A 53,276-nucleotide genomic window follows, 5' to 3' on the forward strand; every position below is an offset into this window, starting at 1 on the left:
CTCTTGTCTGCAGTTTAAGTGCATTAAAATGCCAAAATGTCATTCTTGAAAACCTTGCATTGCTGGAACTCAAACAATTTAGCAGTCACTGGCACTGTCCTGGAGACCCCCCAAAAAACGAAAGAAACGCTTAAAAAATAAAGAAAAAAACGCATGTTGTATTTCTTTACAGGTAGCTAACCCGTGTGCTGTTCAAAACCTTTACACGTACAGTTGTAAATATTATGTTTATACCCTCTTCTTGTATATGTTATGTATTTAGTCAGCTATTTTTGTAATGTCTGTTGTTGTGGTTTTTTTTTGTCGTTGTTTTTTTGTTTTTTTGTCTTTATTTGTTTTTTTTTCAACCCCACCCAACCTCTTTTATAGCAGTTTCCTTATCTCGTATTGTTTTTTGTTTTTTTTTTTCGATATATTTCTTTCTTGTTGTTCGTCTTTCCTCGTTGTCGTCTAGAAGCCCAGAGTTCCTCCGATGGTGGAAGCCAAGACCACTCCCAAGATAACACAGCAGATGATTATCATAATCTTCTTCTGCAGAGAGACAATAAAGCAGAGAAGTTGTGTTATAAAAAAAACCCCAAAAAAACCCCCCAAAAAACCAATACAGACGCCGTCACAGACGATTTCTGAACACTCCTTATTAACTTGTTGAGGACATTTACAAACAAAACAAACCAAACCAAACCAAACCAAACAAAAAAACAAAACAAAAAGAGTACCCAACAGAACTAATTTGGGGCAAGTTTGAGATGTTGTTTCCTTTTTTTTTTTGCAATGTGCATTTTATATTTTGACTTATTATACAGAGTCCAGCTGGGTGGAGGGACAGATGAAGTCTAATTCACTAATTTGCTAATTGTCCATAGATGGCAAACGGACTGATTTGCATAATAGCTGTTAGACATATCATACTAGCTGTTAGACATATCATAATAGCTGTTAGACATATCATACTAGCTGTTAGACATGTATCTCACATCTGAGACTGAGTTTGTATTGACACGGTACAGCTTGCACTTTGGTTCTTCGTAACAGAACCTTTTATATAAAATTCTTGCTACATATGAGGAGTATGTGGGGAAAACATTTATCAGGTTTAGTGACACATACAGGAGTAAAGGTTTTATCTGTAAATGCTTCGGTCAGTAGTTAAGGTGATAGTAGAATGGAACATGCATGTTCTGGACCACAGAGAGAACTGCTGCAGAAAACCACTGGACTAATGGGCTATCGGTGTAACACCAATGAGACGTGTTTATTTTTTTCTCTAATTTACCTGATTTTTTTTTTTTTATTATTATACCTAAACATTATCAGTTGGTTTGTTAAGTTCCTTTTGTTTAAATCTGGTCCAACCAAATGACAACATGTGGTTCTGTAGTGATCCATCTACTAAAGGCTGAGAGGAACATGTGCGTCATTTGGCGTAACAGAAAGATTAATGGACAACATTAAGCTACCGTCATGCGTTTATCGCTTAACGAGCGACATCAAAACGCACTGAATCATCCCCCCGCCGAAGGACGACGACTTTACAGATACAAAAAAGAGCTTGGGAAAACTCATCGCCCTGTTGACGCGAGGAAAGGAACAAACAGCTCCGCTAATAACAGTCATACTACAGCAGCCGGTGCTGGAGCCTCCGAGAGTGACCGGGTCTTACCTTGCGCGCCTGGCTCTGATATTTGACCGCTTTCTTGGTATCAGACACTGCCCTCTCCACATAGTCCACGGAATGCTCCACGTTGTACTCAATTCTGTCAATCATCTCTCCCTAAAAATGAAAAAAAAAAAACAAAAAACCAAACAAACCAAAACGGTGCTGTAAATAACACTGGGACACTTGTGCAATTTAATGTGCATTGAACAAGCAACAGCAGTTAATACACAGGTACATTATAAACCTAAACCTCTTCACACAGTAAATTTACGACATTTCACGGCATCTATCTGAAGCGGTAACACATACTGACCCATCAAACCCCACTATGACATCATTACAGCCTGTAATAAATGAAGATTGATAAGTTGTACTCGAACTACTGTCTTCTGGGAAGAACACCTGGGAGCTAGATTAACATGCCGTATGATGAAAAGTCATATCTCTTGCTCCCATCTCATGGTTTGTAGTACATGTGCTAAACATAGCAGCCATATCTCCCCCCCCCCCCCCCCCCCCCCCCCCCCCCCCCCCCCCTTGCCCAGAGGCGATCTTTAATTTAGGTCAATCTGATGTATTACGCCATGCTCAGGAATTTTCACTAACACCAGAGTCTCTATCTTGTTAGCAGAGATTCGTGGCATCAGTGGAAGCCAACGCTCGGTCACTAAACAAAACGCTTGATTTTAATGAATGCAAATGCTAATTTTAGAATTAAAACCTTGCACTTAGCAATTAGCAGTCAATTAGCATGAGTCAGCAATAAAAAAAAAAAAGGAGAAAGAAAACTGTACGTTTGTGTAAGTCATTCTTACACAATGATTCGTCCAAAAGGATGCTGGTGTTATCAGTCTGACTTTCACTGCATGGAGATTCATGTCAAAATCATCAACCGCAGGACCAAACCTCTGTTTTCGTGACAGTTCTAAGACTCTTCAACTTAAAAGTGGCAAACTGTAACCCCCACCTGCCCCCACAAAAAGGTACACTTTGCCTATGCTTTCTTAGCGACACATACGATAATTTAACCCTCTTAAGAGCCCTCACTTAGTCCCCTTACGGAGCAAAAAACACAGGATAATCATCCAAGATTAACTACAAGCAGTGAGTGATAAAATAGCACTGAGGCTATTACGTGCTTAGTATTAATCTCTGATCACTTTTACACTGAATCTAATGCAGGTTTATAAAGCAGCAGAAACCAAGAGAAAACGATGTGCCACAATTACGAACATGTATTCGTAACATGTATTCGTACAAGTAAAAATATGTTTGTTAAAGTTTGGGCTGTGTATATATATATATATATATATATATATATATATATATATATATATATATATACACACACACACACACACATATGTTCTTTTCAGTGCATTGCTGCATTTTCTATTGGTGAATGTACCGCCTGTAACATGGAGTTGCAGCTGCTTATTCATATTGCCCTGGTCATACAGAGTCATGATAAAACAAATCCTTAACCACTGCTGCAAGACAACATTTTATTGGAACAAAATGGACTCTTAGTTGCACAGAAAAAAAAAAAAAAAAACTTTATAGCTCCTAATGCACTATTTTAAAATGCGCCTTGTAACTTGACATCCACTGGAAGATACAAACATTTAGCTTTTATTTAAGCAGTATTGAATTAGAGCCCATAAACACAGTTTCCATCTGCGGACGGACAGAGATTTCATTTACTGAGGGAGATAAATAAAAATACAGGCCCTGCATACTAACCAGAAAACCTAAGACACGAATAAGATACGAATATTCCATAAATATTTTATGTGAATAACTTGCTAGCATGTCAGCGTACTAACATCACAAACACTGACTGAGCTTGCCAGACTCACAGGGTTTTTTTTTAGTTTTTTTTTTTTAAATGAACCAAGTTGAGTTTTGTACAGTAGCTAGAGTATTTATGTAGCCCAGAACTGATTAAGTAGTATTACTTTTCTACTACGATGGAAATTATTATGAATCTTGCTATCTTCTGTTATTAGCATTTAGCAATATTGCTGGTATTGCTAGTAAATCAGTAATCCTGAAAATGTAAAATAATTTTGCAGTTTTAGCGTCATGCATACATATGCATACACACGGCATTCGTAACCAAACCGATGCTTTCTCTGGACAGCCTCACGGTTTCTGTGAAGACATTGCTGTGAGGTCTTTGAGACTCGTTTCCTGGCTGGGTTCCAGCGTGCCGTCCTTACCTGACTCTCCACTAACATGGCCATGTCGACAAACATGTCGTGGAGCTCACGGATGCTGTTTTCCAGCTTAATGATCTCGGTGTGTCGGGTCTCGATCTCGTTCAGGGCCTGCTTGGTCATCTGGGAGTCCATTTTGATCTGGGAGAAAAGCAACAGATAGAAATAATTAAAAAAAAAAAACCCATATGGGGATGAAGGTCGAGAAATATTCAGTGTCCTTAAAGGTTTTTGCAACTTGTTGATAACAGTGTTGAATATGAGTTAGTTCTTCGGTTCAACATAAGACCAAATTTGGACCACGAACTGTGTTTAAGACGCAGTTTTGACATGGGGTGAGAGTTTCACTTACATCATCGGTGAAAATGGCAAGTTTTCCACTCTCTAACATGTCCTCCAGCTCCTCATTGGTGGTTGTTCTACCGGCTGAAATAAATCAATAAAAAACGTGGTTCAACATAGTTACAAATTCAGCTTGATTATTAAAATACAGACCTGGAAAAAACCATGACAACGAACCCTATTTAAGTGCCCGTCATACACGACAGTCATGTTTGTAAAACTCATAATCTAAGAAACATTTAAGGTGGCCTGTAAAAAGTAAACAACTTAAACAATATATAATAAATATATAATAGGACCTATACAATGTATAATAAAACTTAACTGTGGTATACATTTTTCTGTGGTGTCATGTCTTTGGGTAATTTGGCTAGACAAGCAAGAATAGAGTGATGTCATACCATTGTTAAATTTCTCAGTGATGCAGTTTTGACACCCAGAAGATATTTTCCAATGCCCACATTGTAGCAACAATAAAAACAAATTTAAGTTTGAACTAAATGTTCAAACTCTGTGTGTAACGAGGTAAGTGGCGTTACAAGCATCTCGTCACAGTTCTTCTATATTCCGTTGCACAAATGAAACTAAGGAAACTACTAACTTCTCTTTCATGTTGTGTATCAACAAAGTTATTTTTGTAGACCTCAGAGGACACTTGTCCAAATATTTCATATCCAATCTGTGTTATCAGACAGTGGTGCAACTGCATCAAGTTTGTGTGTGTGTGTGTGTGTGTGTGTTTGAGCCATAAAACTCACTGATCTCCAGCTGTCTCTGGATCCTGTCTTTGCAGCGGTCCCTGTATTTGGACTGCGTAGTGTTATACTCGGTCATCACTTCCACGAACTTGCGTGACAGCGTTGAGTGCTGGGGGGGAGACAACGGAGAAACAGAGAGACAAAACAAGTCAAACAACGAAAAACCGCTATAGACACACAGTCATACTGCATTAGTGTCAGCAGTCCCACAACAGAACTAATGCATATTCCCTTATCATTTGATAAAGAACTGTTTTTTGTGGGTTTTTTTCGTCCCATATAGATGTTCCAAACAATTGCTACCACATTACTGCCTATTCTGACCAGAAGAGGGAGCTACTGAGGAGTTGATGACATGAATGCAGGGGTCAAAGCAAGGATGATCAAGTCAGCCTCGAGGAAGAGATGTAAGCATTTGTCTGTATGCATGTGTGGGTGTTTTTCTTTTTGTTTTTTTCTTAATTTTTTTGCGGACAGGAGACGTGGATTTACTAACGATCTCCTGCCTGAAGTGGCTGGTAGGAAAAGGAGACGACAAATTTGTCTACTCGTATATGTATATATTCACACACGCACACTCACACACACATATATAGTAAATTCCAACTAACGATCACGGTTTACATCCAGAACATTCCATCTCGGAATTTAACTTTTTTCGCATAAAAAGCATGCGCGGAGCTGAAAAAAGGTGAAGCGTAATTCTGATCTCGGTTGCCGGCGTTCGGTGGTGGTGGGCAAACCGTCAGCTGTGAAAATGCGGTGCGTATACATACAGGAGCGGAATGCTAATGCGTTCTGGATGAAAACCGTACAGTCCCACTTGTGCAGCTACAGCTGCGTGCAAACCTCTGGGCTACTATCATATGTAAATATAAGACCGTAAAAAAATAACCCCAATGTCACGTCTCTCAGCATATGTGTAATGTCATAAATAAGCAATGAAAGAATGCAGCGAAGCTGTCCGAGAACACTGAACTGTTGTATTCTGCTCTTTCCTTGTCTACTTGTACACTGTGAATGCTTTGTGACTTAAGACTAGTCAAAAGGACGAAAGTGTCAGACCAGGCCAAGGGGTAGACTAGGCCAGACGGGGGTTAAACGAATTTACCTGTGTCTTGCGGATTCGCAGGTCTGCTGACGATCTGTTCAGTCCCTCTTCCTGTTCGATGCTTTGCTCGATTGCTGTGAAAGGCAAAAAAAAAAAAAGAGGAAAAGAAAAAAGAAAAAGACAAAAAAAGAGAGACTTGGTTAAGACGTAGATCGATAAAAAGGAAAAGAAAAGCCCAAGACGGCAGCTCTGGCGAAATCAGACAATTCCACACATGACAGAAGGTTATGCTAGCTCTTCTAAGGGCAGACTGCCCTTAATCTGTTCCCAAACCTGTTCCTCTCTCTCCCATATCAAACTCTGATCATTAATTAAGGGGGAAAAGGCTGCTCTCACAGCATTATGGCCATTACTTAGGCAAAACTGAAGAACTTGTCTAACCTTTACATACTAGTGAACCTTTCTATACTATTGAATGCCGTCTTTCAAATATTTACGAAAGAAACAGTCCGTTTTTGTGCTCAGGCAAACCTTAAAAGAGAGGCAAAAAAAAAATATCTTAACAAGAATGGGAGGCACATTTCTGAATGAATGAAAGCCACAAAACATCTCAAATATACCCAAATCCTAAAACAGATTTAAGCCTCCATGCCTATGGCATCATTTTCTATGCAAACGATTATTCACAGTTCTGAGCGTGTGCAGCTCCCTCAGAGGGCGAGGAGGCAGAGAGCGGTGGGTTGGAACGCCGCATTCGCCGAAACGCTAAACATAGTCGAAATAGGCGCCGCTTCAAGTTCTGCTCTTCATCGCGTTCGTGTTTGTGGAGTTTTTCTCCCCGCGTTTTCTCAGCAGAGAGCGTGAAAATGCATTAGGGGTCATTTAAAGTGAACGAGGGGACAGTGTGACCTCACGCAAAAATACAAAACATGGGATTTCAGCCCAATATCGTAGCTTTACTGTTGTCGATTCAAAGTGTTTCTGCATTTTTACCTTTTAGGAGTTTTACACTAACAAATTACATTGCTATCAAAAATGACTGGATTCTATCTTCCTACCTAAAACGGGTATCACTCTTCTAAATTTTACTTGAGCTAATTTTGTGTTGACACCAAGGGGCTAATCTGACACTCACACACACACGCGCACGCACACACAAACACACACACACAAGCACGCATACACATCCATCCATCTCCTCACAGTTCATTAGCTTTGATATCGAGGACGCAATCTTCAAAGTCTTTGTGATGCAATTTTGAGGAAACAACCGCATGAGTGGGAGATTTTTTGAAACTTGGCAACGGCCCGGGAAAAAAAAAAAAAAAAGGCACTGTGCAACTCAGCAGCTTCCACTGCGATTTGCTAAGGGACTTCACAGGGAGAGCACTTCAAAGGAGATTAGCCCAAAAAAAAAAAAAACGAAAAAAAAAAACACCTCCCACCGGTTACGCGCCATGTCTTCGCATTCTCCACTCTCATGGCGTCTGCGTGACAGACCACGTCTGCGCAGCCGAACTCTGTTTTGACAAGGCCCGCGTGGGATCGCTAACGCCTTCAAATCGTACCTACATTAAACGCTTGTGACAAATGAAAGGCTGTAAGATTTGGACGAAGATAGCTGAGGGACCACGCTAACACGTGGAAGCAGGCACAGGGCGACGTACGCTGTCGAAAAAAAAGGATAAAACGATAAGAAACTGATAAAGCGATAACTGATTAAATATGGAGAGAATCATTGTTTCTAAGCACCTGATGGATCTATGATTCAAATGCATTCCACCAAACATCCGCGATATATATATATATATATATGTTCTGATGATTTCTAAAATGCTTCAGAAGTAGCAGGGTGATATAGTACCGTGTAGTACCTTGTACAGTTATGACATGAGAGTGTCCTCAAATGACATATAAAATGTGAGCATCTGTTCACATAAGCTCACATCTGGCTGTGCTTGTGTATTGTTATTCATTCTACCATAGCTGTAAAACTCAAACGAGAAGACCACTCCTGTTGACATGTAAAAAGCATAATGCGGAAGTTATGTAACAATTCTTTATTGGTATTGGGGTACCTATATAGGGGTTAAAATTTTCAAACTTGCTCCATGTGTAGTGCAATGGATTTGTGTTCTCATCCTTATGAGCTCAACACATGTAATTACATGTTATTACAACGAGTACAAGGTCATATTCTCGAGAATAAACATCTCTTGGTGAAATTAAACGTACAAGCGGGGCTTTTCTGGTTGCATTTTTTTGTAACGGCCGAATGATTTTTGTGTTGAATCTACTGCGCAACACTGTTTAAAAAAACTGTGAAGGTCATTCAATACTGCTGCATCTACAAGTTTTTTTGTTGTTTTTTTTTGGGGGGGGGGGGGCGAAGACTGCAGACATTGTACTTGCACTAGAACATTTGAATGAATTCATCTATAGAGGACTATGGGAGTACCTACAGCTAGATACAGAGGATCACTCCATTCCAATGGCAGGTAATTCCTTTGGCCTGTTTCCATGTGACCCTCTCTATAGCATGATGACTAAGCAGCACCATGGCAGCAGGATGACGCCAAAGGAGGTTCCCTTAATGTGCTCTTCTACAAAAACCAAGGGTTCCTTTAAGCAAATATCAATACCATACTTGCCTGTTTAAAGGGACCATTGATCAGATTTGAGTGACCTGTCAGTTAAATTGGCTGACTGAAGTAGTTGCCATTTCTTGAAGTCCAAAGTTATGTTGTTTTTTTTTTCTTTCCTGAATGACTGTATCGTGAAATGAGATCAGGACATGAAGATGTCTAAGTGGATGGAGGAAGCATATATACACATCTATGAATACTTTTCTGTCCATTAGATTCGACTGGGGAATTGGTTTCCATTATGGATCTCCCCTGAGACCTAAAGATTTTTCTAAGCTCTTTAAAGATCTAAAAACGTCCATTTCCATAAAGGCATTTGGAGGAATTGCACTATTGCACCTCTGAATCACTTACATATGCAATTATTCAGTTCATAATTTGCTCTTTAAGTCTTTCCCTTCGGGAATTACTCGTGCCAACTTATAACTGGCTTCTATTCTTCATCCCCCAGAGATGATGAAAAATGAAGTCAAGCTAGGACTGAGAAAACGCTGCCCTTTAACATTGCAATAGATGTAACTGTGGCACTCTGGAAAGTAATTACAACACGTATTACGTAATATTTACTCAGATCACTGTGAAGTAAGGTAGGGCAGTTTCAATGTGGCCATTACTTCGGTGATGGAACGTTAGGCAGTGTGAGCAATGGCTTGGCCCATATCGCCGTAGTAACCGGCCTGAACTAAAATGCAACCTGACATTCAGCCCAGTCTGCGAGGAGGTGCCGCGGGCGTAAAGACAAAAAAAAAAAACCCTGACAGCGGCGTCACTGGAGTTAGCACTGGAGTGCCACAGAGGACAGTCACCAAGAATAGCCACTCTAGTGTAAGAGATGCACGCTCTGTATCAGAGCTAGTCTGGCTGTTTTAGGTTTCTATCAGCCGCTGTAGGTCAGTGAATGGCTAAAGAGTGCTAAAGAGTGCATATATGCTCAAACACAGAAAGAAACAAGCTGTTGGTAGAAATGAAAGCTAAGAAGCAGCAAGATATCTTGCTCAGACGGTGTTGCATAGCCCTGTCCAATTGCATATTAAGATTACATAAAAACGTGACGTACCGTTAACCATCGGAAATTATAGGTCAATTATCTACCCAGTCCGTTATATGTGGGCAGGCATGAAAGCGATAGAAGACATAAAGCAATTCCTGGAAAAGGTAAATTTATGGGCCGGTCATCTGGATTAAACGTGTCCTGTCCTTGAACCCTCAAGGTCAGCGCAATGCAGCGAGCTAGCATCTGATCTAGCGTTGCTCGTAGCGATAACTTTGCTGTTCATTAAAGCAAGGCCCCAAGACACCGCATAAAAACCTGTCCTTATTTATCCTCTACCGCATCAATGAACTGAGTATATGGTCACGGCGACTTGGCTGTACCTTTGGCCTTGGCCTGAAAATTCCTACATTTGTTATAGTCGCTGTGTATGTACTACTTTTAAAGAACGAATTTTTCATTTTCAAAAACAGTCCTTAAAACTGTAAGACGGTGAAACTGACACCAGTACTGTGAAACAAAAAAGTTCTTATCACGTTTGTCAAACCCACCACTGACCGTCGTCACACAGTAAATTAAAATTCAGGGTAGCGCCTGCTGACGTATTGAGGAGCGCTGTTTGCTAAACATGTTAAATCAAATTCGATCGGACAACTAAATGACATAAAGTCTTAAGTCTTGTTAGGATAATGTCCCACACAGCACGTTCCATGTTACTCACGTCACTAAGGGAACAAGCAGTGATATCAACATTCAAGGACATTCTAATTACTATCTGCAAAGTGACGTCTCAGCGCCACTCCGTGCTAAGCAGACCAGACTTTCCTCTGAACCTTACTCCTGCTGCTAGCTGAGGACATGGTTTGGCTTAATATACAGTATTACTGAATGAAAACCACTATCTACAGTTGGGTGAAAAACCACATTGGTAAAAAGACTGGTATGGGTGATACATTTGCAATTCAGTGATATTTGATTTTTTGCATTCTTTTGTTATTTAGATCATATATGAATACTATAGTTTGAATGGCTCTGGGCTAAGCCAACTGTCAAAACAGCCAGCTAAAAATAACATACAAATGGAGCCTCATGTTATTATATCATATATAAAAATAAAACCTCTTTTCCTGACAAAACCAACATTATTTTCTTGCTTGGCATTTTAGATGTAGGTTTTTTGGTTAGTTGTCTGTTTGACGGGTTTTTACTCGTGTTTCTGAAGCAGAAATATTCTGTGAGAGAAAAAAAATGAGGTCAGTTTCCATGGAAATGAACCTCTTGTTGGGTAAAAGCTCTTTCATGATCTACTGACCCTTGTACCTTCAGAGTGCTTGTAGTGGACAAGGGGGGGAAACTCACTTAAAATTAATATTTAAACATTCCCATCTCATAACCCATGCACTACATTCAAAAAGCACTGAAAATTGGCTCCAAAGCCTGTGGCTAGCACTTCACTTAATGGTATTCCAAAGAGAACCGTCCATGTCATTTTCATGCTATTCTTCTTTGAGTTTTTCTACAGGGGGTAGTGGAAATTTATGTTTTTTTTTCTTTTTCTTTCACAATTTCTTTGATCAAATTTAAAGAACTCATGTAAAACATATAAAGCCGTACAAGTTAGGTAATATTTGCCACCAAAAATTACATGTAGAGATGTTCCCTTTAAAATCTTACATTTTTTTCATGTATTGTGTAAATGCATGTAAATTTGTTTAGAGAACATTTAACATTCAACAAAATGCATCGTAGTCAAAGGAAATAAATGAAACATACATAAAATCAAGCCAAAATACAAAACACTGTGCATATATTATACATACAAACTGAGACTTTGTGTAGATATGAGTAGATATGGTTAAGACAAAGTAAATACTTTCACAATTTATTCATTCGTTTGTTTGCTATGAACATGTGCACTTTAAGCAAACGTACGTGTTGAGTCTGAATGAGTGGGCCGATATATTTCTAATAGCATGATCTTATATTTGGTGTATACTGTAATATGGCCTATGAAAGGTGCACTGTGGAAAGACGCTAAAAAATAATGTTCTCTCCGACAGTTTTTTTTTTTTTTATCTTACCCAGTCTCTTTTTTTACCTTTTAATTTTGAGCGAACTTTATTGGCCGTCTTCTTGATGTCCGCTGTGAGGTCCTCCAACTCCTGCTTGGTCTCTGAGATAAAACGAAACAAAAATCAGTTATCGTCTGGAAAAAACGATGATTTGGGGGGAGGTGAAACATGCGTCACACAACACTTTATTTATCGTTTATAGGGGTTTATCTGCCTGTAGGTGTGTGTGTATGTGTGAGTGTATGTGTGTGTGTGTGTGTGTGTTTGTGAGTGCGTATGTGTGTGTGCGTGTGTGTGTATGTATGTGTGCGTGTGTGTGTGTATGTATGTGTGTGTGTGAGTGTGTGAGTGTATGTATGTATGCGTGCGTGTGTGTGTGTGTGCGTGTGTGTGTGTGTGTGTGGCTGTGGCTGCAGTGTTAGGTTGATTTACAGTTGCTGCAGAGCCACTCACTCACTGGAAACCAGCTCAGCCTTTTTCCAGTGGACAACTCTCCCTCCCACACACACCCATATTCTCCTCTCACACTTTTAATCACTCAATCCCCCCCTCCCATCTCCAACACACACACACACACACACACACACACACACACACACACACACACTGGTCTTATCTACCATAAAAATGGCTCACTGTTTTTCTTTTATGGGCATTTTAAAGTAGAAAAAGAAGAGAACATGACAACTCCACCTCCTTCATGTCTGTAATTTTGCTTTTTCACTGTCAGTTAATCAAATAAACGCACATTATTAGTACTATTAATCTGGCCACTGCTACTGATATGGACAAGTCTCATATGAATCATGCCAGAGTAAAACGAAGTAAAGGAAACATTGCCGTGTGGTAGGTAGATGATATTGCCAATATTCAAGTAATCACTAATTTACTAAGCAGTTTACACAAGTACTTACTTAACTTGGTGATCAAATCACGATTAGTAAATCAGGTGATACGTCAAGCAAATGTAACAAGTGAAGATCAAAAATCTTAATTAAGGACTTCTCTCATTTTTAAAATAAATTAAGGAACACTGCACTGCAGTCTTTGTGAATTAAGATTTATCATGCTGTTTTTTTTTTTTTAATTTTTTCTTTCTTTTTTCTTTTTGCTTGTCCTTTGTTTTTGTCTGACCATTAAACAAAAGCCATGCAACATTTTGAGTATTAAACACACAAGTAATACGATGTCCGACCAACACAGGTCTGTCTGCTCTTAACTGGTGAAAAATTCAACCCAGAGGTACCAAAAACCTCTTTTGTGTTACACAGTTATATACATGTGAATGAACACAGTGTAATGCAACTACACAACAACTAATGTGTTGTTTTGTTTTTTTTATCATGACTTGTACAGAAGAATGAAGTGGAGGAGAGGACATTGAAGTCAGGGGCAGCTGTGGAATCTTACATGGGAGCCAAAAGAATGTTCAACCTTTGGTTCCCACGGCAATGGAACCTTCCTTCAGAATTCTATCAGTGTCTTCTCCTTCAATTATTATTCTCCCAAAATAACCGCATGGCTCACTCAGGAAAGGAACCTTGGACTGATACTCAACTTCCATTATCCTCCTTGGGACAGTCCATGCAGCACGGTGAGATGAAACAGAAAGGAAAGGGAGACACAAAGAAGGAAAGAAAGAGAGAAAAAAACAAAGATCGGAAAAGAAAAGAACAGAAAAGAGCATTCCGGCAACATTAGACGAGGGCATGCAAAAACTGAAAACCTGAAACAATGAAAATCATGCAAACAGAATCAGGACAGGCCATGCAAACACATATCAGATTTTCAAATGAATCGATGGACAAACTTAAAAGAAAGAGATGTCAGTTGTGTTTCACAATGACGAAAAAAGAGTTTTTGCTATACCTCGACTAAATCTAGACCATCTAATGCATTCAGACATCACCTATTAAAGACTCATCCTGAAAACACGGAGTCAAAGGCAGGAAGGGCTACGACAGCCTTCAACTCCGTCGCCCTGTTCTGAGGACAGACTGACTCAGTGCAAAACAAGCATGTGAACAAACAAAGGCATCTAGTCACTGGACAATGACGTGTCATGATTTCATTTAAGATACAGATATAACAGGAGAAATAACTCGAACCAAACTGATCCAAACAATCACTCAGTTCCTACGTATAGCCTTAGTCTTCTCTGTACCATTGATCTTCCATATATCTAAACATTAACAATGACCTGAGAACTGCTTAAAAAAAAAAAAAAATTTAGCGTGTGAACATGATTAAGGCTTTCAGAAAAAGAGCTTTCTTTCTGATATCTGTTCTAATTACACCTTTTTTTCCTGAGTTGTTCAGGGCTTAACGAGTTTGGTCAACATATGTAGGCATAGAGGTGTTGTGGGCTGAAGTCCCTGGTGTGATGGATGATGGTGTTTGGGTGGAGGCATGTAGGTTTGGTCTTTCACACATGTAGAGCTGTGTGGGCTGATAGGCACCAGAAGGAGTGGGCGGAGTAGCTACAGGAATCTGGGCAAGAACTCGCACAAGGCACGTGTGTGTGGGCGGAGCTACACGCTTTTCCCTGGCACGCTCAGATATGGGCAGGTGAGAGAAAATATGGCGAAAACCATATGATGAAGAAAGACAAAACCAACAGAGACGAGATATCGGTTTGATTAATTTGTTAATAGTGTGGTACAGATTAAATAAGTGAATGACACTGTCTTAAAATACACATGTCTAATTTGTGATACGTAAACAGTGTTTCTAGTGTAGAAGATTTGGAAATAACTGCAAATTCTACTGACCCCAGTTCAAAACCTTGTATAACTTATATATCTATATCTATCTATCTATCTATCTATGTATCTATCTATATATGTGTGTGTGTGTATGTAACTTATATGAAAGCATATCTGTCTATCTATCTATCTATCTATCTATCTATCTATCTATCTATCTATCTCAATATCTATATCTATCTATCTACCTATGTACCTACCTGTCTGTCTATCTATCTATCTATCTATCTATCTATCTATCTATCTATCTGTCTGTCTATCTATCTATCTATCTATATGTGTGTGTGTGTGTATATGTAACTTATATGAAAGCATATCTGAGTGTGAAAAGTCAATCAGTAGGCGAGTATAGCTTTACAGTCATATTGCTACTTGACAGGCATTCTGAGTCTTTCTACCCATAACATTGCCCTGAGTGGGGTAAAAAAAAAAAAAAAAGAAGTACAGTAGAAGTGCAGTCATTTCAGGTCAGTCTAAATGTCATTAAGACTGTGATGCACATTTTTAAAAGATATGATCATAAATATTGATAATCTCTAGACGTGTGGAAAATACATCGACTAAATGGTTCCTCTCCCTTCCGTAAGCTCTGTATATTTTATACTGTATTCAGTTGCGCACTGAGTGGGTTTGGTTGTGTTTACCCGTCAGCACTTCTAGGTCAGTGAGTGAAGGATTGGGGAGCAATGGATGCTAATATGAGCTCTGGATCCTAGCCATAGAAATCTAGGTAAGTGTGCACATATTGTGTGTCTGAGTCTGTGTCTTACATACACACACACACACACACACACTCTTAAGGATCAGGTAGAACACACTTGGATGGTTGCCAGGTGAAAGTAACAATGATGAAGCAATGAGATCACAGATCATGAATGATGAACTCATATGTAGTGAAGAAGAAATGACGCCAAAGGGGATATAAGTAATAATGCTGACAAACCAACAAAGCCCATTGATTGGTTCGCTATGTCGTCAATCACATTGCTTTCACCTGTCAGGTCTCTTTAGATCAGACCCAAGCAAAGAAGAAGTTCCACTCAATTGTAAACGATGAAATATTTGAACTGGCTAAACCCAGATATTTATGTATGTATGTATGTCAGTGGAGCAAAACCGAGCATTTTTTTCTCAGGTCAGTTGAGCTCATTTATTAATCTTAAAACTGACAATAGATTATAGCTGGCTGTTGTACCTAAATCTAACGCTATGAATAATACAGATGTATAAATGAATCAAACGAAGGAGCAATGCATCACACTCAGCAAAAAAATGAATTCAATAGCATATGACTAAGCATGACTGTCCAATAAAACCGCAAGCCCCCCCCCTGCCAATTCCCGCAAGTAATGTGCCATATTTCTGCCTTGCACAGTCAATTCTGAAAGCGAACGGTTACAGTTTCAGGGGAAAGAAATGAGGTAGTTAGCGGGACTCACTTTCATCAGGGTTGGGCGCGGCTAGAATGGCGCTGTGCTGCTTCTTCACCTGCTCCACATCTTCCGACAGCTTCTCTATACAGCCTCGAATCTCTTCCACCTGTCAAGAGGAAACAGTTCAGCTGAAAACAGCTCTTTGAAGTGACTTAACACTTTGGATCGCATGAAACCCTTTGGCATCATATGCTACGTCTTGATGAGGCAAGAAACAGTAACCTTGCTAGCATCTGTTAGCATCAATGCTAAAAGAATCTTTTTGGTGCAGTAAGTGTTGTCGTGTGTGTGCATACTGCTAAAAACATTCATAATCTTCAATACCTGCTTAAGATAATTATTTAAAGTTATGTTAATGATATATAGGCATTGTTTAAGATGGTTAACCCAAAGTTACTGTAATGAAATACTGGTTTGAGCAAACATGACACACACAGTCAGCAAACATTAGTATAATTGGTGGAATAGAAGTGAGGGTTGAGAGCCTGATGTCATCTTAGAGTAATACCACGGATTAGGAAACTATAGCAGTAAAACCCTCTATGGATTAGAACAAAGAACGCTTCTGTTACTTCTTCACTTTGTTCTCGCTGTTCCCTGGATGCAAACCCATGGCTCATCAGTTCATCTCTCAAACATACCGACCCTACTGCTACCCCAGAGCACGAATGCCACAAAGATTAGCTTCACCGAGTAACAAAACCGAACATGTCGAATAAGCTCATTTGGAAAAGCCAACCGTGAAAATGTCTGAAATTCACCGGAGCAGTGTGAATATATACGGCCTCAACAAATATCTGGTTCTACGTATAAGCTACTTCACGCGAGACACTGAAGGAGAGAGCTATGAAATGAAAACTGCTGAGTCAGTTGCCACCAGTACTTGAGAAGAGGGAAATGGCTAGCAGCTAGCACACACAGTCCTCAAAGCTCAAAGTGCTAAAAGGGTGGACACACTGTTCAGAAAGCTTGTCTGTCTCTACAGTCTCTACATAGTTTGCAATTAAACCTATGTTAATCTCAATTTGTCATTCATGTTCAAGGCATAACAGGACTTATAATGCTTCATAACTCTTCCATAGGCTCTAATATCATTATTTATATGTCATTACCATCAGCAGGCCTGTACACCTTAGCTAACTTTAGAGCTGTCTGTGTTGTGACATGTACTGTATACACACTGATGAACTCTCATCATGTTAAACACATAACTTACCTGTGTATAGAACACAGCAACTATCAAAAGAACAAAGAACCTACATGCTATTGACTAAGCAGTAAATAAGATTTGTTTTTGGGGGGGGGTGGGGGTTGTGCTGTGTAGTGACGCGGTAGTGCTTTTTAGAGCTCAACAGAATATGCAGACAACTGCAGAACTTTGGACTGTCTTTATTTGGCTCGTGTACTGCAGCCTAACCCAAATCAGTCTCCCTACGGCATGCTGCTGTAGACATCTCATCACCTTAGCCGACTTGCTTACGTAACCAAAAAAAAAAAAAAAAAAATCCCTATGGCCTACAACTGAACTTGAATGAGAATCCAGTTTTATTTGTTTTCGTGTGGTTATACCAGACTGTGTTTGCATTTATCTGTTTCAGATGTTTTGCTTTCTTTTCTTTTCTTTTTGCACTAATCTTTGCCCGAGGAGAACTTTTATGAATTCATCCTCAATGCCCAGGGATTTCAATGTTGGATAAGTTTCTGCTTCACCCACTGGGCAGCAGAGAGCCAAAAGAATGGCGCATAATAACTGCGGCCACCAACAAAAACCTCTCTGTCTCATAATTATCTGAAATATTCCTAAAAGACACATGGTGTCAAAAAACCGCAATGCATTTTTGGAAGCATTGCTTTACGATGTTAAGATGTGCTATGAAGTTAATATTTATGAAGCAGGGGTTTAATAATCAATAAAGGTTATCTAGGAAAGTATTCTGGTTAATGCTGACAAAGCTATACAAAAATTAAGGAATACAATAACTTTAAATGCTTGATGTTAATTTTTGAAAACGGTGTTAATGGGTATTTAAACTGACTTAACCTATGGCAATATTGGTCACAACATCATAAGAAACATGACTTCAACACACCTGTTCGAAGAACTCATCCATGAAGTGGTCTCCGCCAACGTGGACAACTTCCTCATCGTCATCGCTGTCCTTAGCCTGAAACAGGAAAGACAAAAGAAAACAAAAAAAAAGTTATTCTTCAGCTCCGACGTGATGTGATGTTTAACACAGGAGCGCTGATTACCGCCTTTAAAAATCTTTAAAGCTAATCCCTCAGACCCTTAACGGCCTTTGCATGGATTTGGTCAAGACTCTTATTTTAATTTTAAACCGAACAAAGCTTAAATCAAGCAGTAAGAGAGCGGTGATTTTTTACGAGCCAACAAAAACACGTGAGCAACAGAGTGTAGACAGGTTACACGCTAATACATTACAGTAAGGGGATACAGTGAAACATGAAGATGTTTTGACTTTTATTTATGTCAGCCCTTTCTCGGATATGTTCAACGACACGTGCGATCATTTCAAAAACCATGAAAATCGTCACACAAAGGGGAGACGGATGCTAAAAAAGAACGAGAGTGAACCGTTTGCCCCCCCCCCCCCACTTTTTTTTGGTTGCTTGTTTGAACTAACCCTGCAAAGTCATGTTCAGAAGTGATTGACACCCCTGACAAAAATGAATTAAACTGCAAAAGGATGTGTAAAAATAAGTAATACCGCACCGGTCTTGAGTTGTAACGTAAAATGCAAGTCACGTATCGTTTTACTTTGTTGATTCTTCACTGGAAGCGATAAAGTTGCACAACTCCCAAAATACATCATTACTTTAAAAAATAAGCAAATAAATAAATAAAGCGCCCCTGTTTTCAATACTTTGGTACATCCTCTCCTTGAAAGGACAATGACTTGAGGCTTTCCGTAATGATTTATAGACTTGGACACTGGGAAGGCTCTTGGACCACTCCTCTGTGCTGAAGCTATCCAGATCCCAAATAGCCTTCAGCCTGCAAAAGTCTGCAAATTGTTGATTTTTGAGATCAGTTCTAATTTCTTTGTGGTTTTTTGATGTGTGCAAGCAGATCACTGGCTTGCTGTAAGCTCCAACGACTACCAAATTTTGGGCCCTTTGCAAAAGGAAACAGATTTTGAGCCGTCACGTTGAGGTACTCAGAAGAATTCATGATGCCTCTGACCTTACCAAACACCCGAGTACCAGCAGAAGAAAAAGAGCCCCATTTTAACCAAAGATTAATCATTATAAGTCACAGGAGGGCAGACATTCTTTTCCACGTGTGCTGGCTGCTCTGTGTAAAGGGCTATTACCATCCAGCCATCTCAGTTATTCCTCTGAAATGGCATCGAAACTGTAGATACGGAAATTTGTTGAGCACAAGATGCAGCCAAGTTCAAGTTCCCAAATTCCTCAACCGCTTCCCCCGAGACGTTTCTTTAACCCCTGCACCATCTGTCTTGCTTTTCGTGTGTGTGTGTGTGTGTGTGAGTGGGGTGGGGGGAGATACACACATGCTTTACCATCCACCTGACAAGCTTGGCTCTGTTACAAAGGTATCAAAACTGTTATATTGAGGGGTTTTTTTCTGGCTATTTCTATGAATCTACTGACAGATATAAGAAGGTCAACCACTATTTGTCTCTTTTCTTTTACGATCTCTTTCCCTTCGCCTGCGGTGACAGACGACAAATATATTTTATGCCTGTGACCTCATTTTTTATTAGGTAACAGGCATAAACTGAAAACAAGATGGCTTATAAAACTGTAACATAGTTCCCTCAAACTAAGGACAAATGTCAGAAAGAAGAAGTAGAATATTAATGCGGATTTAGCTTGATATTTAATTTAGTTTGTTGAATAATACTGATACCAATCTTTCTGAGGAAAACACACACGCACACACACACACACAGATATATATATATATATTTTAGAACAACTGCATTGGAATAACATAGTTTTCTCATATTTTCAGACTTTGAAACACAGCTCATTTCCTGTATTGTTCATTTTCTCTCTCCCCCCCCTGTCATCTTAATCATGGGTACGGATACATTTTAGAGGTGACTGAATGCAAAATGAACTGTGGAGGATTAAGGTCAACCTAGCGTGATGAAACAGATGAAGATGAAGCGGCCAGCCTTTCCACTACAGTAATAAAGAGATGACTGGGGTTTCTCAGCGTGTGCGGACGTTGACGAATGGCGCGCGGCCCGGCGAAGTGGCCCCGGCGAAGTGGCGTTGGCAAGGAAGGGTAAGACTGTCTGACACCAGGCGAAAAACGCCACAGTCCGCTGCCGATATGATCGATTCTATAAATTAGCGAGAGCACTTTGAGTATTAGCATGGCACCAGGAGGGAGGTTGGGTGTGTGTGTGTGTGTGTGGGGGGGGGGGGGGTTGCGGAAAGAAGCAAAGGCTTTAGTGCACGCACATATGAATATGTAACTGACATTTTAAAGCTATTTGTACACAAATGCATTAACAAAAATACTGTAATAACTTAAAATGAAAGGCTTACTCAGTAAAAAACATAAACTATATGACTATGTTTATGATCTGTCTTTGAATGATCTTTCGGAACCTGTTTTCTTGGAACCCAGTTTCTCTCTAACATAGTTGGAGCTGCCATCCTTCACAGATTATGCATCACCTAACATATCTTACCAAGTTCTCTGATTCAGAAATGATCCCTTAAACACTGCCTTTATGATGGACATGTTAATATATTTATTTGTCAAAGACATTAGTTTATGGCAGAGTTGCTATGACTACCTGAAAGAGAATTTTAGTGAGGAAGACGCCTGCCGGATGTGCTCATGTTTTGTGGCAGCCATGTTGTACTTTCATCCTGACCTGTGAAAATCTTTTTTTCCCTAAAGTGTAAATGAAACAGCTTTGACTGCCTCGTGTGCCCAACTCACAAAAATGATCTGCTAAATGATTAAGCGGTATCCAACTTTGAAATGGTCAAAAAAGACAATTCAACAATATGTTGTATGGTAGCGGTCAACAAAATGGCAGACACGCCAGAGGTCACTGCCAAAATGTTACTGGTTGTCCAGTTCTCTTCATATGTTCATGCTGGCCACACAGCAGTTAAGCTTAGCTGTCTGCCGACGCTCTTGCATTATGAGACATAAGAACAAGTCAGTGTGTGTTAGGAATAAAATGGCTTTTGTTTTGCAGAAATATGTGGAAAGAGTGACGAGATGAGCTACTTGGCTATGCTGGCTAAGCCACATGGATGAGCGGTGTTGGGTGTTTAATCTTAGCGCTACCATTTGCTGAGGCAGACGGCTAACGCTGCGCTATCTCTAACCACACAGTCTCACTCGCCTCACTCAACCGAGACCCTTTTTCTCAGAGCCTCGCAGCTCCGCCTCCTGAGCAGACAGCTAGTCCTGTCCTAAAAACAGCAATGATTCTAGCACCCCCCCCCCCCCCTTTACTGAGGGACACCAAGGATTAAGGAACTGTCAAACGGTAAAGTGACATCACGTCGAATGATGCTAGCCTTTTACTGGAAGAACGCTAAATCCAGGAATGCTAAGCCACGTCAGAGCTTAGCTCGTTACTGGCAGTGTCACCAAAGGTAATTTCAATTTTCACTGTTTGCATACTTTGAAGGACGTCTGAACGACCAAAAACATCATTATGGAACAAAAATCTAGCACTTTTCATGAACAGTGCTGTATACAAACACCATGAATACACTCTTCGTACACACCTGGGAGAATGAAATGAAGAAAAAGGCAGTATTGTCATAAGGGGAGTAATGGAATCTAACACAGGAGCCATAGAAATATTCAGTGTTCCAGAAATCAATAGAAGCTTTCAGCCCCTGGCTCAATCATTGTTTCTAAGGAGTCACACAGTGTCCTCTTTTTCTATCCATTATGTTCCTAGGTATCTAATCCTTTTTTTTTTTTTAATTAATCTCAAAGAAACTTTAAGTTCACTCTTAAATATTCAAAATATTATTGGTTCTTTTGTGATTTTTTTGTTTTCAGTTATGAAAGGCCTTGTGGACTAAATCAAGAATGTAAACTGAGCCAGAAATTTCAACGCATTTCTGCTACTATCGTTTTGTATACTGACAATGTTTTCCCGTTACCTTTTTGATAGATAACATATCAAGGAAACCGTTCTCCTCATTCTCAGCTCAGCTCCAGGATTTTGTGAGAGAACACTGCTGTGCTGTTTGTCCTTGTTCAGCTTTATTTGAGGGAGAGAGAGAGAGAGAGAGAGAGAGAGAGAGGGAGGGAGCGAGAGAGAGAGAGAGGGAGAGAGAGAGAGAGAGAGGGCGGGAGAGAGAGAGAGGGAGAGAGAGAGAGAGGGAGGGGAAGCTGAACTAAAATCACTGTGAATGATTAACTCGGGAGACCATTAATGCTGTCTTGAATATTTTAAGATTGTAAGCAGCAAATCACTCTGCACACTCGAAACTGCTCCTGTGGTGTCCACAACCAACTGCCCAGATTTGATCTCTCTCTCTCCCTCTCCCTCTCTCTCCCTCCCCCTCCCCCTCTCTCTCCCTCTCTCTCTTTCTCTGAGCTGTATTTGTCTGTTTTCATCCATTATTCATGAGCTGAAACAGGCCTTGCTGCGTATTGCACACCACCTCCACGGCAGTCGCACACAGTCAATGCAATGAATTCCAATTCTGTTTGATAATATCCAGCAATGATTTGTGACGCGTGAGACTCGGCCACATTCAAAAGCCATGCAGCGCGTCACATGCAACCGTTTTCCTCCTGTCCTCTACCGGTTTAACGTCGCTTTCTCCTCACCAAACAGTCACGCAGTATCTCTCTTTCTGTCGCTCTCTCTCTCTCTCTAACATACACATACATATACACCATAAAAAAATGTACATTTAAGATGATATATGACCCTACATGTACACTACACTACAGACTAAAACTACATCTTCATGTGCAAATGACATCTGATAAAAGATATTTTCGCCTAGTAACCACCACACAAAAACTGTTAAACCAGTTAAAATATTACGCCAACGGTCAAACCAAGAAAATTCCATATTTTTTGCTTGTAAATGTTGACAGGGCTATTTCATTTAGCGCACTAGAATATTCTCTCTATCCTGTGCAGAAGAACCTCTCCAAAAAATGTGCAACATAGCATTACAGTTCACAAAAGTAGTGATGTGAGAAACCTCGTCCACACATCCAATTTGTTAGCTATAGCTCTCATCCACCCCTGCATGTGTCTTTTTGACAAAACAAGAAACAATGACAGGAATTACACTAAATCTAAATGCAAGTTCCCTAAATATATGATCTGATCTTACACCTTCACAGCAAAATTCTTCAATTAAATCGATAGAACAGAGGCAGTGACTGATAAAAAAAATAAAAACCTGGAGGAGTATTGGCTTACTGAAGTCCACGACTGTGGTCATATGATACGCTAACAGGGCAGACTCTGAAACACACTGTTTGTTTGTTTGTTTGCTGACATGTCAAACGTGTCGAACATACTGAAAGCATGTGCAATAGTCTGGTGCGGAGACATAACCAACGCGCCGTCGCTTTAACACGCAGCGGGCGGCAGGCTTAACACGACACAGCGTTTGGACCTTCCACGCACGTATTCGACGAAACGAAACAAAAAAACCCCCCAAAAAACAATTCCTTTCCTATGTAGCAGGACGAACAGGCTTAATTTCTCGTACTCCACCGCAGGGCAATCGCTCATTGATTCACCGTTTCGACCAGCTGATTCCATACATCTCCATACACCTATGGGACTACACGTCAAGGCACGATGACACAGTGGGCAGAGGGGGAGGGCCATTGGTTATCTTCTCAGAATCTCTAATCATGCTCTGCCTTCTGGCTATATTTGTCTACCGTTACTGCTCCTTCCACTGTGCCCATCTGCCCACCTGCATCCGGTGCTCGCCCAATAGGGAGCGCCTTGACCACCGGGTGCATGGGCACGCTCTCTGCCCGTGCCCACCCCCCCCCCCCCCCCCCCCCCCCCCCGCGTTCGTGGCGCTCGGATGCTTTGGTGTTGCCAAACGCCACAGGACAAACACACACACACACACACACACACACAGGGAAAAAAAAAACAGGAAGAGGGAAAAAAAAAAACCCCACACACAACAGATTTCAACAAGGGAAGAGAAGAAGAAGAAGCAGCATAATGCCCCTCGGGGATTACCGAATTTGAATAGGCCTCTCTCCAACATGAATGAGGTTTAGGTAATAGCCAGCGGAGGAGGCAGGAGAAGAGGGAGGAATGCATTTTGACGGAACACGCCTGGACAGCGTCGATAAGGTCGACTCTGAGATTCGGGTGACAGTAAATTGCTCCGTACAGAAGGCCTCCCTCACAGGAGGGGCGCACAAACTATTGATGAAGCCTTCTGTCTAATTACCACAACGTGCGGGGAGAGAGAAGGCCTTTTAAGAGTGATAGCTTACCCCAAAGGATCATGGGATAGCACATGTGGAACACTGGAACTGATCTATCCGGGGTGGGGTGGGCTGGGTGGGTGGGGGGCTGTAGTTTTGCTTGATCGACTCAAATTTGATCTTAAATAGAGGTCAGAGCAAGGTTAGTTACCAGCTGGGCTGTAGTTTTGAACATAAAAAGCTATAACAGAGCTTCACTTGTCTTTGGATATAGCCTACCACACACACAAATGTGTGATGTGTGAATTTACATGTGGGAAACTGTATCTCATGAAAGAAGCCAGTGTCTTTTTCTATCATAGAGCTGTGATATTCTTGGTGTTATTCGCATATAGTTTTATGAATCAGATCAAAAATCCACTGAATTCAGTTGATACGTTTATAAATACCGTATTCACAATACACATACTCTTCTCTATGAATAGGGCGTTGGAAAAGGGGAAAATAAAAAAAACCCAATAAATAATTGAACAAGCTGGATATTATGCAAGAGAGAAAAAATGTAATTTATCTCTTTTCCATCAAGCCTCTGACAACAAAACCAGCTGCTCCGTAACTAGAGAGAGAGCCATTAAGTTTTATCTGTGTTTACTGGCGGCGTAAAAAAAGATCGTGGGAGGTGCTTCACTGAAAAGACATGACAGTGGCCCTGCCGTAAAACTGTCCATAGAATATATAATAAGCTATGGATGGAATGACACTCTCACATATGAGAGTGAACAGGCATATATAGAATAAATGGATGTCTATGTGTAGTGGTAGTGTGGTCGCTTAGCTGACGTGCACGCGGAACGCTTTGACGCTATTTGATGTGATTCTGTATTTTTGAAAAAAAAATATATTCGTGAGCGACGATTAAAAGTGAAATTGACAGAAATATTGTTAATTAAAAAAAGAGAGAGAGAGAGAGAGAGAGAGAGAGAGAAACCCTAATGCAAAAAGGACCGGTTAAATAAGGGCCGGCCGGTCTGTGTCGACACAGCTGTGTCACCTTAGAGGGTTTTTTTTTTTGTGCAGGAGCGTGTTCGTGTTTGTAAAATGTAGGTGGACACATATGTGTCAGTGCGTGTGTGCAAAAGATAGAGAGAGTGAGAGCGAGAGCGGCGAGAGAGAGAGAGGGAGAGAGAGAGAGAGAGAGAGCATGTGCATATTAATTTGACTAATTTAACTGGGGTGCGCTAAAAAGGCAAAAGAGCCGTTGGCGGCGCGTGAGCGATGGAGAGTGTGGAGGAGAGTGTGGAGGAGTGCTGGGGATGGGCTGAGAAAGAGACGGAACGAGAGAAAGAGACGGAACGAGAGAAAGAGATGGTCAAGGGAGAAAAAAAAAAGAAAGAAAGAAAGAGTGACTGCAGTGGTGGGGGAGGGGAGCGAGGGTGGAGAGAGATCTGTAGAGAGAAAGAGAGAGGGAGAGGTGGGGGAGGGGAAAGTGAGTGAGAGAGAGAGAGAGAGAGAGAGAGAGAGAGAGAGAGAGAAGAGTGTAATACACATTATCTAGGTTAAACAGCATCTGGTGATAAAAAAAAAAAAAGAGGGGGGGGGGTGGATGAAATGTATGTTGTCAGCCCCATTTCCACACCACTGGAGGGGATCACACAGACCCTCTTGTTTTAGTCTCGAGGCTTCGTCCCTCATTTTTCCCCATGTTCTTTCTGGGTTCTCAGTGGCGACTGAACCGTGTTATATAAACCCAGGAATACACAGGTGCAGTAGGTTGCATGGAAAAGTCCTCCACAAGCCCACAAAGCCCGCCAGCGGCTAATCTACGCTAAAGCTGAGCCTTCCACCATTAGCATTAGCCTCCACAACCTGTAATTATACCATTAGCTAGTGTCTCCCTGCTATTCAACAATAGGGGCTAGTGTCAGTGTGTGCTTGATACACAAGCAGGTGAAAAAACAAACAAACAGATAAAACAACGGAAAAACAAAAGTATGTGTTAAAAAACACAAAAACAAATTAAAACATCTGAAAAAAAAAAAGAAGAAACACAAACAATAAGCCTGCGCTAACTGAACAGTTTGTCTGTTTGGACGATGACAGTAAACGATTCGATTCACTGGTGTTGAAGCTAGGCATAAAGCCACGTGTCTGACGTATAAAACTGAGGTTGAAACAGAGAGATATTGTGAAGAGCGGTAAGAAAAGAGGAACATGAGGGGAACGTGGTTTGTGAGGAGACTGAGGCAGAGGCTAGCAGTCTGACTCAGCCGAAAAAAAAAAAAAAAAAAAAAAAAAAAAGCAAGGGTGTGTCTCGAGTGAACCGCCAAATAAGGTCGGGATGCAAGAGCTTCCTGCTAAACCTGCGAGGTATTTCGGAGCTCATTCCCAAATGACTCAAGATCAAGTTTCCTTAAACAGTGACATTAAAAATTAGCGAGTGCGCTCTGCAAGGGAAGGGGGAGTCGTTCGAAACAGTTTCGCGGAGGCAATATTGTGGCGTGAATTTCATTACGTTTCCTGGAAATAATCACACATCACAACCAGAGAAGAAATAATTATTCAGTGCTGTACAAGGCTGAAGATTTAAGTGACAGACAGGGGCTGAACATTCCAGACAATAACTGTTTTTTACACCCATGTTCGTAAAGGAAATGAGGGGTCTAATGCAGGGGTCTTTAAGCGATTCCCTTAAAGACCCTTACAGTTAGAAAACTCCTGACATATCCACACTGCAACCACAACTTAATCACACAGACATACACACACACACACACACACACACACAGACACACACACATTAAAAATGTATGGTCTTTTTAATGTCTTCATGAAAACAACTTTAATTACCTCAAGAAATGAAGTTCGAACCCTGACCCTGATAAAAACCAATCTAAAAGGTATTACTGTGAACTAATTAACATGAACTCAAGTTCTGTTCTGAAAGCTTATTCTGAATCCTATTAGAATCCTTCAACAGGGGACACATTATTAGAAGAACAGGAAAGAAGCACATTCAAACCGTCTGAACCATCTCCAAATCTGACAATGACACATTCAAAACGATTTAAAAAAATCTAATCTAAAACCCCAGAATCCTCACCCGCTTCGTTCTCTAGGAACAGTTCGTCGTGTCTTATAGAACCAGTGACCGACCAGTACTTGGAAATCTTGAAACATAATCATGATCATATAGCATTTTATAAACAGGACATTTTTCTGCTAGCGTACATCGTCGTGGAAACCCTCGGCTTCCGGAGATGCTGACGGGAACGCGTGGCAGCTGAAGACATCACATCTGAGGGCGAAGCTGAATAATTAAACACCCTGAGGTTCTCAAGGATGCGCAAGTTCCTCCTGCATCTCGAAGCGTTCGTTAATATTCGATTAAAAAAAAAAAAAAGAAAAAAAAAAGGAGCGTTCATTTTGGAACCTGTATGAGGTTCTGTTGCTTCCTCTTTAAGACTGTGGGGCTCTTTCTTCATAGCACTGTTCCTGAATGTAATGTTGACTGTCCGCCCCCCCCCCCCCCCCCCCCCCGAAATCTTAATCCCAGCATGCAATAGAAAAGAACAATCAATTCTCAACCTTCAGAGGATCTGGTCGATGACAACCCTCGTGGGATTCAGTCCTGGGTTGACTGCATTTAGGTCTCACTATCCAATTAATCAAAGACCTTCTCTACAGTAATTAGGATCCTAACTCAAATATAGTCCAACCGGACACAAATACGGAGTAAGGGTATTAACAAAACACCATTGTTCCTGATTCAATTTTAGATGCGGTAAAATGAGACTGTGGTTCATTTTCTCATTTTCTTTCAGTTCTCATAAAAAGGCAGTAAATCAGGGATATTTATTATGAGAACGGAGCATTGTAGCGTGACTCTTATCTAATTTGTGTAATTGAAAAAAAAAAAAAGCCATGTGAGAACAGGTTGCATCCTCATCATCATCATCATCATCGCAGAAAGGAACTGGCTGCAGAAGCTGCCGCTGGAATCGTTCCCAACGATTGCTATGCAGTTCGGAAGTACTGTTAATGGAGATATTCCCAATAAATGGACCTTCGCACGAGAGCAAAAAGATGCTTATGCAACAGCTTGCCATGTTACTTTATGTTGACCATTTAAAAACGACAAATTTCATACACCAGTCTTACCTGAGAGATCTCTTATTTCTTTGCTCTGAATTAATAAACAACTTATTCTGTTTTCCTGAAAATTTTCTCTTCTCTGAAAGTCGAAATGCAAAGACCAGATCTCGCCAGATAAGATCTCAGTATTTGTTCCAAAACAACAACAACAACAACAACAAAACGCAATTATGGAACGATTTCAATTTTTCTGTGCTTTCTGGCCACAGTACAAATGCCATCTCAGAACTTTTTTTTTTTTTTTTAATCTCAGAAGAGTCAATTGCCAATTAGGAAAATGGAGCTGGAGAAAAAAAATTGATTGATTTGACTAGAGTTGATCTGATTTTTTTTTCTTTTCTTTTTTTTTTTTTGCTGTCTCACCAAAGTCTTCTTTTTTTTCTGGGACAGACAGTGTTGTCAGCATCCAGTCTGTGAATCTCATTAAGAGAACTCAGTCTTTATGGCTCTGCTTTGTTCGACTGTAGCATAAACCTCCATTAATACACTACACAGCACCCGCTCTGTAGGAAAACGTAACTAATTATACAACTTCCATTATGTAAATCAGCTGCATTTACTTTTTTTTGATCAATTTATTCGCTTTGCACCTTTCAGATGACATTGAACGCGTTTCCTTTTCGTTACTTACATAACCGAAAACAACAACAATGAAAAAAAGCAAGTCGTGCCACGTTAATAGTGCAGATTTTACGAGTAAGCTTTGAACAGGTCTCGTTACACAATGTGACGTAACGTTTTTATCCTAAGAATTTAACGACACCTGAACACTTTTTAGTTTCCGTATTTTACAACACGGACAGAGAACACATCATTAAGAATGGGATGGGTGGATGCTAAGACGTCCCGCGGAATGCCAAGGAGAATTTCATTGGCTATTACAGTGTCGCCGTCTGAAACACTTTAGGGCGTTTCGTTTGCAGCTAATCCAAGCTATCCCTTGTCCAAAACGCCATTACAGCAAGAGGCTCGCCAACAACAGAGTTAGAGATATTTAAAATGTATGAGAGATTATAGATCCCTTTTTTGTCTTGCCATGTCCGTAGCCAACGTGAAATAAATCAAGATAACGAATCTCATTCTTCATGCTGTCCTCTCTGAACCTTTTTAGCCAGTGCTGACAAATTCATCGCTCAGGAAAGCGTCAATATCATCCCCCCACCCCGGCGTTCTTTCAGTGGTTGATTGATTGGTACCACACCATCGGTATACTGGTTAATTTCCATTTCGGGGCGTGATATGGCTTTTGATGTTATATTCAGACTTCGACGAACCGATATGCATATTTACAAATTTAAAAAAGCAGATATGTCTAAGGTAAAGCAAACATGAATAGTTTTGTGACCACCAAATAAAATGAGAACAGTGGCATGGATCAACACTGACTCTAAACATATCTTAAATGTCTTTTTACAAACGCGAGATTGAAGATGAAAGGATAAAATGCTACAGTGAAGCGTGAGGACAATTTTCACATACTTTTCCACTACGCCTTCAGTGATCACATTCTTGTAAGTGCTATATTAATCTATTACTGTCTCGTCCTTTGTGAGGTCATTTTGAATATCATATCATGAATCGTAGGAGATAAGCTTGCCATCAACTTTTCTGAACACAAACTCATCAATATCGAGATGACTGGTCAGATTCGTTCCTTGCTGTGTTTTGCTCCTTCTTCTTCCAATGGGCAAAACCCACAACAGGTTCATGAAGTGGTAAAAACAGCTAGCTGGCCTGACTTCTAGATCAATTTGGCTTGATTACATAATTTCGATGATGCAGCTCTTCCCCGTGAACCATCATCACCATCCAAATAAGGCGTTTTGTTTACGCTTTCAGCAGAGGTCTAATAAATAGTGTATTTCTGTTACAAATAATGAATACAACAGGAAGAGTAGCATTGCTTCTGTGAAAAAAAAACTCAATTATAGAAAGAAACCATTTAAATACCTTTGAAGTTTGTAAGGTTACAACCAATCCAATTATATAAATAACGCTGAAAAAGACCCCACAACAAAACGGAGAGATGCGAATGAAATATATGCAATGCATGCAGCTGTTGTTAATTGTTTTCAGTTCATTTTGTATAGGAAATATGTACGTATTAGAGGTCATCTGTCATTTGAAAAAATTGGATTGATCTGAAATACGAGTGAATGAGTTTCTGAAGGAAACATTTTGATTGTGTCATTACGTTTCATTGAAAAGACACACAAATTCATATTTGATCACATCTGACATGGAGTCAAATGTCTGCAGCAGTTTTGAATAAAGAATTCATTAGAGTTTAGATCTAAAAAAAAAGGTCCGATGTCATGTTTGCATTCCTGTTACAGTAGGAGTTTTAAACATAGTTGCTATGGCAGCCGGTGGCTGCTTATGACCTTACAAAGTTCAGCATCCCATAATCCCCGGCTCCCCTTCAGACAAACCGAGAAACCCCTTCAGGGTCATTTAAAAGTAGCAACAATGATAGTGCACAAATTAGACATGGAACATTTTTTTCACCCCCATCAGGAAAGCTAATTATTGATTTCTCACAACATTTATGGCCATTTTAAAACATTACCAGTTGAGTGACAATAACATTAGGGACACATTACGGTGACATAATTACGTCCGATTGGGGTTGTGTGACGAACATACTTAATTTGTACGTCAGTAGAGAATGAGCTCCATCCCTCACTGCTAAACTTAAATATATACCAGTGACTTCAGAAAAAGAAAAGAAAAGAAACTGATAAAGAACAGGGTAAATGAAACTCCATTAAAACCATTCACTCTTAAAAGGATTATGAAATAATAATCATGTTTGTCTCTCTGCTGTTTTATACATATGATTACAAAGAGCACTCGATTTGACAACATTTCACTTATCTTAAAATACATTTTAATAATTTGGATGTGATGACGTCACGAATGAGATATTTTTCATGTTCAAAGCAACACACCAGCGTATCAGCCTGTATATGAGTCCATATACAAATACATAGAACCATTTTTTCTTTTCTTTCTTTTTTTTTTTTTTGCTAGAAAAAATGCTACTGTGCTTTTTTTGCAGTGACTCAACTGACATGAGCACACTGCCTCTCACATCCCAAAGTCCTCAACCTCGTCCGTGCCTCCACGGGCAGTTTTTTAGGCGTAGGGATGGCGAGAGGCGTACCCTTCACATTGTCAAGGACAGCCCAAGGCTCAGAGAAGCTGGAGACAGGACAAATATCACATGACAACCGCTTTCGGGGCTTGGCGTTTCGCTGGGCCACGGTATGGACACGCATTCTGTCTGAAATGAGGTAAAGATGCGTTCTGAGAGGGAGAGAAATCATCTAAAACCTTTTAAAACTGAAACATCTCATTTCAGACAGAGAGAGACAGACAGACAGGGCAGACAGACAGACAGATCAATAGATAGATAGATAGATAGATAGATAGATAGATAGATGAACATCTCATTCATGACTTATTTAGCTAAAAGGAGAACACATTTAAACCATTAACTTAGTTAGTATCTAAGTTAATGGTTTACCACTGGATACATGTATATGGTGACTGTTTTTATGCAGGTCTGTATAATTGTTTCATACAGAGAAACATTGTGCTCGGGTGTCAGCCTTGTCAACTGTATGAACCCCACAGATATGTGCACAAACACACACACACACACACACACAGACACTAGGGCTGGCTCCTCTGCAGGTGTCAGACGTTTTAACATTTCTTATTATTAGTTTAAAAAAGAGGAACTAAAATGTTGCAGCCTGGCAATGACACCTTTATAAGGAGCGCAACCTCCCCTGAACTTCACTTCTCCTCCTTCTCACTCCTGAAGTAAGAAAACAGTCACACTGAGCTTTTGCATAATGGTTCATCCATATTGCATATTCTTAATTGAAATGTGTTGTTTGATTGGGAGAGTTTAATTACAAAGAACTGTTTTCCAACGAGAGCCGACGAGTCTGCACCTCGACTTGTCGAGATGACGTCGTTACTCGGTCAATCCAGAGAGGATTCTAGAATCACAGGGCCGAGGATTAATACTGTTTATGCAAATGAACGCCGTCTGTCTATTGCATGAGTAATCTGTAAGGCAAAGGGGGAAAAAAAAAAATAACCTAAGCTGCTTAGTTAGGGAAAGGTAAGTCATTACATGCCAAATCTTCACCTTAAAAAGCCTATTTCTCCGCAGAAATACTGACAGTTTTTTTTTTATTTATCGAAACGAATTCATCTAGAATGTCCACATACCTCTCTACAGTTTTTCACTGCGTGAGTTCTTGTCTGTGGCCAAGTAAGGATGCAGACATTGAAAACTATTACTAATCACTTACAAATGACCTGAAAAGTCACAGTTTTTTCCAGTTAATATTCCTGCATTGAGCACTGAGCTGCGTCAAGTATGTCTGAATGTTTCTGGTTTTTTTTTCTTAAAAAGAAACATTCATCACGCTATACTAGACTAGTTTAGCACTTGCACTGAACTTGCAGCTTTTGTTACTATCACCTTGAGGAACCGTGCATTCCTGCGGCAACCTGCACCGTTTTACTGACTCACCGCACGGAGGTTTTCATAAGTCGCCCAGGAAACGAGGGTCGGCTAAACGGATGAATGTAAATGCGAACAGAAACTTCCTGACCTTGCTACACCCTCAACGGCCGTGGCAACACTCTGAAGCAGAAAGAGCAACTAAAAATCAGATACCATAAGAAAAATCAAGCACAAAAGCATTAAATCTTCAATAGCGTGACAACGTAGTTCAAGGAATTTTTTTTTTTTTTTTTTTTTTAATTCCCGTCCCCTTAAATATATAAATTACATCCTGAATCCCTTTTAGAGGCATACGTTTTCCAACAGGAGGCATTAAACAAATACAGTTTTAACCATCGCACAGAAAAGTCCAGACTAAGCGTCTGACATACCAGACATATTCTCACTCAGCTTCTAGTCTCAATAAAACACACTCAAACTGGAGGACTTCAGGACACAATTAACCACTGTAGTTCAGTTCATTACATGAGACGGCTTGAGCTTGGCACCGCTGTGCTGTTCACAGAGCTATCTTAGTGTCAAAGCAAACAGCATTACCCTGTAAACCCAGCAAATGACACAACAGAACTTATGAAAACCAGCTGGGAATATATGCCTTGTCCAATAGTTCAGTCTCCTTTTCAGAGACCACAAAAGGCTATTTGGACAGGAAATACATTTGAAAATGTTTTTAAATACTGACAGTTATTATAGTGTGACTGAAAACCTGGTCAATAAAAAGATGCCATAAAGTTTGTATGTAAGGCATAGGATGCATGCCAAATTTTGATGAGATCAGCTTAATCTGGTGGCAAGAGACACACTATTCAGGACAATGTGAGAAGGGGAAACAGTTAAACCTCACCATTATAACACAATACTGACATAATGTGAGAAAAACAAAGAGTTATGTTTCCAAGGGTATATCTCATTTATGTCACAACACATTATGGATCTAGTTTTTCTGCTGTGTTTCATAGATCTACTGTGCTTCAAACAGAGGAAAAATGTGGATCTGTGTGTGTGTGTGTGTGTGTGTGTGTGAGAGAGAGAGAGAGAGGGAGAGAGAGCACATTATCATTTTATTATAGAGCGAATCTTAATGTGCTTGACAGACCTTGATTTATAACTTTGCTTGTCATTTTACTGAAAATATCCTCTCTCCTCTTTGAATCAATGAGACTGGAATAGTTTTCATGCTGCAGTGCTCACGCGCGTCCTCACTCTATAGTTTCAGGGCTGTCTATTCGATACAGTCTACACTGGAATAAGCGCTTCGTGGACATTGCAAATATAGTCTCCCTCTCTCTCACACACACACACGCGCACGCGCGCGCCTCTGCGCGCGCCCTTCCATTCGTAACCCATCGGCAGACGCAGGTTTCCTCACAGAAGGACGATGTAGCGCGACCAATACGTCACAGTGATGTTGATTACATAAAATGCAATTATTACCCAATCACAGTGCACCTAAGTGCTGACTTACGATGCGTGGTTTTAACATTAATATCGCTGAATCTGTAGCCTTAAATTATTGTCGACACAGGCCAACCCGCATTAACGGTTCTGAAGCAATTTCGGTTTCACTACATGTATTGTGGGGCACGAGGGACGGGTTATTGAGGAATAGCTGTTTTACCTTCCGAACAACCACGAATAACCGAGAGACCCACGGAAAGGCTATAATACCGCCACGAATCTGAACTACTGCCTTAAAATCTGAGCTCTTTTTTTTAGCTGCTAAGAATCTGCAGTGGGTAGCCGACTGAAGCAAGCGCCCAGCGTCTGACTAATTCCTGTTGAAGCTGCTCTCGGCATTGTGGATGTGATGTGCAAAATCCCTCCCAGGTGCAGCCGCTGACCAGCGCTAGTCGTTAGAACAGTGGCATTATATATTTTTTGATGTCGTTACACAGCAATGCAGTAGTTTTTTGAGCATAAATTTGCAGAACAGTGGACTTTGGTCTAATCACCACACACACACGCACACACACACTCACATATAAATCGAGAGGTACAGAGCAGTGGGGCCAGGCGTTTCCTCTTAGATATTTCAACGCTCATCGGTTATGGGAGGTTGTTGAAGGTTGGACAGCTGCGAAAAATCTAGTGACCCTATTGATTTTAACTGGGGAAAAAAATCTTGCGGGGACGTGTGGAAACATTAAAATTTAGTGAGAACAAACTATAGGCTATTCTAGTTCCCCAACTCTACATGGTTCGTCTAAATACGAATTTCGGTATCAAATAGGTTACTTTGTAGCTGTGCATGTCAAAAGTGTCTGTCATTCTGCGTCCATACTCAATCTCTACATAACTGACATCATGTTTCATTTTACAAAATATTATGGCAAACATTAATTATGACGAAATTTTTTATAATGGAAGACGTAATTAAGGTGTAAGCGTTTGGGATTTTGATCAGAGAATGCTTTGCCACATCAAATCACTATGCTATCCTCTATGACCCCCCACCCCCACGAACCAACCCAACGGTTTGCGACCCCGTCCCAGTCCCTTACATCCTCCAAGCCAAAAAAAGATCAATGCGGTGGGTGAAACGAATCCGAATCGATGTTCGCTTCACCCTCGAGAGAATGCAAGGGACGAGATGTGTGATCCGCTGAGGGTTGAAACGGGCGGTTTGGATTGAGTGTTCTTATTGCACGCGCTCGTACAGTTTCATGATTTAGCTACCCCGTATTAGCCAGTTAATGGTCATACGTGCACCTACACTGGGTTTTTTGCTTGGGCGTTAGTGACACCCAAGTGAACTGCTCGCCATAATTTCAAGATGTAGTTGTTATATCTAATCTTTGTGCTTGGGCGTATTTTTCCCCCAGACGGGAATGCTTTACTTTTGCCTTAACATAAATCATAGGTGATGCTACACGCAAGGGCACCGCCATTATCACTGAAACATACGTGCGCTGTGATCACACAGTCAAACTCATAAAATGGGGCTGGAAATTGAGGCCAACCTGAAAAAAAATCGACCATGCACACACGCACTGACACATACACAGATATATACATATGTGTTAAAGCCCGTGAGGAAGCGGTGGGATGTCAGCCGCTGACGCCCGACTGCAGCGAAGACTCGGAGAGGAGGGAGGAAAAGCAAAGGAGGGGGGCAGAAATGGTAGAAATAAATTGACTTACACTTCGAAGTTCCTGTGTGCGATCCTTCATTGTTTCCCCGCCGTAGTGGCTAATATATAGTTGCTCGAGATTTCCGCCTCGTTTATCTTCTTATTTCCAAGTGGCCGACGTCTTGAGATTTTCTGCTGAAATTAGAAGGGATTTTTTTTTTTTTTTTAAGGAAGCAAATTCTCTTTGCGCAAGAACACCCTATTCCTTTCCCTATTCCCGTTTCACAGTGCTTGTGTGTCCTCCTTAGCGGTGCAGTGTAGCCCCGCAGCGCGCTCTGACTCCAGCAAACGACTGCGATTCGAGCGCGGTACTGATGCTGCAAAAAAAAAAAAAAAAAAAGGTTGTGGAAAAAAGGAGCGATGCGGAGGGATGGAGCGCTCGTGCGCACGCGCGGTCTCCCTCTCTCCATCTCTTTCACTTTACCTGCCACCCCTCCCCCTCTGCTGTTTTTTTCCTTTGCTCGGTGTCTCTCCGCAGCGCGTAATCGGCCGGCGCTCTCCATGCCAACCAGGGAACTGTAGTTTGCTTTAGTTTAATGGAAAGAGCAGGGTGGAATCTGGTCCCTGCGCTACGTTAGGCCTCGACCATATTCAAAAGAACGGTTTGCGTGGATAAGAGGGGAGAAAAGACGGATTCATAGAATGGTACGCTCACAGATATCGTATGTTAGATTTTAGTGGCGTGCGAATTTTGACTTGGTGATCTTTGGCACGTTTTATTGAGACATCATGAATAATTGATTTTTATTTTGTCCTCATTTTCATTCAGAAATGCTTTATGTCGCAGTGTTTAACCGCAGTCCGTCAGATTCTCTCATCAGTGAATATAATTAAATCTGCTGTCAAAGGCGAAAGAGGGTGTAGACTAACAGAATATAGCCTATTTAAGATACAATGTATGTGAGAAGGCTTATGGGTGAATGGAAACACCCAAAGACATGTAAACGTGAAATACGTCTAATATGCTGGATATGTAGCTTGAATATGCATTCCATGAAAAGAACATGTCCTCAGCAGTTGATGTTTGGTGAAATCAGTCATGGATACACTGTGGAAAAGGAATTGTGAGGCCACACACACACGCGCACACACACACACGCACGCACACATGTTTGACAGGAATAAAAAGTCAATATAGCAATTAATTGAATCGTGCACAACACACCCAAGACCCAAGAGCCTCTCCAACTTTGGCATTTGTCCAGTAAAGCGGTGTAAGGTGCAGCACAGATTCAAATAAAGGTTTTTTTTATGATAACGATAAACTCATGATCCGCTCTCATTTCTTCTTCGCTGGCTTCATGCCAGTGGAAAGCAAAGGGCTGTCATGTTTTCTCACGGATGTGACAGGATAAAATGAATAGAGAATAAGTGTAATAGAGAGATTTAAAAATCCATTCTTCCTGTTGCTTTAGCTCCCCTTAAATAATTGTTCCAGTCAGAATGCCATAGTCAGGAAAGACACACTCAGAATGCTGAACAGGACCTCAGCAGAAACCAGCAGGGGCAGAAATTTCCAAAGACCCGTAGACCGGTAAAACGTACAGGTCAGGTTATAATGGTGATATCTAACTGACTACTGTGGTTATGTTGCCACAGCCTCGGAAAATAATATTGTCAGGCATCGCTGTTCACTCAAACACGTCAAATAGTTGTAAAAATGTATCAAACAGTACTAATTAGTTCTTAACCCAGAACTGTCTGCTAGCTTGTTTGTTCAACAAAAGGAAAACAATATATTAATATTCATTCACTCTTGTAATATTACTAGTGCAAAGTTCAGTGTAACTATTCTACATGTATGTGGAGCATAATTTCCTGTTTATGTTTTATGATACCATAGCCTGGGTATCAATACATAGCCTGGGTATCAATACATGGCATGTCATTAAGGATGTTGCAGCTATGTTGATAAACATCTTAAAAATTACAGTCTTCACAATCTTAAGACATGAATGCATTTTATTATTGAGTTAAAAAAAAAAATCAAACGTGATTGATCACAACTCAAAATATCTACATAAAAACATGAAAACTTTGCAATTGTAATTCGCTTTCACGCGTTAACATATGTATGTATCTTATCACCATCCTGATAAGTAAAACGTAAAATTTCTTGGTTACAAGAAGCCATTGTCCTTGGGCACTTGGTCCAGTCCTTTGAAAAAGCTGGGTCGCTCTGGGTTGTTCAAGACGTCGTGATAGATCAGCCTACCGTCACCATTAGGTGTAGGGGCATATTTAGCACAGAGTGAACCTTGCAAACTTGGAGCACATGTAGCAGTGAAGGAGATGTAGAGGGAGCCATGTTTTAGCTTCTTAGACTTTTGTATGTTGGAGCCACTCTGAGGGACGACGTCGTATCTGCCCAGAAGGTCATCATCCCACTTGTTATCCCGATCCCAAACTTCAAAGCGTATCGGGCTGCGGTGGAAAGACAAAGAATTCGAAACAAAAAAATATCAATATGTGACACCCATTCATAAACGCGTGCCGCATTTTGAGTGGCACTTATGAGTCAAAAGGAAACCTGAGGCAAATATTTGTAGTATTTCATTGTTGTTGTTGTTGTTGTTGTTGTTGTTTTTTAACTGAAACGATGACATTTATTGTGATTAGCACTTGACAGCCTTTTAAAAAAAAAAGAAAAAACTATTTTGTAAGATTGAAAAAAACTTACATGCGTTTGGTTAGATCCACCATGCCAAGGGATTGCCTGTGGTTCCATTTCGGGAAATTATTATTGTGAATGACATGCGTACTGAATCCTTGCGTTCCGTAGAACACCTTCACGTAACCGTCTGTCTTGCTAAAGTAATCTCCCCAAAGCCCCTCGGCCCGTATCACTGTTACGCTCAGCTGGGCCACCCCCAGTGCACTGGGACAGCAGTTGGCGTCGATCTTTTGGTGACCGCTGCACTTGCACGCACAGTTTTGAGCCCTATGCCCCACCTTGCAGCGAGAGGCGCAGGAAGTATACACGGTGGCATTCGTGATGTATTCGCTGATGGCTTTCTGCAGGTTCGCCCTTCTGACGGTGTCGTTTTTCACGAGCATGTGGAGCGAGCTTAGGCGGTAAGAGACCACCCCGGGGAGCGTCTTTAAGGTCTTGAGCCAGGTGGCGTAGCCGTTTTTCTGGTCTGGGTTGAACAGGATGTCCTGCTCCTCGCCGCTTCCCCCCAGAACCTCCGTCACGCGGTCCGAAAAGGAGACGCTGAAGTTCTTGCCGTTTTCCAGTTTCTTGCTCTTATCCTTGCAGTAGTTTGCGGCGCCGTTGATTTTCACACCCTTGACGACGTAGGAGGCCTCCGCCGACAGACAGTTACTGACGACATGCACTGACAGACCTTTCATAGCAGCATCACAGGTGCGCACGGCGGTTATGGAGTGCACGCGACCCCCGAGGTCAACCTGTCTCAGGAAATGAGTGCCGTAGATAGAGATGAAGTGTTTGTATAAATCTTTCGCTTTGGAGTTGTAGGTCAGAGGAAGGGATTTGATGGACCCCTCGAATTCTTTGGTCAAGGGAGGGTTAGAATGAATTCTGAATCTAAAGACAGGGGAAGAGATAGACATTCAGAGGTTATGTTATCAGGTTACGTTATCACTCTGTAGTATACCAGCTTTACTTCTGAATATAGTTAACTTCTGCTTTCAGGCTTCAGCAACTGAGACAACGATGCTTCACTAGTCTCAGCTATCATAATAGCATTACGTCCTGTGCAGCTGAAAGATGTAAGTATAGGACAACTTCGATAAACACCTGCATAAAGAGGAGACTCTGAACGAACAACTACTTGGCAAATTTTTCCTCTGTTACTCTCCACTGAGGCAATGTAATAGTTTTGCCATGTCAGTGTTTGTTTTGAGTGAGTGGTGAGTTTTATGTGCTAGTGATTTGTGTGAAGAATTTTAAACCATGTGTTCCTTCATAGAACTTCTTGTGTTTGTGCTGTTAATTGGCAAATCCTGACAGCGTTAATAACAGCATAATAACTTTGTATCCATTGGGACTGCTCCATATATTGTGAAATATTTAATTAAATGTGTGATATGCGCTCAAATTTTTTTGCTTTCTCTTGTGTCAAAGTAACTTCTATAGCTTAACTCTAATGTATCATCAGGAAACCTTGATGTTTACCACAAAATATTTGGTTTTGTCACAATCAGTTATGTAGGTTTGCTTTGCAACAGTTTGATGCCGAAAACATCGGCCTGCAGGTTGCAAATTGGTTTGTAAAAAAAAGGAGGGGTGTGTAAGGGTAGGAGTGACGTGCAAAAAAGAAAAAAACAAGCTACACCCATGGTCGCAGCGGAAAGTTGCCGAAATGACGGTTGACAAATGACTGAGTTTTAGCACGTCCTTCAAAAAAGAGGCAACTGACACCCCGGTCAACGAGGGAACGCGTGTAATTATGTTAACCCAGGCGGGCTTAACGGATCCCGAGCTTAAGTGGATCTCAATCTTGAGCTTCGGGGTAGGTCGTCATTTTGATCACTGAAAATAAGACATCACGCTATTTTCTTTTTCTTCATTTTAGGAACAAACCCCACACCGCACCCACTACTGCCATCAAACCTGTGACGCTAAAAACATCAGATATCGGCGATGGACCACGTCCAACGTTGAACAGAGACAAATTTTGCGGCGTACTCACGTATAATAGCGACAGGAGAAGGAGTGGCTGGTGTAGGAGAACCTGTCTGTGGCAGAGTGGCTCTGGGCAAACCGGGCCGACTTGGAGTGGGTGCCGCCAACAGCGGCGCCCCCCTTGAAAGGCACGGAAAGACCCACTTTCCACCCGACCTGGGCCGCGCTGGCGGAGTCCCTCAGCAGGGAGCTGCCGGTATCGTACGTTTTGGCCGAGACGCTCCGGCGACATCGGACCTTGATGCGCCAGTCGACGACGGAGGTGGGCAGCTTCTGCTCCTGCTTCATCAGCTTGTTGTCGCACAACGTGCAGTTGCCGTGGTCGCCGCCCTCCAGGTAAGCCCTCGTGTTCACCACGAAGGCGCCGGTGGTCGTCATCTTCACGATGTTGAAGCCCTCGCCCACCAGGTTGTGACCGGGCACGAACTTGGGTTTGTCGCACTCGGCTGAGGGAGCCGTGCGGCAGCCGTGGGAGGTGGGGGGGAGGGTTAGAAGGAGGAACAGGAGGTGTGCAGCTAGCATTCCTAAACTGTGGAGGGGTAAACAGAGAGACTGCTGTGAATCAGTGAATGCTTTGAGCCCCAAAGTCTCTGAAATACAACTGGACACTGCGTGGCGGGAAATCAGCATACTTGAATTGTCTTTTACATAAATTAAAAAAACTTGAAAGAATAGGATTTTTTTTTTTCACTTTTTCATTGGCTCATTTAAACAGATTTTGATGCTCATTTTGATTTGCCCACACACACACACACACGCACACACCACACACACACACACACACACACACACATATATACATACATATATATGTATGTGCATTGATGGGAAACTGTACTGGATTACATTTAATCTTGTCATAAATATAAAAACAGACTGTAATAAAACAACTGGCTTGGTTTATTTCATACTGATTTTATGCGGCCATACGCGGTTTTAAATTCCTCATAAAAAGCACTAAAAGGAATCCTCTCAAAGAAACAGCTGGATTTTTCAGAGGGAAACTTATTAATATGAATATACGCGTACATAAGATGACAGTTTTTCATCAGAAATGGACTCATTCCAGTTGATGTCTCGTTAGACATGTCATATGGTTCAACAAATACTTTTTCAAAAATCTTTTTTTCTGATTGTTTTTATGATGCTCATGTTACTGTGCTATTCATCATTTTCCTGTAAAAGAACTTTCAGGTATTTAGTGACCAAAAGATTTCAGTTCAGCACTGACCCACTGTGTGGAATGCCACTTGTGTGATACACCTGTGTCATTGTACACAGTGAGGCTAAAATGTGTCTAAAAATAAAAATAAATGGAGACTAAATATTATTTCAGGTCTGACAAAACTGTTTCACAAAAATGAATTAACAAACATGATTTGACTGTCTGTCATCCACTTACGTCTAGCAGGCTAACTATTGAGGCTGTAATACCTAATGATGTTTGTGTTTATACTAGACGATCATGCAAACGTACCTGGTCTAACACACAGTAAATTCACCCGTGTTACATGAACATAAACAGATGTCCATGCAGACTCATACATGTACACTGTCAGTGTGAATTTAACCCTGATGAGTTTACCATGTTGTCTCAACGCTAGCATTGCCTATGTAAACCGACCTGGTCTGAGAGTCTCAACGCTGGCATCAATCATGACGAAACTTAACTGGTCTAAACTCACTCTTAAACTCAAATGGCCTCGATCCTGCAAGCTGAACTGGTCCGATGTTAGGTTTCTTAATTATGTAACCGTAATCATATTCAAGCCAAGTGTCTACATTCATCAGTTTAGTCCACCAACGAGAATTTCCCTAGTAAACCATTGTCAGTATCTGTTAGTTTGTTGGACAGATCAAGACTTCACTGAGAACAGGACAAAAAAACAAACAATACGCGACCAGACTGAAGCTATCGCAGCAGGTCTCTTAATAAGCATGAATTCATAAATGTCCAGTCTTACCTGAAATTGTGATTAAAATCATGTTTTTCCCTCTGCTGCATGTTTTTTTTTTTATAAAACAGAAATATTTCAGAGGTTCCACTGGAGCGAAATATAATCAGCACAAAAACATTTAGCAAGCCTGTGTAGAAACTACTCAGCCAGCTGGTTAGCCCTTTTGAAATGTTACAGGTTCCAATGTAATGTTTAAGACAAAAAAAAAAGTACACTGAACTATTGTGAGATGCTTGCAGTGCACAACAAAATGTTTCACCCACAACTGTGTTACAAGCGCATCATTTTCCTTAAATACCCCAATCGTTCAAAAACTCCTGACATATGCTAACTCTGAGTGACCACACACACAGGAGACACACACACACACACACACACACACACACACACACACACACATGCATGCATGCACGCACACCACAGCTAAAATAGTGGAACTGGTCAAGTCTCTGAGATTCAAGCTACAAACACATCTTTTAGAGAGGGAGAAAGAGAGAGAGAGAGAGAAAGAGAAAGAGAGAGAGAGCCCAAGAGAGAGAAAAAGAGAGGGGGGGGGGGTTAAACAAAAATTGATGATTGACTGATTAGGAGCTGAGTATTTTAATGGACTTTGTATTACTCTTCTCAGCCCTCATCATACATTTTATTGAAAATTTGTGGTCATTGTGTGCATTTTGCTCTGTATTGACTCAATTATACTGTGATTGTTTTTGTCGGGACTCTAACACAGCGTCTCAGTTGCCCTTGTTAGACGTATGATTAAAAAAAAAAAAAAAAGTATTTTCTTGTCACACAAGAAAAAGTTTCATTAGTACACGCATGTGCGATTCTGGCTTTTAAACGTTTACATTTGGCGATAAAGCGATCGTTTTTTTAAAGCACGAGCTGTGCGCTTCGCTCGTATCCACGGAGGAAGTCTCTCCGTGCCAAGAACGTCGAAGTCTTCAAAGGGATGCCGACGTTGAAGGCGCGAAAGATGTTACATGTAAACTGACTGGACAACTTTTTTTTTTTTTTAAAGAGAAACTGCTGCTTGGTTTCACACTCTTAAGCTGAGTCTACAAGTATGAGTTTAGACTTGTGAAGATGCGAATGCAAGCATGAGTGTTATGGCCTTGGTTTTCGCAAGATCTTCACTCATCCTAAACACACCCACCCCAACCCGCTCACCGCAGTAAAGAGATTCAGAAAAAGTGCTCAGGGCCTTGCTCCTCTGTGCAGACACTTGACAGGATATTAAGTGAAAAGGCTGCTGTCCTCAATCAAGGCAATTTGTCGACAATCCTGGTCAGCGGTGTATGAAATCATAATACAACTGATATCCATCATATTTTGTACATCAACGATTGCCATTTTTTTTTATATAGCCAATGTCATTTTTATTTAGTAAAATACGCAGCAAACGCAAGCAGCGATTGGTCGAGTTCATCGTCATGGCAACAGTAAACGATCATATGTACAGTATTGATTTAGCACAGTGTTTCTCAGGCCCGTTCCTGCATGGAGGCCGACCACAACTTATCAGTTCATTATCAAACATTCATTAGCCCTCATTAGCGCTGAAGGCCGAAGGGAAAGGCCTAAAATGTGCCGACTGGTGGGTCTCTCCAAGAGCAGGACTGTGGAGCACAGATTTAACATGTGCAAACAACTTAAACATACCCGACAGAGTTTTACCATTGTGGATAAACATTGACGTAATGATACCACACATTAACAGTCACTTGGAAACAATGCTGAATTGATCCAGATTTTACACAGTGGGCGGTTTTCTCAGCACGGAACTATGCGATTGCTGTCCTTTGGAATCCATGGAGAGAGAGTTAGAGCGAGAAAGAGAGAGAGAGAGAGAGATTTTCTGGGGCTGATGTAGGTCAGGCCAGGGAGAAGGAAAAAAAATTCTCAAAGGACTTTCTTGATTTGTTCAAATCCAATCAAATTTCATTTTACCTGCCCCATTTGTAATGAGGGATATGGAACCTTTTATACTCAGAGGATTCGAGGAACCTGGTATTCTTTGAGAACCTGAAACTAACTCTATGAAAACTACAGAAACTTTTTTTTAAAGTTCTTTATGCTCATTAAAACCTGTGTGTCGCTACAGGTAAATTAAAATGCGCAAGCAGCAATTCTAAATAAAATAAACCCGAGTACTGCATGGGCTGTATTTTTGTATGTTTGTTTGTTTGTTTTGTTAAATTATTGGATATTCTTTCATTAGAATACAAATTCTCACTTTTTTTTTATAAAAGATGAATTAAAATGATTGCCACTCCTTGTTATTCAAAAAACAATCATTCTGTTTTCTTAAAGACACGTCTGACAGTCTGTCAGTCTCATAAAACTATTCTGTGTCCTTCAATAGCTTTCTGTTTGGCTTTTACTTTGGTGTAAAAATAATCCAATATGCATATAAAATTCATATGTCATCTGTCACTTTAGGCAAAGGCAAAGAAGTTAACCATGAAAGGGAACAAATAGTTATTGGCCTTTATCCATCAATCTCAACGCATAAATGTAGCTCCAACAGAATAACTATATCGCTCACAGCTATCAAGCTTTTGGGGAAATAATTAAGATATTTTAAAAGGACTGGAACACCAGTAAAGTTACCTGACAGAAGACAGGAGTGTACGTTACGCTAACACAAAGTGAGGAAGATGATGTGAGGGCCATAGCGAGAGAGAATTACAAAACTTCTGTGTCTTGATATTACCGAATTTCTAAATCTACGAACGGGATGCTTCCACTATACAGAACTGAAAACAGAAACTGAACAGAACAGAAAAAAAATATAATGGTTAGCAGAGGAAAACAATTAAAGGGGAACATTGGAAGGGTTACAAGGAAAAAAAAATGTTATTAATAGCAAACAATAGATGCATGAATTTGCTGAACAGCCTTGGCATTTGGATGGAGACTCTCTGATATGGTAACCTTGGACCTGGCATCAGTGGGCTTAGCAATGAAAAGAAGGATGTGTAAGCGGAAAAGAATCTCATAACTATGAAATATGGAGTTTTTTTTTTTTTTGGTTTTTTTTTAGATAACTGAACTGTCCTGCTTTGGCAGTGACATCATCAACTCCGTCCAATAACTCTATCAAGTTCCAGAACATTCTAGCCAAAGAAAGAATCACATTTACTGGTAAGCCTAAAGCATATGAGTGATGCAAAAGTGCACATTATCCAGAAAACAAAATGGTTAAATGACAATGGAAAAATTCAGTCCACAAACATTTGGTCTAAACTGAAGCCCTGTACTGCTATTGCATATTTCGTATATACAATACAGACTTGTTTGGAGGTCACCATATTTTATAGATGCACTTCCATAAATAATATTACATATGCATTGGATTTATTTGATTGCTTATCTCAGTAAATTCTACAACGCTCTCTTTAAAACCAACCCTGGTGACTTATGACCGTATTGCTGACGGGAGGAAAACGAAAACCCAGGACACAAACACTTGAACTGAATAAGTAACAGTATGTAACACTGCTGAAACAATCCAAGCCCAGGCAGCATGGAAATCTTGCAAGCTTGTGTAAGCTACAGTTCTTAGTGTGCAATTGTGATGCAACCATGTCAATAAGATCAGGAACCGTTTCAAAAATAACCGGTCAGCATTTCAAATGAAACGATCTTTCCTTGCTGATGATAGGATGAACGGCAGGGTCTAAGCGCGCGCGAGATTTCGATTTCCTAGACCGGGAATGTCCAAGTCCAGCGCCGGGAAGGCTTGAAAACCCGCTGGCTTTCATCTGAACCAACCATTGTGGTCTCCGATGGGCTGAAAATCACACACACACACACACACACACACACACACCTGTTACCCAGGTAAAAATAAGAGTCTTAAATAAGAACCAAGACCGAATAGCTGCGTGACTTTGGCCCTCCGGGACTAGACTCTGGAACCCTGGTCTTAGGCCAAAAAAGAGCCATATTTCAGCATCTGTGCTGATGAAAATCCTTGGGCCCAGTTTGGTCATCTAATCTATACGGGACAGTACATCTCCCTTGCTTTTTCCCTGAAACAGAGGGGGAAATGATACAGTCTGGACGGTTTAATCTCTCAGGAGCTCTGCTGCATCTGCACACATCAGCATTAAGTAAGTCACTGCCTAGAAGGGAAGTTCACCCTGTTTGACATATGACTTACTACACCGCTAAACTTCAGTGTTTATCAGTACCTCAAACCACTTTTCATCATCATCATCTTTTTTTTTTTTTTAAAAGACTTCTTGTGCTTTTCCCTCGCAGGTATTTGTCGGCTGAAATGACAACTAATAAATATCGCGTTGATTATCTCCATATAAAAGAGTTAGTATTCCAGGGTCGAAAAGGGTTCCGGTTCCCCTTTCAAATCCATTACGGTGCCACGGCACGGCCTCAGCCCGAAATGGATTCACTGGACGTTGTCCTGCATTTTAAATGAGGCAAAGTCAACATTAAGAGAATGAAAACAAATGTATGGTCCTTTTCATACAGTTTGTCACAGGAGATGGAACAGGTTTTTCACAACTTCACACCACTGATTAAAAAAAAAACAAACAAAAAAAAAAAGAATCAGGTTTGTCTTATAGAGATTCTCTGTGGTTGTTCCATTGTATAGTGCGAGTGACCTGACACTCTATGATATGTAAATTACCCGACGCTTTCTTGTGAAATTCCCCTTTGTCGAATTGTACATTGCAGCTTAAAATAAACTTGTTTCCTTGATTACCGTTTGTAGCATCCCTGCTTTGCTGATCATTGTTAGTAGTATAATGGCTTTGCGAACTGTTGTTTGCAGCATCCTTGATCATTAGCACTGTTTCAGCCCCCAATTTTGGGCGGGTAGTTTCCTCCCTCGCACTGGCCCGTTACTCCCCCGATTATTAGCGCCACTTCAACCCCCACGTTTTTGCCTGTAGCTTCCTCTACTACTTCTTAGAACTGTCTCACACTTGTGTCTGGTCACTTCATGAAACACATCCCTGCAGCAGTTGTATCTGAGTCAGCTCCTTTAACAGCCGCACACTCAGTCTGTGTTCTGACTCACTCGAAAGGAAAGGGTCGCTTCGGAGAAAAGCGTCTGCCAAGTATGTAAATGTAAATTTCGGTGTAAAAAAAAAAAAAAACTAAAAAAAAAAAGAACTATCACCTTTGAGAAAATGCTACTATCCGAAAGAAACATGATTAAAACCTGTTGCTACGAGCGACGGAGGAAAAAGTAAAAAGGTTCTTGGCAGACAACTTTGCTTGGTGTTCCAGAATTTTCTTACCCAGATGAACAATGCTTTGGTTGTCTTATCCTGGACCATTTCGCACGTGCAAAATGACAAACTCTCATAGTGAAAGACTTTCTCATTTCCACCAGGAAATACAGTCGGCACACTCTTGTTTAGGAGAAGAAACAAAAGGAACATTTAATTCTAAGCACTCTTGTTTGAACTTCTTGAAAATGGCACCAATTTCAATGACAGTCACTTTTGTGAATTTGGTGAATGAGACCTATTGATCCTCCCAATTTGACTTTTTTTTTTCTTCCCTGAAAAAAGGCTTATTTAATTGAACTCAGTACAATTCAGTGTTATTTGCATGGCGCTTTCAACAATGGTCACGTAGCAGCTTTGCAGAATATGAAGCCTAGGTTCCTTCAGTGAGTCTATTTAATGAATGATGAAACTATTAACTCTGTGAGAAGGAAAAAAAAAAGAAGAAAGGAAGAAAAAAAAAAAAATTTGCTCGGCAGCGGCAGCAGCGCTCCTGTCAGCGTCGCCGCCGCTGGGAGGCCGTTAACTCCAGCACCTCCTGCGTAATTCTGGAGGCGAGGAGAACTGCAGTGGCGTTCATTTGTATTAAGATGCCATGCGACTCCCTCCTGCCCACACTGAGGTCACTGAGTGCGCTGACGGTGGAAAATACTTGCAGGTTTTTTAATGGCTGCCAACCAGAATCCGACAAAAAAAAAAAAAAAAAAAGAAAAGAAAAGCTCAGAGAAGCACCAGTGAGTGGTCTTAAAAGGTAGACAGAGCTGGGAATAAGGGAGTACAGTTCTGTCCCTGTATTTTGCAATATTTAACTGAAAATACAAATGCAGCATTTTTCTGGAAATGTTTTTCATTATTAAAATTATTATTATTATTTTATATATCTGAGAGGTAATGAATAACGTGAAAAATACTTCAGTACTAAAAGCAATGCACGTATTTTATCTAATCGTTGAAGGTTTACTATAAATAGATGAATATCTGACACTATGTTGGTAATGCTATGCATTCGGGTACATCTAAACAAGACGAAAACACAAATGATCAATGCTTGGATAAAGCGTTGTATCTGCGGTTATCTCATGAATATCACAAATAGATCCCAGGCATTAAGTTGCTGTAATGTGGTGAGCAGGTTTTTTGAAATGTATCATGCTCAACAAAGGCCTTCGTGGGTGATGATATTTGTCTAGCCGTACTGTCGCACGGATAAACAAATTTATCAAGCTACACCACCTGCTGGTTGTTGGCTGCACTGTTTTCCATATATATAGGTTGCAAATATTAGATAGATCTTGCCTTGAGAGAAAAAAAAAAATCTAGGGGACAGAGGACATTAGAACCAAAGCTTCAGAATGACTGAAATTCACTGTAATATCAGTTCTCCGCAGATGTCAATCAAAGAAAGGCTGAGGTAACCAGATGAATGGTTTACAATCCTCTGGCACCGACCCCCGAGTGTCACTCTGTCAAACAATGCAATGCTCTCGCTCCTGGCTCAATACATTAACAATTCAGAATAGCCACGCTTTAAATAGGACAACAGGTTCTTAATACTTACGGGAGAGGTTCTATATAGGGATACATACACTGGTACACTATATGAACCAAATAAAGCCTCGAACAAGTCACAACGAGATGACAAACATCAAATGCGCTATAGGTTACACGCTCACGTGGCGGGGCCTTCACCATCAGTATCTGCTTTTTAATATATGACCGCAATTTTGCAGACCTCTAAGGACGTAAACACTGCAGTAACAGTTGTATCAAAACTTTTTTTTTTTTTCTGATAAGATAAAATGTTTCCATTACATCTTGATTAAACCCTAGAGTGATACCAGCTCATCACAGGACCGGGTGGTAACGGCACTTGATATTGGGATTTAAAGAGTTATTTTTGAAAGACGAAGGCTGAGTCGATAAATTCGTACAATAGCCCAGAACACTCAGACACAGTGAGCGTGTGCTGACATTGTTCACGTTAAGCGCCAGACTGTAGGTAGACATGGGTTAAATGACAAAGGTGTGACTATGATTCTTTTTTTTTTTTTTGTCGTTATCTAACGAGGATCTCTGCGGCTTATACACTTTTAGATAATAGGGAAGTGTTGAGATTGCTCTCAGTAACAAAGCAAACAGCTTTGTTCTTATTTCTGACGCTAATAGTTCTAATCCTTATAGATAAGGGGTTCCACATTTCAAAGTATAGACCACCGTATACAGCTACTTACCAAACCGTGTCGGTCTACATGGCACTGACTCAACTGATAGGCTATTTATGCAAGTGGTGCACAGTTCTCTGGGAGTTCTGGAGGCCACATATTTGGCAGAACTATAATTTGGCTTCGAAGTTCCTCAGTGATCTGCTCTTGGTCCAATTTGGCTCTCCCGACTTGGTTCTTCTTGGGATGGTCTTCTTTGGAAGACCATCTTTGAACATAGCGTCTGGTATATAAAAACTTTTTTTACCCTAATATCCCTATATAGTCATATTCTTATTTTGTTCGATAATACCAGTGCACTGACTCATTTGATCTGCAGTCTTGTACTATAAACTGGATGAAGAAAAAAAAAAAAACAACTTCCTAAAATAAAAGGGTAAGTAAAGATTCAAGTCAACGGCTCACACAAGCAGCGTAAAGGATTTCATCATCCTCTGTTTATCTGGGTCTATAAAGTGAACCTGAGTCATGGAATTTAGCGTAGTTTCAAACTTTGAAATGACAGTTTAACGTATCATCATACCGCTTTCTTCTTTTTTTAAATCTCAGAAATATTTGAAGAGTCAGACCTCTGACACGGCTACGTGATGCAAGTAAGCTGAGCCGTCGTGTCGGTCCATTAGCGACAACACGACGATGCTCTTCCACAGGTTGCAAAAGAGGCCCATTGATAAAAAAAAGGAACTAGCACAAAGATGATGTTGCCAGAATTCTGACAGAACTTGGGAAAAGATCCACGTTATACCTAGCCAACCTGTACTGTGTTGGCTCTCTGTGTGATTTAGACTTTTTTTTTTTTTTTATAACTTTTTTGTTCTCTTTTGTAGTTCACCTGGAGGTTGTCAGTCTGTGAAAAGACAGTAGATTTTACAGATTCAGGGATTCAGACACGTTTACAATCTGGAATATGTGCTTGAAAGAAAAGGAAAGGGTGCATTTGAAAGGGAAATATCAAATTTTCTCAGTAATACACCTCTTGCAAGGACTGTATTGTCCAAACACCAAGCTTGGCTTCAGCCCTGGAATGTTATGCGTGTCAGGGGGCACTGTAACAGACCATTAAATATTATTAATTGTCATGGCAACAAGTACCACGTTCTATTTAATGTGTCGTTGTATGTACATGGCCATATTACCACTTTATCAACTGCTATTAAGGTTAAATTACAATACATCTTTGACAAGCTGCAAAGCAAATAGCTTTTCTCACAAACAACCTTCATTAAGATGTTGGAATGGAATTTAAAGGGGGGGGGGGGGGGACTAGACACTTTTTTCAGCCAAAGTTCACCATAATTTGGTGATGTTTTTACAGCCTAGCTTGAGTGTCTGACCCACTGCACCTCAAAGATTGTGTTGTTCCTTGTTAAAGTTTTGGAATGCTGTTCAAAATTTCTCCATGAGGTTCTTACCTTAAAAGAACTCTACTGAGAGTTTACCTTACAAAAATCTCTCCTAGGATTTAAAACATTCCACTAGCAGAGACAGCTGAATTCCAAGACGTAACATTACTTTCCTTATAAGTCGAAACAATGAGAGTACAAAGCTAGGATTTGAACTTGCCGAATTGTGGCCTCATAAATGATAAAGAGTCCCAAAACTCAGCTATCGTGACGAGAGCAATACGTGAAATTCCCTCTGGAAGAATTATTTTAAGATTAAAAAAAAATTGTTGGACTTCAAAATGCAAATGACATACAGTGAAAATGACCAGTCCTGTTTCCTGTATACTGCATTGCTGCAGTGTTACATGCGGCGACCGAATTCAAGAATTGTTGCACTGCAGTTGTCGCCGTAGTGTGTTTAGACCACAAAAATGAGTCCTCGGTATGACAGTTTGCTTTCATCCTCGTCCTAAAATGATACATTGATGTGTTAGGATTGGCGAGAGTTGAGCAGAGTCTCCAAAATATGACACAAACAAGCAACAAAAAAATAAAAATAAACACATGACAATTCGTGTCAAAACATGATGACAAATATGTGTCTTTGTAGCCTTCCCCAACTGGCCAAACCGCTCTCAAAAATATCGTTGACGTTCTAAATCAATGTTTTGATCGCCTGGATATCATCGTATTATTACATTTAAATTCCCAGACACAGCCGACTAATCTCTTCAGTTGTGTACATGCACGTCTTTTAGCTTTTATTTTGCCTTTAGTTTTTATTTCTGTCGACAGAAGTCGGCAACTGGCTAAACATGTGCCATCTTTGCCAGTTTCTCTGCTGCTTCTTTGTTTCCCCTACCAGTATAGCTGCCCCGCCTCTGTGGGCGCGAATTAATTGAGGAAGAAGTGGCTTGTCACTTTGAATTATGAAGCCTGGGCACGCGTGCCAAACTATTAAAGCGATGTTATGACTAAACAGCTAACCTGACGTCGAAATGCGACGATACCATCAGCAGCGTTTGCATTTGAAGCAAACTTGATTTAGAAACAAAACAAAACAACAGCAACACAATATGCCGGCTTGTTTAGGCACGAAGGAAATATCCTTCAAACCCACCGAGGATGACTGCGAACGTGGCCAACTGAAGCTGTATATGTATACCACACAGCCTAGCGAATGATCTACCATGATCTCAACTCCGCCTTCTGGCTGAGTTGTGCTGAAAAGATGGTATACCGTACTGTAAAGGGAATAGCGCATGATTTTTTGGTGTTAAGGGGGAGTGTCCCTCCGACCGCCATGTCTTGAGATCATTTACGTTGTGCATTAAAGTATATGATTTTGGTAGTATTATATGGAGACAGGTTCCATTGGAAATACAGTGTCACCATCAAATGAAACTACCGTAAGAGGACGTAAATAAACAGACCGTAAGAAATCATCAATGTTTTCTTCGGAGCGGATCAAGGTGCAGTGAAGTAACACGTTTCATAGTCAAATACCCCTGAGTCAGCTGCTCTCTGTAACAACAAAACGATAGCCTTTCATGACCACGTGTTGTCAACCAGCACATAATACCACAGGGGATATGCAGAGGAGACTGCGCATATCCTA

General features: G+C 40.7%; 2 protein-coding genes across 2 annotated transcripts; both read right to left on the reverse strand.

Annotated features, from left to right (window-relative positions):
• Positions 1–450: 450 nt before the first annotated feature.
• On the reverse strand, positions 451–31,779 carry stx1b (syntaxin 1B). Its single transcript, XM_030793255.1, has 10 exons — positions 31,573–31,779; positions 18,027–18,101; positions 15,943–16,042; positions 11,765–11,839; positions 6,091–6,164; positions 4,980–5,088; positions 4,232–4,305; positions 3,883–4,020; positions 1,664–1,774; positions 451–531 (listed from the first exon to the last, which is right to left on the reverse strand). Exons 1-10 carry the CDS (start codon positions 31,777–31,779, stop codon positions 451–453), a joined length of 1,044 nt encoding a protein of 347 aa, XP_030649115.1.
• A 6,519-nt stretch (positions 31,780–38,298) lies between these two features.
• Positions 38,299–41,351, reverse strand: prf1.3 (perforin 1.3). Its single transcript, XM_030793257.1, has 3 exons — positions 40,837–41,351; positions 38,859–39,728; positions 38,299–38,602 (listed from the first exon to the last, which is right to left on the reverse strand). The coding sequence occupies exons 1-3, from the start codon at positions 41,349–41,351 to the stop codon at positions 38,299–38,301; spliced, it is 1,689 nt and encodes a 562-aa protein (XP_030649117.1).
• Positions 41,352–53,276: the final 11,925 nt, after the last annotated feature.

This window comes from Chanos chanos, chromosome 16, assembly GCF_902362185.1.
Source record: "Chanos chanos chromosome 16, fChaCha1.1, whole genome shotgun sequence".
NCBI lineage: Eukaryota > Metazoa > Chordata > Actinopteri > Gonorynchiformes > Chanidae > Chanos > Chanos chanos.

Bases quoted from the DNA above. Each gene is read 5' to 3' on its own strand.
- stx1b (XM_030793255.1), bottom strand. From the start codon at position 31,779: ATGCGTGTCCATACCGTGGCCCAGCGAAACGCCAAGCCCCGAAAGCGG. The intron at 16,043-18,026 runs GTGTGTTGAAGT...TCCTCTTGACAG, and splicing joins TGGATGAGTTCTTCGAACAG to GTGGAAGAGATTCGAGGCTG. The intron at 6,165-11,764 runs GTAAAAAAAGAG...TGCCTTTCACAG, and splicing joins AGTTCGCTCAAAATTAAAAG to CAATCGAGCAAAGCATCGAA.
- prf1.3 (XM_030793257.1), bottom strand. From the start codon at position 41,351: ATGCTAGCTGCACACCTCCTGTTCCTCCTTCTAACCCTCCCCCCCACC. The intron at 39,729-40,836 runs GTGAGTACGCCG...CCCTGTCTTTAG, and splicing joins TTCTCCTGTCGCTATTATAC to ATTCAGAATTCATTCTAACC. The intron at 38,603-38,858 runs GTAAGTTTTTTT...TTTCCACCGCAG, and splicing joins GTGGATCTAACCAAACGCAT to CCCGATACGCTTTGAAGTTT.